Source organism: Buteo buteo, chromosome 12 (genome assembly GCF_964188355.1).
Source record: "Buteo buteo chromosome 12, bButBut1.hap1.1, whole genome shotgun sequence".
Lineage (NCBI taxonomy): Eukaryota > Metazoa > Chordata > Aves > Accipitriformes > Accipitridae > Buteo > Buteo buteo.
Window position 1 is genome coordinate 17,908,921 of NC_134182.1, and position 70,571 is coordinate 17,979,491.

At 41.1% G+C, this 70,571-nt stretch overlaps 1 protein-coding gene across 5 annotated transcripts; it reads left to right on the top strand.

Annotated features, from left to right (window-relative positions):
- The first annotated feature begins 5,314 nt into the window (after nucleotides 1–5,314).
- Nucleotides 5,315–39,109, top strand: SOCS5 (suppressor of cytokine signaling 5). 5 transcript variants are annotated; one of them, XM_075042867.1, is made up of 4 exons: nucleotides 5,490–5,636; nucleotides 19,763–19,834; nucleotides 32,188–32,279; nucleotides 34,733–39,109. In XM_075042867.1, the coding sequence occupies exon 4, from the start codon at nucleotides 34,745–34,747 to the stop codon at nucleotides 36,353–36,355; it is 1,611 nt and encodes a 536-aa protein (XP_074898968.1). In that variant the 5' UTR covers nucleotides 5,490–5,636; nucleotides 19,763–19,834; nucleotides 32,188–32,279; nucleotides 34,733–34,744; the 3' UTR covers nucleotides 36,356–39,109. The 5 variants fall into 5 exon arrangements, with proteins under 5 accessions (XP_074898969.1, XP_074898965.1, XP_074898968.1 ...); XM_075042868.1 differs by lacking the exons at nucleotides 5,490–5,636; nucleotides 19,763–19,834 and adding an exon at nucleotides 5,315–5,324; XM_075042864.1 differs by lacking the exon at nucleotides 19,763–19,834 and having other exon boundaries at nucleotides 5,488–5,636.
- The last annotated feature ends 31,462 nt before the right edge of the window (nucleotides 39,110–70,571 follow it).

Consider the following 70,571-nt stretch of genomic DNA (forward strand, 5'->3'; position numbering starts at 1 on the left):
TTTCTCTGCTGGGCAGCTTTCCAGCCACTCTTCCCCAAGCCTGTAGCGCTGCATGGGGTTACTGTGACCAAAGTGCAGGACCCAGCACTTGGCCTTGTTGAACTTCATACACTTGGCCTCGGCCCATCGATCCAGCCTGTCCAGATCTCTCTGTAGAGCCTTCCTACCCTCAAGCAGATCGACCCTGCCTCTCAACTTGGTGTCATCTGCAAACTTGCTGAGGGTGCACTCAATCCCCTCATCCAGATCATTGGTAAAGATATTAAACAGAACTGGCCCCAATCGTGAGCCCCGGGGAATACCACTTGTGACCCGCCACCAACTGGATTTCACCCCATTCACCACAACCTTCTGGGCTTGTCCATCCAGCCAGTTTTTTACCCAGTGAAGAATACACTTGTCTAAGCCATGAGCCACCAGCTTCTCAAGGAGTATGCCATGTGAGAACATGTACCTTGACTAATTTAATCAAACTTTATGAAGTTCTGTTTGGAATTAAAAAGTTTTATTTAAGGTCTATGCCTGCATTTGGTTTCTCAGAATTGCTCTAGGCTGCAGAGAGGATAAACCCTGGAGAAGGGAGTGGGAGAAGGTGCTCGGAGCCAGAGCTGCAGATTTTGCCAGGTCAGGCAATTTTTCATGCAGAACCAGGATCAGTCAGGGACACACTGAGAAGCAATGATCCAGCAGAGCTGCGCTAGGGAAACACAGTTCGTGTGGTAGCTCAGGACGGGTTAAGCAACCATGGCAATTGATAGCACAGAAAGTGAGCAGTGTTACCCAGGAGTGGCAAGACTGAGGGCACTGTGCATGGTATGCCCAGCAGTGCTGTGCTGCATTGTTGGCAGCACACACAGGAGCTGGCAGCACGCCCGGGAAATAAACATCGAAAGATGAAAGCAGGCCAACGTGGGAGGTAGCAGCCTGCTCAGTTTCCAGCCTCTGATCACCTTCTTCTATGGCCTGTTTCTTCACAGTATCCCCTTGTCCTCCCACAATGAATGGATCATTTTCCTCTGTCAGGAAAATGAATTGCCTTATGAAAAAAAAGGGATTGCCCAGATATTTCCCCAGAGAAGTGCTTTGCATTCAAGAGTGTGTGCACATCCTGAGAAAGGAGGTGGTCTGATTTCTTTTAATAGGCTTATTGCAGCCTCATAGTCTGGAGCATCCACAATTACTCATGGCTTTCTCGTATCCTTCTTGGAGTCTTACTGATACAGCTCTTTAAGATGTCCATACCAAACATTAGTACAGAAATACCATAGCAAGCAGCAGCATGTTTTGAGGTCTCAGTGTTGGTCCCTTGTCCTGATGCTTCCTCCCAAAATCTAAGTAGATCCCACAGCTGTGCGGGGCAGGCTGGTGAAGCCTGGGGATGATAACGACCAGCTGCACAGTCTCCATCCTGCTGGGTTCTGGCTACAGCCTAGCTCTTCTGGTATTAGGAAATCTTCTTCTTGTTTATTGCAAGTAGCAGCCTATTTTCTTTCTTTTCCTCCATCTTAACATCAGATCCCCAAGAGGAAACATATGACGGTGAGAAAAAAGCAGTTGATTATTTCCATCTATTCAGTTACTAGTTCTTTGCCTGAGTAGCACACCAGAATGGCAGGTGTTTTCATTAGATGAAGACTCTTGCTGAACCTTAATCCTGACAAAAATGGTAACATCAGGAGGATTTGTTCTATGAATAAGAAGAGATACAGCAAATCTGGGGATTTATGTTACTAAAACTTATACTTCTGAGAGGTTTCTAAGTATCTAGCATAAAAATATTTACTACATACTAGAAAAGAAAATGAATGCTAGTTTGCTACAGAAATAATTAAAAAGGGAAACAGCCTACAAGTTGAAGTTAAAACTGATTTACGGAACTTTTATACAAGTACTGGGTAACTGCAGAAAAGATTGTTGTGGTTTAACCCCAGCCAGAAACTAAGCACCACCCAGCTGCTCACTCACTCCCCTCTGGTGGGGTGGGGGAGAGAATCAGAGAGGTAGAAGTGAGAAAACTCATGGGTCGAAGTAAAGACAGTTTAAAAAGTAAAACAAAAGCTGTGCACACAGGCAAAGCAAAACAAGGAATTCATTCACTACCTCCCATCAGCAGGCAGGTGTTCAGCCATCTCCAGGAAAGCAGGGCTCCATCACGCCTAACAGTCACTTGGGAAGACAAATGCCATCACTCCAAACATCCCCCTCCTTCTCCTTCCTCCAGGTTTATATGCTGAGCATGACATCATATGGTGTGGAATATCCCTTTGGTCAGTTGGGGTTAGCTGTCCCAGCTGTGTCCCCTCCTAGCTCCTTGTGCAACCTCAGCCTACTTCCTGGTGGGGTGGTGAGAGAAGCAGAAAAGGCCTTGACTCTGTGTAACCACTGCTCAGCAGTAATGAAAACATCTCTGAAATATCAACACTGTTTCCAGCACAAATCCAAAACATAGCCCCATACTAGCTACTATGAAGAAAATTAACTCTATCCCAGCCAAAACCAGCACGAAGATAAGTGATGCTTTTGAAGCAAAAGCTCTCAGGTGATGTGGTGATATTAAATGTAACAGAATCGCAGAATGGTAGAGGTTGGAAGGGACCTCTGGGGGTCATCTCATCCAACCTGCCCTGATCATGCAGGATCAGCTAGAGCTGGCTGCCCAGGACCATATCCAGATGGCTTTTGAATATCTCCAGGGATGGAGACTCCACAATCTCCCTGGGCAACCTGTTCCAGGACTTGGTCACCCTCACTGTGAAAAAGTGCTTCCTGATGTTCAGGCAGAACATCCTGTGTTTCATTTTGTCCCCATCGCCTCTGGTCCTGTCACTGGGCACCACTGTAAAGATCCTGGCTCTGACCTCTTACATCCTCCAGATATTTATATACATTGATGAGATCCCCTGAGCCTTCTCTTCTCCAGACTAAACAGTCCCAGCTCTTCCAGCCTCTCTTCATAGGAGAGATGCTCCAATCCCTAATCATTTTAGTGGCCCTCTGTTGGACTCTCTCCAGTAGCTCCATGTCTCTCTTGTACTGGGGAGCCCAGAACTGGACACAGTACTCCAGGTGTGGCCTCACCAGTGCAGAGCAGAGGGGGAGGATCACCTCACTTGACCTGCTGGCAACATTCCTCCTAATGCAGCCCAGGATACTACCATACTTCTCTGCAGCAAGGGCACGCTGCTGGCTCACGTTCAACTTCATGTCCACCAGGACCCTCAGGTCCTTCTCTGCAAAACTGCTTTCTGACCAGTCAGCCCCCAGCATGTATGGACGCCTGGGGCTGTTGCTCCCCAGGTGCAGGACTTTGCATTTCCCCTTGTTGAACTGTTAGACTAACTAGATACTGGCTATGCTGGCTCTATTTATTTTGCCTGTTGTTACTACTTGTTAGCTCATTCTTTCTTGCACTGTTTATGTAGGACTGCCAAGTGGCAATTTAGCTGCATCTGTGCTGGGTGCACATGAATCCTTCACGAGTGCTACTCTGTTCTAGAAATGTAAATTCACACATTGGCCTCATCAGTATCATTTTGAATGCAACTAACATCAATTATGTATGTTTCGTTATATTTTTCATCCCCTTCCAAGGTGCAGAATTGCTTATACAGTGTATTATTTCATCTTTGGGGTTTTTGCTGGTAACGTATATGCTAGGCTGCGTTCCGTATGCAGAAGTATTCTGAAGCTGCCTCTTCTCCAAGCTTAATGAGGCCTGTTACCTCAGCCTATTCTCACAGGGCGAGTGCTGCAGCTTCCCCTGGACAACTTGGTGGCCTCTGCTGAACTTGCTAGTTTGCTGAGGTTTTCCTTACATTCAGGGACCCAAAACTGGACGCACTATTCTACACGTGGCTCAGCAGAAACAGATAATCACTATCCCTGGCTGTGCTCCTGGTGATACAACCCAGGATGCTCTTGGCCTCCTTTGCCACCAGGACACACAGCTGGTTTGTGGCCAACCTGCTGTCCACCAAGACCCCACAACCTTTCCTGCAAAGCTGCTCCCCAGCCCACCAGTCCCCAGCCTGTACTGTTGCAGAGGGCTCTTCCTTCCCAGGTGCTGGACTTGTTGAACCTCCTTGCATTTGTCCTTGTTGAATTTCATAGACTTCCTGTCAGGCCATTCCTCCAGCCAGTCCAGATCGCTTTAAATGGCAGCTCTGTCCTCCAGCATTTCCAGTGTCCCGCTTTGGCATCACCTGCATCCTCCTCAAAAGTCACTGAGAAAGATGTCAAACAGCGCGATACTCTGCTTGCTACTGGCTTCCAGTAGAGTACAACCCACTGACCCCTACCCTCTGAGCCTTATGATCTAACCATTTTTTCCTCATCTAACTGTCTACCCTCTGTACTGTAGTTTCCTGGTTTGCCTGGTAGATGCAGAAAGATGAGATGCGCTGTTACTTGGAATACCAAGTTGTCTTTTCGTGCTGGTGCAGCAATGAGTGATTCCTTTGTCTGATGTGATCAAACATACTACATCTGCACTTTAGCCAAGCAACGAGTTTGCTCTCCATTATACAGAGGAAGGGAAGGGAGAGGAAGCTGTTTTGAACACGGTTATTACTCCCTTCCAACAATACCCACGTGTTTTCAAGAGCCTCAATTTGTAAGCGTTTAGTAGTCCCTTCTGCTTAGAAGGAACCGTTTGACTTGTTCACATACAGTGCTAGGGCAGCGGGGGGCGTTCCTGAGCGAGCAGCTGCCTCAGGAGATATGTCAGCCATGCAGCCATCTCTTTAAAAGTATGCACTCAAACCGCGCTGCGGAGCTGCTCTGAACACTTCTTCAAAGGTTTTAAGGGCTAGCAGTGCGAAGCAGAGCCGGGGCCCGCACCAGCCCGCTCGCAGGGGACCGGCCGAACCCCGTCCCGGGCCTCGGCTCGGTGGGATTTCGGAGGCCGAGCAAGGCGGTGCCTCCCTGGGGCTGTCCCCGCCGGGGTGCGCATGGGCTGTCCCGCAACGCCAGGGCGGCCGGGCACGTCGTAACCGGCCCCCGCGGGGAGCCGCTCCGCCTCCGCTCCGGGGAGAAGCGCCGGGCGGCGGCCACCGCCGTTCCGATTCTGACGCCGAGGGTCGTGGGTGACTTTCGACCCGGCTTCAGCTTCTGCGTGCTGCGAGAGAACCGCGGCCGTTCCCACCCGCCACGGCGCAGCCCAACCCGCCGCTTCCTCCCGTCGGCCCCCACCACGTGAACACGGCCCTCCCGCGCCCCTCGCCCGAACCCAAAATGGCCGCTGGCGAGACCCTTCCCAGATTGGGCATCGTGCCCGACTCCAAGATGGTCGTCAATGAGGATAACTCCGGAGAAATCCTTAGCGGGTCAGTCCGAACGCTGCGGCCCGGTAGGCTGGGCGATACCCCGCCTCAGCCAGCCTGCCGCTCCCATTGGCGCCGCGGAGGGCCAGGCCTGCTCTCATTGGCTAGCAAGGTGTCGCTCCCGCTCTCTCCGCTCCAGGGCCCGGGGAACTATTTTCCATTCGGCGGAGGGGGGTGGGGGAGGGGGCTTCGCCGCCTCGCTTCGTGCGCGCCGAGTGGCAGGCGGCGGGCCCAGGCGGGGTGGCGGAGGATGCTGCGGCCGTTGGGGCCGCCGGGACGGCGCTGAGGCGTCGCTGTCCCCACCGCAGTGTAGCGGTAGGTGCTTCCCGGTCGGGGCTCGGGCTCGGCGGACGGGACCTGCGCCGCTTGCCCCCCCGGCGGCTAGAGGCGGCCGCTCCCCACCGCGGCCCCCCGCCCCGGCCCCGCTGCTGCCCGCCGAGGCCGCGGCTCCGTGAAGGAAGGCGGGGAGCTGCCACCGTCTCCAGGCCGCGGGCAGCCAGCGCCCGAGGGAGCCGGGGGAAGGGACGGGGCCGGGCGAGAGGTAGGGGGAGGGCTCGGCTGCGGACTGCCGCCGCGGGGCTCGGCCGGGCCGGGGCGCGGCGGGGTGCCCGCGGGGGAGAAGGCCGCCCCGGGCGGGGGGGACGGACGCGCAGCTCCGCTCTGTCCCGGCCACCCTCCCAAGAGAGGCGGGGCCGGGGTCTGCAGCGAAGCCCGGGGGGCAGGGGATTAAACCTGCCCCAGCCCGAATCCGGTACCAACACCCCGAGGCGGTCGGTCGGGGGTGCCCCGTGTCGGGCAGCTGGCGGGACGGCAGCGCCGGGCTGCTGCTCCTCTGGGGCTTGCAGGGTAATTTTGAAGCTGGTGCAGGAGTAGCGGGGTTTGGTCGGCGGTCTTCTGTAGTTGCGTTTGCGCGCACGTTTGTCCTTATGGAAATCACCCTTGCAAGATTGCCATTAAGGAGTCTTCAGGGCACACAACCTACTGTTAACCCCTCTGTGGAGGGTGGTACGTTAAACATCAGGCTGTTTCCCTCATGAACACTCATAAAAGTTTGGAACTCATCTTTATATGCATCTAACTCAAAGTTATGAATGGTTTCTTGGAATCGTAGAAGTAGTAAATCGTGTTATTTCTGCTGCTGTTAAATTTGTAATTCAATACTTGCACTGAATCACAATAGCTTAATCCCGTGGAATACATTTCTGTCTCCGATATGTTTGTTTCGTCGGGTTTGTGTGTCATCTGATCATTTATTCTTATGAACACAGCATGTACAATAGTTACGCTTCCATTCCCTGAATACTTACAGAATGCATTTTTTTTTCTCTCTCCTGTCTCCTCTAAAGCTTGTTGAAGTTTTCTGCAATGTTTCTATGATTGTAAGCTACAAATTTTACGCTAATCATCATATGGGGTACCATATCCCATCATTTGAAGTGTGATCCCTGACCATGCCACACAAACCCTCTTATGACAAATACAGCGCTTTTCCACTGAAGCTAATTACAGTATGGTTTGTGAGTTTGGTAGAGGTATGGCTTTTTCACATAAATTGCAAGAACTTCAAGAATGCTTTTGTTGGTGCAGTATATTCCTATAACAAGAAAATATTTTGGGGATAGATGTGGCCCAAGTGAACTATTTGCAGGGAGACGATATGAATGGAAAGTAATACTGAAGCTTGCATTTATATAACCTTACTTAAACATAAATATGTTCCATAAATTTGCATGGAAGTTGACTGCATATAATTTTAAATTGATCTGCCTCCTTCAGAATACAGGTGAACTAAGTATGTGCATTGGATATCAAGATGAGTGAAAATTTTGAGAGTTTTTTTCCTGGCTTTAAAACATTGTACAGAAAACTAAACTGCATTTTCATGACTAAATACTTCAAATACATTTGAGTGTTCTGTTTTCTTGAGTTTTTCTTTATCTTAGCATCTTTCGTGTAATTATTTTTTAAACTTAAAATTCCCTTAGAGATGAGCAATAACTTTTTTTTTTTTCCTTCTGGGTGAATGGAAGAAGGATCCTTCTGTGCTTGCAAGTACCACAGTAAATATTTTACTATGTTTTAAGTGTATTATCGTTTAAAATGTAGCTTTAGAGTAGTTTCACTTTAATAATTTTGTCAATTTCTGCAATGAGGGTGTAATTCCTAATTTCCTTTCATGTAAACCTGGTTAACTTCAGTTTATGGATGTTACTCCAAGATACGGTACTCTTACAAAAGAGACTTTTTAGTCCCGTTCCACCTCACAGAGTGTATTTGTGCAACATGGAGATTGTAATTTATGGGTGCCGGAAGTTTTGAGTCCAACAAATTATTGAGGAGGATGGAATGTCCTTTCATAAGTCCATTTCAGGAAGGGAAGTTGGGGTTGTGTCACTAGGTAATGACCATGGAGTACATCATAGCTGCCAAATGCCGTTTGCCTTACTCACTTAGATCTCATAACTTTTCTTCTGAGTTCAAATCTGTCATGTGCCACTGTGCACACAGATGACATTAGGGCAATTTTGTAGTTAAACTGTTACATCCATAGAAACCTTGAGGTGTGGTTCACACATCTCAAGATCTCGTGTTATGCAGGTTTCTGCCATTAAAAGCTTCCTGCTGAAGATGTCATGCAGCCTTCAGCCTCAACATAACCCCTGTTACCTTGAATATCCCCAGCTGATGAGGTTGCTATAGTGAGGTATTGAAAGAAGGCAAGTTTCCAAGTTAACAACCTCCTAATTCACTCAGTTGTCACTCTGTAAACCAAGATATTCAAGTGGACCTGGTATCAAAGCAATAGCCTTAGCAAGAGGGTCTCTGTCAGAACAGATTTAATTCTGTCTTTTTGTGGGTTTTGTACAATAATAACTATGGTAGAGTGAATTGGCTATACATTTATGGTGTATTCTTTGTCATTCCAAAGCAAACTACAAAAAAGAGAAAACAAAACAATTTTGAGACCTGATGGACTGAACTGCTGAAATCTGTTCTGATTTTCCAGTTGATCTAAATGTCTTGCAGCTACTCTGGTTTCAGAATTGCTTTAACAATATAACCAACTAGTGAATTCAGACAGCTGGGTAGCATGCAATAGCTTGACATGACTTCATATGTATGAGAGTGTTGAAAAAATGGCTGGCTTAGTTCTTGGAGGAGTATCTAGAATTTGTCTTCCTCTTTTAATGATGGCAGATACATCTAAGAAAGAGAGAGCAGATGGGAGGGATTAGAAATCAACAGTGTTCTATTAAGAAAGGGGTTTTTTTAATCTTCTTTGAAACATGTGAAACCTGTCATTCTGCAGCAAGGTTCTAGAGAGATGACTGTTCGTTGAATTTGATGTGGCAATTCATGTGTTTCCCTGATGGACTAATAACCCAAGATGGTATAACATGCATTTTCCTGGTCTCATTCATTATGCTTAAAGTTAAGAGATGTACTTTAGGCTAATCAAAGGATAGTGATGATTGCTGTTAATAGTTGTAAACCACGTTGTCCCATGATAGCCTGTTGGTAAATAGCTCAATTTTTTGGTAGGTACTTCATGGGATTCAGATAACTCCATGTAACTTTCATACAGTAGGTTTATCTATTCTTAGGATTTAAAGTGGTGATGTTTCATTACTGCTACAAATAGTGAAAACGAACATAAAATCTAAACAGGATAACTTTTTCTTCACTAAAATGTATATTCATGACTGTAGAATGAAAGAAAGAACTCTTGATGTAAAGGCTTCACCATAAACTCCTAAAATATTGTTTCCTATTCCAAGATATTGGAATAGGCTAGCTAGTTGAGTAGCTGTCTATTTTAGGCTGGTTTCCTTGCCTCTCGTTTCTCTAAGAGCTATGCTTGGTAGTTTCCTCAACCTTAAGGGGAAATTAGAACTTAGTATTACGTTGTGGTATGTATGCCCAGAAGTGTCATTAAGGCCACAAGGTTTGGTTGTGTTGAGCAATATGCAGTGCCTCCGCTCCATCTGATCATGGCCTGCACTGTATTGAGATGCCTGCTGTCTTCTAAAGATGTCTACTTAGTTTAAAAAGTGCATTTTGATTTATGGCGTTTGAGGTCAGAAGGATTATCAACTTTTCTGATGCTGTTAACCTATGCATTAGTTTGAAACAAACATTCAATTGCTCCATTAAATAAGAAGTGCCCTGAAATGATATGTATTTGTGTGGTTTGGTTGTTGGACCACTTATTTTAATCTTTGAGCTATATCTAGTTAAAATATTGTATTTAAAATGTAGTAAATGTATGCTATACCTTCTGGAGCCCTTATACTTTGTCAGCTCTATAAATTAACTCTGACACACTGAATATTTTTCACCAGCTAACGTAGCTGTTAGTTAAGTTAAATAAAGGAGAAAAGCCCACATGCTCTCTCCAAGCATACAGCTGGACATCTCTGTTAAATTTTTCAACAAAAATGAAATTTTGATTGCTTTTTAAAGCTTCATGAATACACTAATTGGTGAATCATCTAATGTGCAGTTTAGTTTCAGGAAATATGAAATGGCTTACAAACTTCATGGTTATAAGATTATGCAGACCTGAAAATCTCAGTAAGAAAATGTGTGCAGTGGTGGTGGTTGGTATTTTTGGTTGTGAGAGAGGCTGGCTAAAACTCAATGTAGCTATGCATAGTCTGCACTAGTTTATATGGTAGAAACTCCTTTGACAAATTATCTGTAAGGAAGGAAGAATAATTTTACAGGTTTATCTGCTCTTGGGACCTTATACAGATTTTGTTAAAGAAGTTTGCAGTCAGGAACCTATTCTGGATTTGTAACTGGTCGTGAATGCCTGGATAATGTGGTAGTTGATTTTCACCCTGTGCTTTTACATGGCCATGGTTGAATTCTTCAGCCTTAATGTTGGACAGCTGCAAAACATTTAAAGCCTGTCTTTGAAGGATTGGGATAAGAAGGAGGGGGAGATGGAGGCTGCCCAGATAAGTAATACTTCTTGAGGACTCTGAAGTATTTTCTTTATGTGGCCATATATGGTGTGTTCCTGGCTAGCTGGATACTACTTGATTATGTACTGTGTTGTCAGCTGAAGTATTTAAACCAGTAGTCCTTTCTTGTGAAAGTTTGGGTCTCTACAGTAGTTAAAGAATCAAAGAGGGCAGGAATTTGCTTTTCTTTTTGCTGCAACAGAATAAGAACAATTTCAGTGCAGTGCATAATGTCTCTTTGTAAACTCAGGGTTTTTATAATAAATATTCTCATTGTTGAAGATGCATGGAGCATTCTTAGAACATTGTTTTATTACAATACTTATGGTGAACACCAGTTTCTTACAGGCAGAAGCTTTTACAGTGTTTGGAAGTGCTTTCTGATTGGAGTATATTTACAGAGGTGAAATTTGAAAGATTGTTTAAAAATTTAAGTACAGTAGAAGCAATTGAAAATAGTTTTTTTGCAATGCTGAGTCTGATAACATTTTTGTTCCTTTTTAGCAGAATGAATTCTGATAGTAATTCAACAGTCAGCCTGGCTCCCAGATGAAATCATTTGGGCCTCATTGCTCAAGGCCCAAATGTCAATTGTATGGACTAAAAATTGTGGTTCTGGGATAAAAAGGTCTGGGATTTAGCACCTTTTACATATTTCTGTTAGGCTAGTAGAGACTCAAGGACTGCAGCTGAATGAATTAGGTTTGATCAAGACTGTGACAAAAACCCATCAAGATAATCTCTTAGAATGTTTGGCCTTTAATAATAAGAACTTAGGTTGTAGTAATTGCTTATGCCACTTTGACTTAATTTTGTTCATGGCACTTGGCTAGGTGAGGATGAACGTGTTTAATAGGGCAGACCTGCAAGTACCCGGTTTCTTGAAAAGAACTTGAACACCAGACTTCCATCTCCAAGATGTCTCTAACTTCTGATACCATGAATTCTGTCTGCTTAGGTACATCTGCTTTTATATCTAACTATATACTCTGCCTCTGTACCTTAGGTTTTGGTTTTGCAGTAAGGCCTGTGCAGCAGAATCTGATTTACTGACTGACTTGCATATGGAAAAAGTACCCATTACTAAACTTTGTTTTTAGAGAGCTTTTACATTTGGCCTCTGTGAAGAAAGAAGTATTTTAATCATTCCACTAGTGCAATAAGAGGTCTCTTATTCTTTTGAAGTAGCATATGGATAAAGTGAATTAATTCTAGGCTGCAAATTATCTTTAATTCTCAGTGGACTGGAATCTTTGTGTGATAGATTTGGTTAAACACTTATATTGCTTAGTTGATGCTTTGTTTCCTTAGATCTTTAATTTTCACGTTTCTGTTGGGGAATGGTGAATTACATACTTTTTTTTAAACATATGTTAAACCTCACTTGGATAGAAAGTGGAATTCAATTAAATATGCAAAGAGCATTTTAAAATTGGTTTGTAGTTTATTACTTCAAATGTGCTGGATGAATAGTTAAACCAGCAACTTTATAAAAAAATTTTTTATTTAAAATTTGCTCAATAAGTTAAAATTTCTATTCACTTGTGTCTTGCAGTATTTTAGATTTGGTAGGTCTCATTTCTCATTCATTGGTCTTACTCATGGCTTGGAAGAGAAAAATAACTGTGCATTTTTAAGCTGCCAAATGGTTGTGGTGGTAAAATTATTAATACTTAGATTGAGAGGTCTGGCTAAGAGGTTATCTTTACTAGAAGAACATTCCTTTCAACTAAAAGCTAGCAGTCTGTGATTGTTTCCAACTCCCCACTTCTGAGCTAGCATAATACCTAGTGGGTGTGCGACTCCTATTGCCACTCCAAGAACCATCTCTCCATATTGTCATGTTGTTTACTGCTTGAGCCCTCCTTAGGATTGTGGCTGTTTAGCAAGGGACTATAAGGAATCCATCCCTTCCAGGGATGGGTACCTGGCTTTGTTAATATTGAAAGGATTGTTTTTCCTCACCTTTTTCCTTTTTATGAAATAGTATATAGTTTGGGTCTCTGTGATCACTTGGCAGAGAACCAGGAGAGATACTGTCAATGTTCTTTCACTGTCACTGTAGTTAATAAAGCTTCTGTCTGACCTATCCTAAATTGTACCTACATTGTTATGCACTTGGGCGTCCCCAGATTCTCTGGCACAGTTTCTCAATTTTTTTAATTGAACCAGTTTGTTTAATCCATGATGTTTTCCTTTCTTTTCTCTTCTAGGTTAGTTGCTAATGGCTTGTTGAGGGAGACCAGCTTGCTAGGGAGACCAACTCTGAAAGTCGGCATTGGCCTAAGGGAGTGGGCTATGGAGTAGAGGGGTGATGGTGTTGTGTTGTCCCTACAGACTGCAGTGACTTGTTCTCTCTTAAGTCTCTCTCATCCAGCCACACTCTTAATGTAAGAAAAGCCTCTTGAGTCCAATGAGTAAAGTTTCTGCTGCCAAGATCTCACTGGGTATTTCTGGAAGTTCTAGCCAGTGGCTTAACTCATTTGGACCATTGACATTCTTTTAAAATTTGGCAACAAACATGATCTGCTTTTATTTTGCTCTGTTTTTATTTATTTGTTTATTTATTAATAGCAAGTCAAGGCCTTAATGCAAATTGTCACAATGCTGGGTAGATTTGGATATAAATTGGATTTAAAGTTTCAGTATCAGACCAGCTTTATCTTCAAAAACGTATGTGGTTTATCTACTGAAGAAGTTCCTAATAATTATTGTCCTTAAGATCTGGACACCTTATTTATGGAAGCAAGAAATTTGACAACAGGACCTCTGGTTCTTCCAGTTGTAAGACAAATCATATGTAATAATTGAGGTTAAAATTATGAGATTAAAATTTCTTTTAATATAATCTTAAAAGAATGCAAAGGTACTACCTCTGGGTTTAAGGCCCTGAACTGCGAAGCACTGACTCTAGGAGAGGATATCAGGGATGTGTTAATAAGTAGTTTGCCTGTTCTTGTATTCTTTGCTGAGCAGCATGTGTTGGCCAGACAGGTTTTTTACTAGGTCTACCTTTTGTTGGTCTGGGCTATTCTTATGTTACATCCCATTACTGTATTTCAGAAGTGCATTGTCTGTCTGTTAGTATTTGCTGACATTATTAGCTTATAGCCTGGTTTGGCAATTAACAAAATTCTGTCCCATCTTGGATTATGACATTGTGATTGTTGGTTTCTTTTGATGACTTAGTTATATTGAGAAGAGAATGTTTGAAATGGACTTTTGAAGGAAATCTGCTTAACGTATTGTGCGCTGGTAAAATTGTAGAATTACTGATTTTCTAATTCCTATTCACTTACTCACTTTGAGGATGAAAATTCTTTTTTGTTCTTGTAAAGATAACTTGGCAATTAGTCCTTCAGTACGACAATTCCAGAATAACTTCTCTTATGGTCTTCTATGGTGCTTTCATATCTTAATTAAAATGTTTGCAAGTTCAGTAAATCCACATGGTAGTCTATATTACAGAGGTATCTTTATTGCCCATTGAATTGTATCCTAGCAAAATTTAGTTGATTAAATATAAGGATTCTTTCAGATTGACCTGCTGATCTATTGTTTCCCTTTACTGGAACTAAAAAGAGAAAATCTAGAAATCTGGCAGAAGGTTTGATTTTTATATATATGCTGAAACAGTTGTGCTATAAGAAGTGAGAAAACTGCTTTGTCTCAAGAGCCTGGGTTGACCAGTGTCAATTCTCATGTGCAGATGATATGGTTTTGTTCTCAAATTCCTTGGGGTCTGAAGCATCTGTTAGAGGATTTAGCATTTTTGTTGGTAGAACTGTTAGTCCTTATATGCATAAGACATGGTTTTGTTCTCCTTTGGGAGCGAAGCATCTGTTAAAAGATTTTCAGTGTTTTTATCAGAAGGAATGTAACTAAAATTCAAAACTATCAAGTAATTACACTCATCTATAGCTTAGAGTTGCTTATGGGGATGAGTGGATGACTGATGACCACTGCATTGAACAAGTTTTCTATTTTGACATTTGTCTAACAGTTGTGAACAGAATAAATGAGGTTAGGGGCCTTAAGGTCCAGACCAGTAGAGTAATTTGTGTCTGAAAAAGTAGTAGTCATCTTGTATTTTAGATTAAGGTTTGGACTTAGATTCCGTATGGCGTGTGGCTTTGGAAAAAACATTTTATTCTACTGTAGACCATAGAAATGTATATAATTCAGGGAAAGCTGAGTTTTTGTTGATTAAACTTATACTTGTTTCCAGGACTAGGTCTGGAAGCCAGCTTCTAGGGGCTAACTCTTAAGTGGTCTGAAAATTTGAAATCTCCCTGCTTTTGTGTGTCGTTTGGTTCATCCCTTCCCCACATTTATTGATCAATTTTGTATTTTTTTGATGAGTGCTGTTTGGCTTTTTTTGCAACTAGTATTGATCAGAATTTTAAGAACGGAAAAAATTAGCATAGTAATGTATCACCAGTTGTTGTTTTGAGGCTATCTATATTTAAGTGATATTTGGAAATCCTTGTTGGTAGTGAGCTCCAGAGGAACTTTACAGCTGTTTTCAGCAATATAGTTGGTTTATTTGGGTAGAAAATACTCTTCCTGAGCATCAAAGATGACAAGAGATAAGGTGAAGATTTGCAGTTATACCTATTTTGTAAATGGTTCTTAAGATATAAATGACTTTGTTCTTAGTCTGTAAGTTCTTGCTTATAGGCTCAAAGTTATGTTATAAAATCATGTTTTGTTTCTGTCATGCAAATAATTCCCTTATTTTGACTGTGTAGCAGTAGAAAAAAAGACTGCAAAAGATCTACATAGCCCATGAATTCTATCATGTTTTTTTTAAACTCAGATACAAGAGATGAATCAATTCTGTGCTGTGATAAGCCAATCATCTCAATACTAGTAAAGTTAACATGTCATACTAATAGTATATCTATGCATAGTTGAGGAATATGTCATCCCTCTACTTGCTTTAAAGCCTGTAGTAACTGAAAAAAATCTTGATTTGCTAGTTTCATTGACAGAGGCATGGTATAATTTCACACAAGTTTTTTAATGGGACACTTGCAATGGTGTTTTCTGTTTTCCTGAGAAATATAGAGGCACTAAGATTTTTTTTTTCTTTTCTCATAATCCCGGAGAGCAGTGAGTAAAATAAACCTGCAAATTGTGGAGAAAAGAGAATATTGTTAAGTAAGGAGATAAAATGCCATACAGCTGTGGTTTACAATTTGTTCATTACTATTAAATTTGATATGATTATATTCCTCCTTTTTAATATTAATGCTTTATTTGACGAAAGTTTGATACAGCAAAGATGTGCAAAGAAATAGTTTTGCCCTTTTTGTTATGCAGTACAAATCTAGAAGGAGGCTAGTCTTATTCAGGGTCTGTTCTCAATTTTTTCCTGCAAACTCACTGCTTGTATATCATTTTCTGAGTTCTCACAAATGTTGGGCTTCGTTTCTTCTGTTACTCACAGACTTGCTTTTCTTTGTACCATTAAGTTATAGCTCTAATGCCAAAAAATCTACTTTGCAATTTAATTTTGGCTAACTTGAAGAGGGTCAGTAATTATAGTTACTGTTTCCAGCAAGTTGAGTTTTTCCAGCAGTCTTTCTATGAGGAATGTTACTGTGGATTAACTGAACACAAAAATGAGTCAAAAGCTTTTTTCTGCCAAAGGCAAACATAGGAGTAGGTGCTAGTAAGGTTTTCAAAACTCTGTTACCTAGGTAATTTGTAGATCTTCTGTAAGCTGTTGCTCAAGGAAGTAAAAAAACTGATTTAATTTAGTGAGAAAGTTATTGGAGTACAGCTTACTTGTAAAATAGATAGCAATTTTGTGGAAGTATTGTAGTTTTCACTCTTAGAAACAAGTTGATGTTGAAGTGTTTTTAAAGCCTACTACCTCCAAGCTTCCTGCCAACAGTGAGCTTGTCATCTCTAAAGCATGGTACCCTGTCTTTTTTCAAGTTATTCTGGGTTAGAGAGGACAGCAAGTTAACAGTTGTTGATTTATGAATATGCTGACATCACGGATGACATACCTAACAGAATTTCTTCTCTTCTGCCTTGCTAGTTTATGTACATTCCTTTAGTGTCCTGGAGGGGCTCAGGAGGCAACAGTGGCACTCTGTGGCAGCTGGATGACGTACTTTAGTCGTTCAATAGTGTGTGATAGTATCCAGCTGATGCTTCTCTTCTGAAGGACATTTTAGTTCTGTGGTTTCATTAATCACTGTATATTTTCCAAATGCTAAGTATGTGCTTTTCTTTTATAAAAACACCATAGTACCGCTATAAGGAATGCTTTAAAGGGAAACACTTTGCAAATGTAGCTGGGTTTGTAATTGGAATGGAAAAGTAGTCTTAATCTTAGCTGTCATTACTGTGCTGTCAGAAACCCTCATGGTTTGTGTATAGCAGGACTTATGGTGGTGTTACAGATACAGCTATGTTGGCAAAAATTCTGATCTTTGATTTGGGACAGTAATGGAAGCCAAATCAGGAAAAGAATGTCAATGTACAAAGCTACCTCTCTGTTACAAAATCTTACTAGGTAGGCCTACTGATACAGTACTATTTGCAAATCCCTTAAACGTAGATGAATCCAGTGCTTCCAATCCTTGTTTCCTACTCATTTAGCTTGGCATATGTATTTTATTTTATAATCTTTTTACTGGTTTTGGAGTTGAACCATGTATTTAGCTCTAATGGAAAGTGATTGTACTTCAACATTTGAGGCAGCATAGGTAGTTAAATGCCTCTATGCAGGAGCTGAGCCTGGGGCTCAAATAAATGCATGTAGAAAATTGCTACTCAAAAAGCTTTGCAAGCATACCTATCCTATATGTGCAGGAATTAAGTATATAGGAGTAAGATGTGTATTCATGTACTTTGGTTGTTGTATGGGAGTGCACAGAAAGAAGATAGACTTGAGCCTCCTTGGTGAGGAGCAGCAGCAAAGGAGTGTATCATGTAGTAAGGGAGGAGAAAGAGGTAAAATCAATCTCTGTGTGCGTGGAGCCTGCAGAGCTGAAGCTTGCAGCATGTCAGTAGTAGCACAACCACTGGTGGTGGTGATACCAAGCTTGTGTGTGATCCCTGGGCTGTAATGTAGTGCCAACAGGTAGCGCTGTTAAAAGAATTACTGCTGCTTTTGCATCTTTTTCCCCTCTCATCAGGTAGAAAGGACATGACCATAGAAATCTGTTGTGGGGGATGTCTGTTATAGGAACACGTTAAAGTCCTTGAATGCATCCAGAGTAGGGCAACAAAGCTGGTGAAAGCTTTGTCCTATGAGTAGCGGCTAAGGACTTTGGGCTTGTCTAGTTTGGAGAAAAGGAGGCTGAGGGGTGACCTCATTGCTCTCTACAGCTTCCCGAAGAGGGGAAGTGGAAAGGGAGGTGCTGAGCTCTTCTCCCTGGGATCCAGTGATAGGATGGGTGGGGATGGTTCAAAGGTGTGCCAGGGGAGGTTGAGACTGGACATTAGGAAGCATTTCTTTACTGAGAGGGTGGTCAAACACTGGAACAGGCTTCCTAGGGAGGTGGTTGATTCCCCAAGCTTGTCAGTATTTAAGAGGCATTTGGACAGTGCCCTTAATAACATGCTTTAACTTTTGGTCAGCCGTGAATTGGTCAGGCAGTTGGACTAGATTATCATTGTAGGTCCCTTCCAAAATTCTAGAAAACAAACAAACTAAAAAACCCACAACAACAACCAACCAGTATTTAGACAAAGGTATAACTTTGGACCAGGTGTAGCTATAGTCAGAGGTATTCCAATTTTAGGCTGGCTGTGTGTAGTGCTCTTCTTGTGATATCTTCAAATAGCTTTAAATTGCCCGTAGTGGAAGTTGAGCAACAGTAACAGGATGTAAAGAGTTAGTGGCCATGGCTGTTTCTGTTTTTATTTATATATGATTTGAGGTTATATAGAATGTCCAGGACTGCTTGGAAGAGAGAAGGGTGAAGAAAAACCTCTACTGGTCATTATGTTTCCTTACTGTTGAGTTGGGGTTTTTCCCCTCTTCAAACTCTTTGAGGGGTCTTATCTGGTCCTTGTGGACTTTAGCTCCTGCTTACTGTGAGACTTTTAAGCAGGAGCTTAGACCCTTCAGCTTTATCTAATGGTTTGGGGGGTGCTCAAGCTGTGGCTAATCATCATATCAAGAAAATGTCTTAGTTTTCATCTACAAATGAAAATTTGGAATTCTCATTCTTGTGATCACTGTGCATGTTTTCCATCAGGAGCTCCTGGCCACTATGTGACAGTAGCTAGATGTGGAAACTGCCACATGTCTCTCTGTTTTCTGTAATAACTTAAGAGAATATTGTGTTCTGTCTATGTCCATGTTACTTCACTTTCTTGTTCGCTGCCTTCACTTAGTACTCCTAGGATGGAGTATACCATTGTACAAGGTTAAGTCTGTGAAGTCTTCCAGTTAGGTGTAATATCTCTGAGGCTTGCAAAGGTCATTCTGATTTCCCTTTGGATAATGTTTCTGGAAAAAACAAGATGGCATAGAGTGTTAATGTTACCTGATTTCAACAAGTAAACAAATAGTTGGAATTTTTAGAGAGGAGGATAGTTTTATGTTTTATTTCTGTTTGCTGGATCATTCTGCCCTGTCATTTCACTGAACCTGACATTGTTCATTACACAAATAACTCCAAGAGCATCTAGCTGTTCACCCCTCATTTTGCAGACTCTTAATGGACAATTTGAATAGTTGTGGTTCTATGTCATTGACAAAGTGTCCTATTTTGTTGCGCAGCTGTAAACTTCTTAGCGAAGTGCACTGCTGAGTAAGCGAGAATGGGAGTTCACACGAGTCATTGTTCCCACTGGTGGTGTTTTTTCATCTCTTACTTCCATAGATAATAGAAGTGTTAGAAAATTTTTAAGAGATGCTGTATTCGGTTGTTTATAACTTTGCTGGACTCTGATCTTTTGGGCTGAAGTACTTTATGCTTTTTCTTTGCCTTGAGTTTAATTTTGTTTAAAGCTTTCAGCCAAAATTCTTCATCTGTTTGAGGGGAAAAAAACCAGAATAATTGTTTGTGACATTTTTTTATGGCAGTCTCTTCTTGGAGATATTGTAGTGCACCTCTGAACTGGAACATGTGCTTGAAATTTGTCAGTGGGTGACCTCTGGCTGAAATGTAACGTTTTAATTTTATATGAAAATCTAGCAAAATTGAGCCAATTCTCTTTCTGGAAATTTGTGATCTGAACATGGCCACATTTCCTTGTGGAATTGCCTGGAGACTGTCTGCACTCTGCGTGCTCAGCAGGATTTTTCTTTCAAGTACATCTTGGGACTGCAGTAAGCTGTGGAGAGCCTGGGAACCAGAATTGTCCGAAGTTAATTGTGGGGGGAGGTTGAGGGGGTCTTACAGCACAAAGCCAGGTGGGAAATCTCTGTGAGACAGCCCTGGCGCACATCAGCTCCAGAACCATGGACTCATTCCTCGTCCTTTCTTGTCCCATCAGCTCCCCAATACCTCTAGACTCCAATCAACACCTGTACTCTTTACAGAGATGGTTTCTCCTGTGTGCAAACAGGTATGTTACTGCCAAGCATAACAAGGATGCCACCCTTCATACTAGTATGTAACTGTGGGTTGTAGGGACCATACTTCATCACTTTGTATGAGTAGGGTGTACGCATTTGGTCAGTACTGATTGCTGTGACAGTCATCCAAAAAAGCTCAGTCTGATTCTTTAGAGACCTTAATAGATAAAATCTGGAAAGACTACTGAGACAATGAACCTAAAGAGTTTTTTTTCTTCAGGAGTTCCAAACTAGACCAAGTTTGGCTGTACTTCTATAAGGATAGCAGAAGATATTCCACACAAAGTCCACACTTCCTGAATTTATAAGATGAGGAAGTGGTGGTGGTATTTGCTTTTTTTAAAGACACCCAAAATGTAACTTCTTTGAGTGGTTTTCCTACAACTTCAACTTTGAAATTAGGTGGCTACTCAGGCTATAAAATTCAGACCAAATCAGTAAGCTGCAGAAAGCCACTGAATGTGGTCTGATAATGGGAAGCATTAGGTGATGTTAATCAATTGAAAAAAAAAAAAAAAGTTTTTTCAAAGGCACATTCACTCTTGTTGGGAAGAAGACTTTAAGCCCAACAAGTAGGCTGAATTTCTGTGCCACTTTTGAGGTGGCTAGTTCAAGCTTTAAGAAAGATGGCCTTGCCTGTTGGTACAGTACACCTTGAAGTACCCTTTTAAAATGCATTTCTGCTGTAACAAAATCCATGTCAATTATGTAAATAGTTGAAGTTGTGTGAGAACACCTTCACTGAGTTTTATTGCTGGCCTTCTGAACTAGCAGCAGAGCCTACTGCAGCAGTGTGAACTTCAGAGGAAGTTAGTACCCAATGGAGCAGGAGTTTCTTTTCCACACTTACTCAGTATGGGAGAGAACAGACAGATTTGCTGAAAGATGTTCTAGTCTGGCTGGTTATCAGAACTCTTATGAAGGTAAATCTTCATTTTTCTCCAAATCATGACAGATTTTAAATTACCTACTGGTTAGTCCTGTATGCCTGTGTGCCACTGATGTCAGTGCTATCAGAAATTTGTAGTCTCATGTGCAACTCAAACACTAGTTCTCTGGTTTTCCCCTCCTTCCCCCCACCTGACTGGTAGACTCCTGCCAATCTATAGCAGAAGAGTTTGAGATCTGTGTGAAGCTGCACAACTGGGTTTAGTTACTTAGACCCTTCAGCTTTATCTAATGGTTTGAGGGGTGCTCAAGCTGTGGCTAATCATCATATCAAGAAAATGTCTTAGTTTTCATCTACAAATGAAAGTTTGGAATTCTCATTCTTGTGATCACTGTGCATGTTTTCCATCAGGAACTCCTGGCCACTATGTGACAGTAGCTAGATGTGGAAACTGCCACATGTCTCCTAATGATAAACTGAGGGAATGTATATTTCTACATCAAGAATCAAATTCCTTTTCATCATGGAGGATACTTAAGGATCATAGCTTCCTGAAATCATTTATTAATCAGGTTGTCCCTGTCTCCTTCAAAGTGTTTATGTGGATTGTCTGGTATTTTAAGTAACAGTTGAACCATCTTTTTGAAAAAATCAAGAGGAATAATTCTTGTATTTTTATGTTAACAGCTTTTCCTGTTAACAGTGTTACAGCTCCTGGATCTTCTGAAACATATAGTATTTTTTTAGATGAGTCTTAGTCTCAAGGCTTCATGTTATCTTTTTGCTGCATGATTATGACTTTCATTTGATCTTTCATTTATTAAAACATGTTTCCTGGTATAAGGTGAATCTGGTTTAACATTAAGGAGTGAGGTTTCACAGAAACGGCTAAACCAGTGTTAACAGCTCACTTCTCCCTTTCTCTCTTTGCATAAGACCCCAGAGCTTCTCCTACCCTCACACTGTCATTTCTCTTCCAGCTTCTTTTTCCTAGCTGAAGTGCTGTTTGTATGTCTGGTGCTTCCATTAATTAGCTTATAGTGAAAACAGAGGTCAGATGAATGTTGGAACTGATGTAAAAGGATGGGAGGGAAGCAAGGATATCCCTTCTAATAATAGCAAAGCAATGGTAGGTTAGTTACCATGGACTATCACCCTCAGGGTGCCCTGGCTATGGCTAAATTCTGTTAATGAGAAACAACCTAGAAAGACCTGTACTCCTCTGTTCCTTTTGTGCAGGGGATGGTAAATTATCATCTCAGGCTGATATGGTGAAATAGCATCAATCATTCACTTTATCTCTGTTGTGTTTTGGGATTTGTTTGGGTGTGGGTGTGGGGAGCTGGGGGCTTTTGTTGTTGGTTGTTTTTGGTTGGGTTTGTTTTTTTTTTTTAAATACCTGCTCTCTGACAAGTTCATCATCTAGTAGTCAATGTCTGATTTAGGTTTGCTCAGTTTTATGTGGTGCTGCACACTCTTTCTGCATGAAGTGGTCTCTTAAACCATTCATACAACTGAATCTCTGCTTTCATAGATCTGATTAAGGGCAAAAGAGGATTATTAGTTTTATTAGTCTTGTGCAGCTGGTAGTGCTGTTGTAAAGATTCATTTTTCTAGTCCGTTCCTTTGCTGCATCTTCTTGGAGTTCCTGCAGCCTATAACTTAAACTTACCTGTATCAGCCAGGAGCCCGTAGATACTTAGTGACTTTCCAATACTGAATGAGCTGTTGTGTGTGTTGGGTATTAGAGTGGTATCACAGGTCAGCAAGTTGCCGTTTTTGGGTAAGACATTTTCCTATTGAATAATAGGAATGCATATTAGCTAATCAGTGGGTTATTGGTCTATGACTAGGTAGGTCTGGGTACAACAATCCTTGGTGAAAACTGGTGTCAGCTTTAGGATTAGATAGACAACATCAAAAGGCAAAGCATTTATATATTTTCTTTTCAGAAGAATTTAGGAGCTAACCAAATATGCACATTTTTCTTAGAAAATTCTCATCCTATGGGGGCTTGCTTACTTAATATACACAGGTGCTTCTTTGCTAAAATAAGCATTTCATTCAAATAGTTTTGATGTAACCAATTGCATTATTTCAGGCCAAGAAGAAAGATGTAGCCACATCTTGACAAAGTATCACTTCCTTTACATCTCTACTATGCAACAGAATCCAGCTCCCTAAAGATAAAATAGTAACATAATAATCTAGTTAACACTTCAGTTGTAACGGACTGAGGCAATAGGTGCTCTTAAGAGGAAAGACAGGCCCGATTTTCACATAAATGATCGTTCAGTCTCTCTAATGCATATACTGTGGATATAGTCAGTCTTACGTTTTTGACAATGTGAAGAGTTAACTTTTTTGCTTGAAGCTTTTATGGTACATCTTGATACTATGTTTTAAATCATGAGCATTCCTGTGTTGCATGGCAGGAGAAAAGTGTTACTTTTTTTTTTTAATTCAAAACCACAGAAGTCTCCTTGCTCATGACTAGAGACCAAGAGAGCCTCTACATTTACTCATTAGCCTTTTTTGTGTAAAGGTGCAGAACACAAAAGGAGACAAAGTATTGCAAAGAGCTGGATCCTTTACTGTGCCGTCACTCTAAGAAACGTATTTTGTTATTGTTAGAGCAGTAACTCTAAACTTGGTAAATTATAGTCTCCTTACCCTGAGCTTTTTCTTTTTAAAGATTGCTAATGGATCTTTGTGCGAGTACTGTTTAACATCACTATCAGTTAAAGGAATGGTGCAATTATTTATATAACATGTTCAGTTAAAAACAGAGTGGCATACTCCATGGCTGTTAGGGTGAGTTTGTTCTAGTGATACCAGTGGTATCAAGCAGTTCCATTACAGTCTCTTGTTTTCACAACCACCATAACTCTGCATTAACACTTATTGATTGGAATATTTTTCATGCAGAGACTATGTATGAGTACTGACTTTGCCTTTTAACACTTCTAAATCTCTGTTTATTTAAGTTCTGGAAATATCTGTGCTACTGTACATTGTTGGAATTCTTGACTAGCAAGCTAAAAGTAAAACACCTAAAATATGAAAATTGGCAGAGGCATAGATAAAGTTTCCGCTGAGCACTTTGCTTTAAAGAAATTTTGTTCTGACTTTTCAATATTTATACTTAAACTGTCTTGCACAAAAAAATTAAAATCTTAAATATATCAATGTATATATTTTATATATATAGACACATACAAACTATAAATATTTATTAATTAGACACTTGTTGGTTCAATATAAATATAAAATTTTGCTAAGCTAACAAACTGATATATTTTTTCCCTTACTCTTAAGAAAAACTTCCCTACGTCAGGGGCTGAACATGCAAGGCTAATGTTTAAGGTTTTTTTAACTTGAATTTTAATATTGCAAAAAACCAAAGGGCAGAATTTCAGAAAGCTTCAAATTCACTGAAATCATGATTCCTAGTAGAGGTCAAAATATATTCTAAGTGTTTCTTCATACTTTTGGAAGTCCTACTTGAAATAGTTCATGCAGTCTACTTTTAGCTAGTTTCCAGAATGCTGTGGGGGTTTTGTTTTGTTGTTTTTGTTTTACTTTTTGTTTTGTTGGGTTTTTTTTTTACTTTTTTCCTTTCCTTAAAGATGCACTGTAATTTGCTATGTATCATAAACTGTCATTGCACATGCTTTATGTATCGAATATACAGAATATCCAAGACAGTCTTAGTTTTGATTTTCTGGCATATTAGTCCATAATTTTAAAGTTATAAGAATGCCTTTAGTTAATTTTTGGTGGCATTTGAAAACCATCAGTTCAATTCCACTGCAATTTAGTAATAGCATTGATGTTGCAGTTGGCTGTGCCGCAGCATGACCCTGCACAGCAAGGCTTGGTGGGTGCTCAGTGGCAGAGCTTGCAGGTATAGAACCATAAAGCACGGGTTCCTTTCAGCTGGAAAACTGCAGAAAAATGTTTCTGATAGCTTTAACTGGATATAGTTGGGATAAAGTTGCCTGTGGATCAAAGTGAAAACATGAAACAGGCTAGACCTGCTGGCAGCTTTCCAGCTGCTTCTTTGCAGGGTTTATATTCTTTTACCTACCCCATCCCAGCCTAGGCAACCAGGTGCATGCTGCCAATTAGTCTTGTCAAGACAGCCCAGAGCTTCTCTTGACAAGCCTGACTGCTGACAGCAGCTGTGGGGTAGTTTTAGGCAGGATTTTAACTCCTTGCTTGCCAGGTACTTCGCAGGTTAAATCTCCTGGTCTCATTCTGCAGTTATTCCAGTATGCTTCTATTTTATGAAAACATGTTTTATACAGAAACTGAACTAAGATTGCCAGTGGTGCTATAGTGAGAGTTTACTTGGCAAAATTCTGGCATGAAAGAATGTAGCTTGGGACTTAAATCATAATGAAGGTCACTTTATAGATCTGTGGTTGCTATCAGAACTATCTATCCCAGGCCACCACCTTCTTCATGTAGAGTGTAGCTGTAGCTGGATAAGACACCAGGCTGGTCCAGCAATTTTCTCCCCAGCAGCTTGAAGTTTAATCTCTCTTCAGTATTGCAGTGGCATGAGGGAGTTTGACCAATTTACAGGTCATCCATTAATATAGTTATACTATAAATTATAACTAAATGTTTCATACTTTTAAACATTTCAAGTAATTCATGTTGCTGCAAAGAGAAGCTTGGTTTTAGTTGTGGAATTTTCCTGAGTTTTCTTGTCTTTTACATGTGTATGAGCTTACTACTATCAAGTGCTTTGCTCCAGTAATGTTAGCAGTGAACAAAAAATATAGATGCTATCCATAAACCTCAGTGGGTTTTTTATTTTCATCAGAAATGGCAAACTTGTGAACTGAGCAACTCATAGTGCAAGAGAATATTGGTTTTTTTAAGTGCAGGTAACAACATTTAGTTTTCAGGTTAACACTAACTTCATAATTGCAGTTCTTAAGAAATCACAGCTTAGGCTGTCATTCTTCTCAGTTGTTGGGGTTCTAGAAACTTTTGAACTTCTGGGTTTATTTCACTCAAATTTGAAAGAAAGGCAGCTTTTTTTAGTATGTCTTGCAAACTGCATGAATAGCAATACTGCTTTTTTCTATGTAGTCACCACTGTTGATACATCACTAGAGAAAGACAAGTAGAACTTTGTTTTCATCAATTTTAAGAGGTGGCAGCTAGCTAGTTTGTATTTGAGCGTATGATGTTTTGCTTGGTCAGATAGAAGGGAAATATGGGAAGTAGCTGGATGCATGAGAAGAGCTCTGTATGTAAAGGAGATGCTTGTAAGCTGGTGGGGGGCAAGGGTACTGTGGTCAGGGAGAGGCATTAAGCAGGCTGTTGAGGTTTTGAAAAATGTAGTGAGAAGAAATAAGACTGTTAAAACAGTATAATTTGATCCCAGAACACAGGAGCTATCTGTTTGCAAAATAGCCAATTTGCAATTGAATGAAATGCTCTGTTTTCAAAATATCTTAAATTGGATGTTTCTACTGAGCTACTTAAGGATGTGGGATATGATTGACCCATCTTTTCAACTTTGCTTCAAATTTCCTTTGCTTTCAGTGAGGCATAGCTATTAAGGTATGTTTTTCTTTAACTCAGAACTCCCAAGAATTACATATGAATAACCATTAGATCACTCATTATATCAATTTGAGACCTCTTTATATTTTTGTCGTGGTTTAACCCCAGCCAGCAACTAAGCACCACGCAGCTTCTCACTCACTCCCCCCCCATCCAGTGGGATGGGGGGAGAAAATCGGGAAAAAAAGTAAAACTTGCGGGTTGAGATAAGAACGGTTTAATAGAACAGAGAAGAAGAAACTAATAATGATAACACTAATAAAATGACAACAGCAATAATAAAAGGATTGGAATGTACAAACGGTGCACAGGGCAATTGCTCACCACCCGCTGACCAACACCCAGCCAGTCCCCGAGCGGCGAATCCCCGCCCCCCCTTCCCTGTTCCTAAACTAGACAGGACGTCACATGGTATGGAATACACCTTGGCCAGTTTGGGTCAGGTGCCCTGGCTGGGCATGAGAAGCTGAAAAAATCCTTGACTATAGTCTAAACACTACTGAGCAACAACTGAAAACATCAGTGTTATCAACATTCTTGGAATACTGAAATCAAAACATAGCACTGTACCAACTACTAGGAAGACAGTTAACTCTATCCCAGCTGAAACCAGGACAATTTTAGAACTTGACAGAGAAGGATATGCTTCATTAGTGTCCTTAAAAGTAGAAACAAATTCTGCCCAACTAGGGGAGAGCTCCATAACTTTTTCTCAGAGTACTTACGGCTTTTGCAGAGGTCATCAAGAGGGCTGCCGTACTGAATGTGAACACTGACTGGAACCATTTATTCTGCCCACATGAATTTAAAAAAAGTATATTGGCAGCTTCTTTTTGAGGAGAGTTAAACATAGTAGTACAGAAAACATTATTTCAGCGAGTCACCTAGAGTTCTCTTCCGTAGTGGGTATCTTTGCTAACTTAATGCTTTTTCTTGTAACTTCACCTAATCATTTGAAAAAGTAAAAATTGCCTATTTAGGGTGTGTGGAGGTAATTTAAAGGGAACGGCTTCTGTTTAATGTTACTTGTGTGGATTTACATGTTAGTATGAGTGGCCATCAGGATACTGCCTAAATGATTTGAGGGTGTCTTTACTTAGAATTAATATGTATCATTGTCTTGAACTGGCAGAGCTTCTATCATAGATATCTATCAGTATGTGGAGTTCCCAGTAGATCTATATAGCATTATTTCTGTATTAGTATCTGAAACTTATGTTTGCTATGTGTATTTCTGTGATCCTTATATAATTAGAAATGCTAGCTTTGTTCATGATGGTTGCATTATTATCCACTAGACTTGTGTAAGTACACGGAAAAGAGTACTCCAGAAACAACTGTCTCTCTGTCTTTAGTTCAGTGTTGTTCATGTTCTCCTCTTCCACTGATGTTTTTCTGTTTAAGTGATTTTAGATTTTTCTGAACAGAAATGGATGGCAACTCTACAGTATTTTCTAATCTAACATGTGAACACATGTAGTCTTGACATTGTTCTTTTTGAAACCCCAAAGCCTAGTAAGGGGCTACAAGGATGTATCCCACTGTTCAAAATATCTTGGAATGATATTTTTTAACTGAAGTCACCAGTGTGTAGCTGCTTGGAAAGAAACTGGCAGATCATCAGCTATCCAAGCTAACACTGCTTTTTGCTCATTGTGAATCTGCACCAAGGAGAGGAGGAGATTACTTCTTATTTTCAGGTTGGAATAATGGCAAAATATTGTTATTTTTCTTTGACTTGACAGTCTGCCAGCTTAAGCCCTTGAAACTTGTAGCTTTCCCTGTATTTTAGAAGGACACATCAAGCCAACTCAACATTTTATTTTTGAAGTAAAGTTTTCGGTGGCTGAACTTTCAACATGAATGTTCAAAGCAGCAGCTTAAATAGAGTCCTACTATCTCACTTTGCAGCCAGAGCCCCGCAGCTGATTAGTATATAGGCCTCAGATTGAGATTTCTCTTCAAAGTAGCCATCTTAATATCATGAGTAGAACTAACCAGTGGTACTGTGGAAGGAAGCAGTCTTGCCCTGGCTGCTGCTTCCTCCCTCCTCATCTGCTCCTCCCTTGTGTTAACATGAGCTTTTATGCAGAAGTCATAAACCAGATAGAGTAAATGATTGAGACTTTTTCTGAGAATTCATTTTAGTCTGGATCAGTTCCTTGAGCTGGTTGACTGGGCAGCCATACGGTGTACAGACCACCTCCTGCACCAGCACAGGTGGCCAGGAAGAGGCTAACGCCATTTCTTTTGGTTGCAGTGCTGACTTACACCAATTTTGTGTGTTGTTGGAATTACAGCTTGGTATTCTTTACCTCTTCTTGGCAGGTTTGAGTTTTGATTTGGGTATTCAGACATTCAGATTCTTCTTTCTCCCTATGCAACTGCACTTCCAAATTATCAGAGCCTGCTAGGAAAAAAACAGTAGCACTTTGCCCTAATAAGGCTTTCATGAACATTTGAGACACTTGGCCCCTTTACCTTGTCTAGTTAAAAAAAAATAACAGCCACCTCTTCCAGCCCTCCAAATCAGTTCTTCAAGCTGTCTGCAGTGAGCACATTTGTGTGTATGTGTAGAAAAATGCATGGTTCTGCTTAAGCCAACATATTCCTTGTTTTTTAAGAAATGTTGTCTCTAGTATAACATTAGTAATTCATTATTTCTGGCATGTGTGTTGGAAGGGAGGAGAATGCTTTGTAATCCTTAGTATTGCCCTTTCTTCCTTCCTCAAGTGGATTACTTTAAATGGTAGGTGTTTGCCACCCTTATTCATTTTGACTAAATAAGGTTGAGGAGTGCTTATGTGAGCAGCTTTCCCTAGGAGCAGTAACCTATAGCAGGCATTTGGCAATGTGCAAATGGGACATTAACCTCTTCAGCAAGCATACCTTAATGGAAGCAGATGTCTTTAATAATAGAGTGTCTCATCACTGCTGAGTGAATAATATAAAAGTAAGGAACAATCCAAGTAGAAGCGTAGTCTCCCTCCGTTCCTTTTACTTCTACCTCCATGGTCCAAGGTGATATGCACCAGCATCACTGAATGTGTTAGCCTGCTTGCCTTTGTAGGCTTGTGCTAACATTGAACTAAACAGTGTGCAAGGAGCAGAGAGACTGTGATTTCTCTCCCTTCCCTCTTTTCCCTCCCCTTTCAGGTTATTGGTTTTGTTGACTTGCCTGGTTTTGTTTTCCTTCGATGTTTTGTCCTTGTTATCTTTCAATGTTTTGAAGTTGCTATCATATGAAAGTGCCAAAACAAGGAATTTTGTAGATTCTTGGTTTTGAAATAAGCATACTATACCTGTTTTGTAAGGTGTCATACCTTATGCAGTATATCAGCTTTTGTGAAGATGGTACATTTTTAGGAGTTAATATTTTGAATGTAATTTACCATATCAACTAATTTTTAAATTGGGTAACACTGTGAGAGTGAAACAAGTGTATCATCTTTAGGACAGAGCATGACCTTGGCTTTGAATGTTCATCCGAGGAAGTCACAGGCAGAAAGCTCCAGCTAGATCTTGTGACACTTCTGGAAAGAGTAGTCTGAGTTTTCAGAGTAATCTATTAATATGTGGTATTTCAGGATTACAAACTGGTTGTAGCTGTTGTCTTTATTTAAATCATATTACACAAATGGTATTCCTAGCTCTCTTTGTAGTTTCATCATTTGTACACTCAGAATACTTGAAGACTACACTCATGCAAACTTCATGGCTTTGAATGTCTCTAAATTTACTGCAAATGGGAATATAGTGTTAAGATACTACTGTTCATTGCTTCTGTAATCCCTGAAGAGTGCTTACTACCTGTTGTTTCTTTAAGGTAACTTGTGGCAGTTTAAAGCAGATAGAAATACTTTTTAGTTGAAAAGAGATTGCTTTAGGAACATTAGTATAACTTCTCTTTTTCTTAGAAAATCTACAAACTGATGAATTCACTTTGCAGATTTTTTTGGAATTAAATTTATTTTCTGTTTAGGCTAAAATAACCACTGGCAGTGCTCCTTTGTAAAACCGGGATGGCTTTAGGGCCAGTTCAGAAGTAATTTGTATTTTGCCAACCTTAGCGCTGCTACAAGAAAACTGTGAAACCACACATCTGTTGCACATTGATTTAAACTAATTTAAAATTACTAGATTGAATATTAAATACTTTACCAATGACTCAAGTTTTATTCTAATACAAGGTTGAGAGGTTTAACTGAGACAGTCACCCAAATTCAAGAAAGTGTTCTCCATTAGCAAAGGATGGTTCCCAAAGCAACCACTCCCTCCTGGAGCCACTGGGCAGCTTGTCCAACAGGCTGTCAGCTGGCTAGCAATGGTGATGTGATAGGAGGTACATTGACTTTTCATGTTTCTGAGCAGAACTGAGGAATAATAATGATGTATAAAGTTAAGATAAGTACCATTAAGCATGAAAATTCAAGATAAGCTTCCATATCCTTTTTAGATATTTAATGAGTCAAAATGGTTAGTATGCAGCCCTTTTGCCACCTGTCCCCAGTAAAACAGCATCACTGCTTTTATTTGGAATGCAGGTATGTCTTCAGAGGCCTGCATGACCTACTGTTTTAAGTAAGGCTTTATTGAAAATTGTATAACCCTTATTCTAGCAACTTAACCTTTTGTTTGCTCTATTAAGGACTTGCTCTGAACCAGTTATAGTAGGTGTTACTGTCTTGTGTTTGTAGACTCACTAGGAACATAATAGGGAAAAAGAAATGAGTGTAAATGTTGAAGTTGCAAAAGAACTTTACTTTTGCTTTAATCTTGTTGTACTACAATTTTGTACTTGTAATTCTATTACTCTCTAGAAAGATTACTTCCATGGAATCCTTCCATAGTAGTAGTATGGCCTAACTTTAAAAACATTTCAGCAATTTTAGTGCTTCCAGAGGTGAATGGAAACTAATAATGTTTAGTGCTTTCCTGACATTACTCTGGAGTTTCTGCCTAGGAATATTAACTTTTAATATTCACCTAGTGGTTGTTCAAACCCATAGTTTTTTTATTCCAGTAAATATGCATCATATTTGAATACTTTTCTTCCTGTTCTGCATGTAAAGCTTTAACATAAGTTCCCAATGTTTTCTCTTAACTCTTACTCCTGTCCTGGGCTTGGTTCTAGTGTGGAGAAGCAAATTATTCTCTTCTGTCCTGTTACTGTTAGATTTCTGACAGTAGTGTGAGCATACTAAATCCCTCAACTCCTCTTGGATTTCTGAAAAACGATGATTATTTTAGGGAAGTGCTGACCTACTCTTTTATTAAAAAACTTGTCTTGTGTTCCACTTTCCCATTTTTAGAATCATGGTTCATATTCTTCTTGCTTCACAATCGTGTAACATCCTTGTGTCAACTACAGCAGTTGCTTACCTGGAAAAGTAATATTAGAAAAGTGTGTATTTTTAGCTGCCTTTTGATGTGATGTAGCAGCTGGAAACAAGGAGGAGAGGCGGTATGAGGTGATCTGACAGCACTGCTAGCCACAACTTGGGAACCACTGCTTTGGACTTGAGACCAAAATGTGGGGAAATGATTTTTACAGGCCTGAGTATGCCCCTTGTGCCTGGCACTTCAATAATCCAGATGCTGTGGCTTTGCTCTTGGTTCTCAAAAGCTTCATTTGAGGGTCCTCCCCTGAACTCTATTTGACAAACGTTAATAGATGAAAAAGAAAGTTCTGTGAAGCTTTTTGTTTATGTTAATATTCATTAAAAATATATAATGAGCAGGCAGTTCCAAGCACACATTTAAGATATAATTAGTAAAATCTCCCTTTGATACCAGTGACTACTTGTAAATATCTAAGTTAAAAAGATATTCTAACAACTAACAAAAATACTGGTTTTCTCTTTGTAGTAATCATGTCCACAACTTGGAGAAGGAATCTAGCAAGTTTGTGTTGAGGTTTATTCTCAAGACAAGATACAGTGACTCGTATGCTTTTCTGGGTAAGAAGGGTATCTATATTCTCTTGAGTATGACAAAAAGTAGTTAACCTTTTAAATTTAACTTTTGAAAAGTACAGTCTGTCAAGCCAGTATGGTGGGGGTTTTGTGGGTGGGTGGGGGTGGTTGTTTTTTCTTTGTTCTTGAAGCTTTCTGAGCAAGTGTAGAGAACTTTTTCCACCCATCTAACAGTCTAAAGATGTTCTAGACTAACAGTGCAACGGAAGAGCAATAATGAGCAATTTTAGAATAAAAGACACCACTGAATAGTGTATGACTGTTTGGTTAGAAAAGTAATTCCAGTTCATTGTCACAAAGACACGTACTGTTTCTAGCCTGATTTCCCAAGGGAATGGAGGTTCCATACTCTCTCTTCCTTTTCCTTTCCCCCAAATTTTGAACATCCCTGTGACTAGGAAGAGAAAGAAATGTACAACTTGAGAGAAAAGTGGGTAGAAGTCAACTTTATGTATACTGTGTTGACAGGCTGGCAGCCAGCAAACATATGCTGCCTCCTGGTCAGTGTGGGTATTCTGAGACACCACAAACAGCTGTGTTATTGCAGTGGTACGATACATGGTTATATGGTTCCTACAAATCTGTACATGATCTGACTTTATTAGTTCTGCTGCTCTTAGAACTCCCCCAGTTCCCCAGCTTGGTCCAGACAATTCCAGAAAAAACAAATCTAGGAATTTTTTTTTAATCAGGAAGATGTTCCTTGCTCCTTGCTTACTCGCTTTTATGTATGCATACTCTGTAGCATCTTCTATGTATAACATTTCTCTGCAAGAGTGTCCCTCTTTAATAACTACTTGGATGGTGTTCAGATTGGCATTAGCACCGTGTTCTAGTTAACTTGTGCCAGTCATCTCCAGAGACTGTTAAGGCCTGACTTCTCTGATCCCCCCACCCCTGCCCCCCCTGCCCTGCCCCCTGCTGCATCCACACTAAATTCTTAACGTTTTAGTTTATGCAATTGGATGTAGATACCTAGCTTGCTGGGTTTGCTGAAGTATCTCAGGAGGGGATGAGGAAGAAAGGTTTTGCTCCTTTTGCTGTCCCTATAACAGTTAGGTGTTTCATGTTCATTATCCTTTCATGATTCTCATAAAATGAGAATGATTCTCTGACTCTTCAAGTCTCAGTGGATTCTGCTATAAAATTATGGGCTTACAGCTGTGCTTTTATCTTAAGGGACTTCTAGACTGGATCACTAGAGTATTGCTTACTTGTTTATCATCCACATTATTCATGAGACTCAGTGCATTCAATCACTGCTTCAGATTCCATTCTAGCTGTGAACAGAAAACATGCAGCAACAGAGGAATGCTGCTTCAAAATAATATGTTTCCAAAGAACAGAGGAGTTTTAATTAAGAGTTAAATTGATAAGATGACATCTTTTAGTCCTTTAAGTTTAGCACTTCTCTCAGAACTTAATTAGATCTAATTTAGCTTGGCATTGCCTGGCTTTAAGTACAGAATTAGCCTGTTTCTCTGTCCTAGGGCAGTCCTGTGTTTTTGGCAGTCTTGGTCCAATTATCAAACTCAGTTTCTAAAGAAGTAGTTGTACACTACACACTGCTAATGTTTTTATATTTTTACTGTATCTTCATGATTCACTGTCATTGTGTTTCTGCTGCATATCTGCTTTCTTTTTAAGTGCTCTTACTAAAAACAGAAAAGCTCCTTGGGCTCTTTCATTCTTTTATATCTTAAGTAATAAAGCCAGACTTTTTTTTTGATGTTTCATATGTATGGCTTTTATTAATATATTGGAGACTTTGTAATTCTAAAATTCTGCTGATACCTTGCTGTCTTTCCTTGTCTTTTGGTGATTGCCTCATCTAAGACTGCTGAATAATTACCCACCCCCCCCCCCGCCATTTCTATTTTTTTGCTAATTTTTTTAATCTTGTCAGTTATAGTGGGGAATTTATCTGACCTGCGGCTGGAGCTTTTGCTTTTAGATGGTGTATCTGGACATTTGCAGTGCACTTGTTGGATTTCACTAACTGCTCTCATCGTTTGGAGTGACTCGAATAGTTCTTTTTCAGGATTTGTTTTACTGCTGCTTATTGGAAGCTTATCAGGGCGTCATACCTTACATACGACTTAAAGGTTCTTACTAAAATGAAGAATTTTAGACTGCATATTTCCTGTGCATCAAATACAACTATGCAGACCTACCTACATGCCTACAGAAAAATGGAAGGACCTGCTTGTAAATAAAATGTTCATAATTTCCCAAACATTTTCTTCATGGTGATTTTTCTAAGTATGAAAATGGTGTGATGCATGTCACTTCCACATAACCGTACAAACACTAGGGCACTTTTTCAAATGTAGTGTGTTCAATTAACAGTAATCTTGAATCTAACTTGGTTGATAACTGAATGTATATCCTCATTTTCTTAAACTATATTTTAATATTTCTTCTCCTCTTGAATTTAGATAACATAATCCATGGATAAAGTAGGAAAGATGTGGAACAGTTTCAAATACAGGTGCCAGAATCTCTTCGGTCATGAGGGTGGAAGCCAAAATGAAAATGTGGTTGTAAACTCCAGTAGTTGCTCATCTGCTAAAGAGAAAGCTATCCAGATAACTGATCTGGCTCAACAAGAAGCCAGCAGCCCTTTGACAGAAAACGTTGCTTTGCAATTAGGTTTAAGTCCTTCAAAGAATTCGGCAAGGCGGAACCAAAACTGTGTCACAGAAATTCCTCAGATTGTTGAAATAAGCATTGAGAAAGAGAATGACTCGTGTGTCACCACGGGAGCTAGACTTGCTCGAAGGGACTCTTATTCTCGGCATGCTCCTTGGGGTGGGAAGAAGAAGCATTCCTGCTCTACCAAAACTCAGAGCTCCTTGGATACTGAAAAAAGATTTGGTAGAACACGAAGTGGTTTGCAGAGGAGGGAGAGAAGGTATGGGGTGAGTTCTGTCCATGATATGGATGCAGTATCAAACAGGACGGTAGGTAGCCGTTCTCTGCGACAGCGTCTACAAGATACTGTTGGGCTGTGTTTTCCCATGAGAACTTACAACAAACAGTCCAAACCTCTGTTTTCTAACAAAAGAAAGATCCATCTCTCTGAACTAATGCTTGAGAAATGCCCTTTTCCTGCAGGATCAGATCTGGCTCAGAAGTGGCATCTGATTAAACAACACACAGCGCCTGTGAGTCCTCATTCAACTTTTTTTGACACATTTGATCCTTCTGTGGTTTCCACAGAAGATGAAGAAGACAGGCTCAGAGAGAGACGTAGACTTAGTATTGAAGAAGGGGTTGATCCCCCTCCCAATGCCCAAATACATACTTTTGAAGCTACAGCACAGGTTAATCCATTATATAAATTGGGACCAAAGTTAGCCCCTGGTATGACTGAGCTGACTGGGGACAAAAACATAACATCTCCAGGGAACTGTGACTCTGAAGAGGACACAACAACGCTTTGTCTGCAGTCACGCAGGCAGAAGCAGCGTCAGATGTCTGGAGAGAGCCATGGCCATATCAGCAGGCAGGGGGCTTGGAAAGTGCATACTCAGATTGATTACATCCATTGCCTTGTGCCAGACTTACTTCAGATCACAGGTAACCCATGTTACTGGGGTGTGATGGACCGCTATGAAGCAGAAGCACTTCTGGAGGGTAAACCTGAAGGCACTTTTTTGCTCAGGGATTCTGCGCAAGAGGACTACCTCTTCTCTGTGAGCTTCCGTCGTTATAACAGATCGCTACATGCACGCATTGAACAGTGGAATCACAACTTTAGTTTTGATGCCCATGATCCCTGTGTGTTTCACTCCTCCACTGTTACAGGGCTTCTGGAACACTACAAAGATCCTAGCTCTTGCATGTTCTTTGAACCATTACTTACTGTATCTCTGAACAGGACTTTCCCCTTTAGTCTGCAGTATATCTGCCGGGCAGTAATCTGCAGGTGCACTACGTATGACGGAATTGATGACCTTCCTCTACCCTCAATGTTGCAAGACTTTCTGAAGGAGTATCACTATAAACAAAAAGTCAGGGTGCGATGGCTGGAGCGGGAACCTATAAAAACAAAGTAAATGGAAATCAGAATAAGCTTCTAGAATACGTGTGTTACAGTTTAACTGCAGCGAGCGCACCAACAATGGCTAGCTTTTCTGCAATATCCTATTTAAGCTGAGTGTTAGTATCCTGTCAGATGCTGCCTGCTGTTAATCGAACTAAGTTGTGATGCCTCTTGGAAACAATAAGCAGACACAATTCTGCACGTTTTTCATTAAGGCCTAATGAAAATATTTTTGCTAATTTCTATATATTTCGTTTCCTTTTTATAGCTGTAGTAATTGGATGAAGAAACTACGAGGCATTTTCCATGGGGCATTCATGTAATGCTAATAAAGAAAGGCATTATTAGAGAGGTGGTTTTGCTAATATTTGAAGTATTTTTTTAAAATGATCTTCTTGAAAACTTTCCAGTACTCAAAGTACTAATTGAGTTCACAAACAAGTTTCCAAATACTAGTGAATGAGAGTATTTTCTTTTAATGAAGAGCAGTTCATTAGAAGCAGTCCATTAAGAGTTAATGGTGTTTTGATGTTAATAGATGAATCATGCTTTTCTCAGTGTATAAGGTTTCCTAATTGTTAAGACTTGAATATGCCTGCTTGGTACTGTAATTCTATTTTAAAACACTTGGAGATTTAAGTGGCATTGTTAGCAAAAGTAATACTGTCTTGGACAGTTAAATACCTTCCAGTGTGAATTACTGATTCAGTGGCAGGACACAGACTTAGATTATTGCCATAAAACAAAAGGTTGCCTTTTTTGCCTGAACAGAATTTGGTGTCCTGACTGCTAGTAACTTACAATGGAAGGTAATAGTGAAGAGAAAAAATGTTTAATTATTTAAAGTTGTCTGATATTTTTATGGAGAAAATTACAAGTGGTTGAATTATTATAATCAGAATACAAAATCTGACATATCTGAAATAAATGTCAGGTTTCAAAGGTACTGTTACACTTTATTTGTAAATAACTTTCCATTTGCGCTTTTAAAAATGTTTTAATATGCACTGATTATAGTTTCAACAGATTACTTTCAACAAGTTTCTAAGTTCTGTTTGCTTATTTAATTGGAGATGGAACTTAAAATAGTTCTGTCTTGGACATTTTTGCACTAAAATTTTCTTGGAATGCCCTGACCCCTGTTTAATGTTTTATACCAATTATGAGTGCTCCCTAGTTTCTTTACCAGCTGCTACAGTATGTTATTACTTACTTCTCTATGGCAGTGACCTGTGCGAGGTAGGGAACATTTTGGCTGCAAGTACTATAAACATTATTCTTGTATGCTATGCTAACCCTTCTATTGATGTATTTTTCTGCTTGCTGTGCCTTGTTCTGGCTTTTTGTGCTAATAAAGTACAGTATGTTCAGTGTTATACTTGTATATCTGCTCTGTTTTTATATATTCACGTAACTTGTAGCAGTTAGCTGAATTTTTAATAGGCTTTTCTTAGTACTTAGTATAGGTAATGCACAAATAGTGTGCAGTTGAATATTGGTTGGTCAGTACACCATATTCCTGGTTTTTGTTACATGCTTATCATAAACCTGACAGTGTACACCATTGAATAATGTTTCTGTAGTCACTGCAAAGTAATGGACTTGTCTGCAGACATAGATCACTTTACAGTTTTTGTAATGTAAAGGATAAATGTTAAGCAAAAACTATTTGAAAACATTATCGATCCCCTGAAATGGTTGCTGAAGGTGTTTCAGCGCGTTATATAGCTAACTGCTATGCCTAATGTTTTGATACTCCCCACTGAGTAAGGAATGGTTATTCCTGTAAATTGACAGTACAGCAGTGGCATTTGTTCACTTTTGGACTATTTTAATAGATGTATATGCAAACTGGCCAAATGTCCTGTTTTTACCAAAGAATACTGTCAATTTATGTTGGGGTATTTTTTTAGTAAAAAACTTTAGAGTGGAGAGGTGCAATTTCTGTTCTATCAAATATTTATCCCAAGCTATGATAAACCAAAGTATTTGACAGCTTCATCTGAACTTAACTAATGTATATGTTTATGTTGGTAGAGCTTAAAACTTTTACATCGATGGTGGTGTAATTTTGCTTGAACTCACGATGCACCTGAAGGGGAATGGTTTAAATACTTTTGTAATGACTGGAACGGCACTACATAGAAGCTCATACTGCAAGGGGTTAATCTGAAGCACCCAGAAAGCACTTTAAAACGTGTGTTTATATGCTTGTGGTAAATCTGTGATCCTGTTATGCATTCTTTGTAGTAGCTTATCTTTTTTCATGTGTTAAAAGACTTCAACTGTTAAAATAGAGCTTTGTTTAGAATATGTAAATAATAAGTTTGTGTAAGTATGTGTACAAATGTGCTAATTGTCACTTAAGATTTGTGTATGTGTCATTGGATATGCAACTCCTGGTTTAAAATCTGCTCTAAGCATAGAAAGAGGAAGAAAGTCACCAGCATGAAATTGCACCTAAGTGTACCTTCGCTGTGCCATTCTCACTGTTCCCTCAGTTGGATTTGAATTCCAGATGAGTTTACTTTAAATCATGCTTTCAGTATTAGTATTATACAGTAAATCTGCAACCAAGCTTTGTCCCAATGTGGGGACCTGTTTTTTGTTTACACCCATTGCAGTTGCTTGTCATAAACTAGCTGATGAGATTCTAGCTGTGACATTATCAATGTGATCAGGAAAACACATTCATTTAATTTTTTTTTATCATGTGGTGGAATCTTTGGAAAAAAAAAATAAAAGCCCCAAACCCTTATCTCAGAAAGTTTGCTCTTGCCTTTGTGTAAATAATCTTTATGGAGAGGATTTATTGCTCCCTTAAAACACACAAAAAAGGAATGAGCTATTTCTCTACAACTTTTTTAAAGCTTTGCTTCACTTGAAAGCTTCACTGAAATATACAGAATAACTTGCTAGTGTGGTTATACTAAAAATACTCACTTTTTGAATTGTAGTAGACTTGAGCATTGACTACTCAAGTTGCAGTGTATTTCCTAATACATTTTCAGTTCTAAAGGCACTAAAATGTTAGTATGTTGAGAATGCAAGTAGTTGATTCCTCACTTCCGTTTGAGGACTATGCTTTAACCTTCTGATTTTGTGTAGAAAATCTTACACGTCTTCTTCAAAAGATGTGCACAAACCACTGATGTATCTTTCATTTTTTTAACAATAGGATTCAATGTAATAAGGTATGCTAGCATGATTCCAATCTAATTTGGTTACATGCCAGATAAGTATTTGAGCCTCAATCTTGTAAAGCGTTCTTTTGAGGTTATTCTAATTTCTGCAGAAAGGGCTATAGAAAGGGCTCACTTGGTAGGATTATTTTGCAAAAAATCTTAAAAAGATCCTTGACCATATTTTAAAATAACAGGGTGGTGGTGCTGTGTGGGAATTAAGATCTTCAAATACTTAGCACAACTTGGTGGTTTTATTGTGTATAAATACACACATCATTATATTTTAGAAATCAGCAACAGCTCCAGTTTACCAAAATACGGAAATTAAAATAATTGTAATGTACATGTTATCTAACATTGGAAAATTATTGTGTAAATAAAACAATGTCATTAATGCATTGACATGTAGCACATGGAGGGTTTTTACTTTAGTTAGATCATTGTTTGTAGAACAGAATTACAATTTAAAAAATCAGGGCTGTAAATCCAAATTTTTTAGACCTTTATGTCCCCATGGAATTGGAGAAAAGTAACTATACTACATTGTGACTATGTATGATGGTCTACAGGTTGGGGCTTTTTATCAGTTTTAAAGGCATAACTCTTCTGAAAATACTCTTAAGGACTTGTAGACACTTGTCCAGATAATTTACTTGTCAGAATGAAACTTCTCTTAAAGTAAGTTACAAAGCCATGTTTTGCATTTATGTACTTTAAATTTTGTGTGTATTTGAAGACTTGTTGCTTACAAAATGAGTCTTTAAATCAGAAGCAGACAGTCTTTGAAAGACCTGTCTGTGTATCAATAGTGTTTGGTAAGATGAATTCAAGCCTTTGCTAGGTGTCATCGTGACAGTTACTCAGGTCCTTAAGTCCATATTTAACTTTAGGGTTCTGCACTACTTGGAAACAAACAAAGATTCTGAATTTCTGTGATACAAAACTGATTTGCTTTAGTTTCTGTGTGCAAGCCAAAATATTTGCAGAATGCTTTAAAGCTTGTTTCTGCTGCAAAGTTGCATGTCAGACTGAAGCTGTCAAGTCAGAAGTTGCTGAGTACCAGAGAGATGAATCTGCAGGGAGCATGGTTAGTTTGGTGGGATTTTTCTCCCAAGGTTACCTTGAAATACAGTATTTAATGGAAAAATATGAACTGAATCTTCTGTGATTTTTTTTCTAAACATTATTTGTCTCCTTTTAAAACTATTCACATTTTAAATTATGAAAGTGCTTTTTGAGTCTCATTTTCCTAGTGTTGTGAAATGATCATGTATGTGCCAAACCTTAGCCTGCAAGAGTCTACATAGCCCATGTATATACATTAATAAGATGCCTCTAAGCATATGTGCATTCATGGTCTTTTTTGAAGCTACCTGAAGTACCCTAATATTGGTGAGCATTAATATATTGGAATTCTAAAAATTCTCTCTTAACTTTCTGTCTGTGCATGGCATGCATTGCAAATAAAAGGACTATTTTATCTGTATCTTCAGCTGTATGTATATATTATAGCCAGTTGACTGGTGTGTGTTTTCCTGCTATTGCCACACTTGCCTAAACAGTTGTCTCCTGACTGTGACTAAAGGAGATCTTATATTTTTTTTGTTCATAATTGCTTTTTTAAAAAGTCTTAGAATAGGCAGAAATCAGGTCAGTTGGCTTTTGAAGTGTTAACTCTTACAAAGCATGGTATAACACTGCTAATTGCTCTCCTTTTTTGCAATAGTGCTGTACAAAGAATCATTTAGCTTGACCATGGGTTGTGTCTACTAAATGCAGATGACTTAAAATGTCTGAACTTTAAGGTTTGGTTTCAATTTTTAATTGAAAATGCTACCAGTGAGGCCTTTGAAAAGAAAAAGAATGTTTTCCCAGCAAGATACATAAAGTAAATGTTTTGTGATGAGGTAAGGATCTCTTGAAGATGCTTTTGAAGACGTTTCCCACACACACACTATGTCTTAAATCAAGACTCTTTAAAAGAAAAAACCCACCTCTTGATGCCTTTAACCTTACAATCATTTAAAGACTGAAAAGAAAGCTGGTGTGTTTCCTTAATTTGCTTGCATATTGTCATATTGATTTAAGAGTAGTTGTTTCAGGAAGCAAATATTAAATCTGTTATTTCAATGAAGCATTGCCATTTATTTTTATAAAATATTCCGTTTACAAAAATTGTTTGTCAATAGGATGTTAGCCTGATACTGTCTTTAAATCTATTGTTATTAAGGTAACTATTGTGTATATGCTTTTCAAGCTGAATAAATGTTCACTTTGTAAATTTGCGTTAAAGCTACAGCTGCTATCAGCCAGGTTTCTTAGGGCCAACACAATATATTTATAAGCTGAAGCTCCTGGTGCTTGACACTTTTTTTCTGTCTTCAGTAGAAAAAAACCCAAACATAATTGTGTATGTGTGATATAGCTAACATTGCAAATTTCCTTCTTAAGCACACAGCTACACTGACAAGCAGAAGCATATCTGAACTTGCTTGTCTGGAGTAAAGCAACCTCCCTGATTTCTCAGCAGGAGTTGTAACTTGGTGGCATGTTGGCAAAGAGGAAGCAGTATTAGGTTTTGTTCTTCTCTGAGCAGCTGTTAAATCGAACGTGGTGTGTGCTTCCTGTGCGTAAAGGTATATTAACTTTTTTGTAGCCCTGAGAATTTTAATAGCTTTTGAAAGATACAGAAGTACTTGGCTGCTTTATCACTTCTTGCTTTCATACATGTAGTTCTGCAAAAGCATGAAGAGATATATTTATTAAAATTAAATCTATGTAGCCACTAGCTGTATAAGCACTACTTTGTAATATCTTTATGGAGATAGCGAATTCCTACACAATTATATCTAACCTGTTTTGGGAGAATGAATAATGACATTGTGGGCACAAACTTATTCAGATTGCACTATAAACTTTCTTACCAGAAGCCTTCATTCTTACAAAAACCTATGCGATCCCTGCACAGAAAAACTGTAGCTTTGGTGATGCGCTCTTTGGTAGGTGTCCAAAAAAGCAGCACCCAGATGGTCCCTGGACCTTTTCCTGACATTCCAGCTGAAGGGGCCCAGGCATGCCCATTGGGCACTCGAGGAGTTGTCTGGCAAGTGTGCCATGCTGAGCGTCGCCCAATGCCAGGACCTTGTATAACTGTGCTGGTTTAAGTCTCCCTAGCTTAGATGGTTTTTAACCTGCTGCAGCTTAAATGTTTCTCCAGCCTGCTTAATTTGTCTTTGTTATCTGGTTGCCAAACTGTCTTGCGTCTTAATACAGTAAGAAAATGTGATTTATGGCTACCCAACCAGTGTATTAAGTAATAGATGGCTCTATCTTAATAAATGGGGTATAAACTACCATATTGTTTTCTTTTTATATTTGGGAGCAAAAAGTTGCAGTTCTAATGAGTTTATTTTGTCTGTACTGTAAATACATATTTTTACAAGTACTTAGTTGTCATACATGTCAAAGGGATAAGTAGTTAGATCAAAATAATCAGTAGCTCATGTTTATTCCAGTCCATTTCTGTTGCATCTAAAATACTTCAGTGAAGAGATCCAGACACTGATAATTATCATCTTTAGAAGTTTTATCACACTCTGAAATTCCAGCAAGCTCTTAATTTAGCGAGTTTTCACTTAAATCTCAAGGGTTTTTTCTTCCCAGTTGTGGGCTGAGTACATGTTTTTGTGACATAAATTTGTGTATTCTAGAGCACAGCCCCCAAGAGCACAAACTAAGGAACAGATGTAGCTGTCATCCTGTAAACTGAGAGAGTTTCTCCTTTGTGCCTGATGGGAGCTAGTCCTAAAGCAAATTAGTGCAAACTCTATAGATTATGAAAACTGGACAAAATGGTGCTGGTGAGGAGTTATAGCTGGGCACAGCAACAGTCATGCGACAAGCTGAAAAAGTATTGTGGGCTGCTCTGTGGAACTATTTCAGGCTTCTTAACTTGTTAATTATATATTTTCTAGAGCATTGCTCCTAAAAATATGTATAGTCTAGGCTCCTTTGGAGTCTATCTCTCATCACTAGTGAACTAACAGAAAACCAAAACCCTGAAAACAAAACTGTGGGGTTTTGGCTGTTTTATGTAGAGATTGCCTTTGTAGTTTTGGCTTCTTTGAAACATGCAGAAGGTTAATCGTCTTAAACTTGGCTAAAGTAAAGCCATAATGGATTAATAAATGAAAGTTATGGGAATTAACTTACCTATTATAGTGATGTGTTTGAAATATGAAGCTCTAATTCTGTTAAACTTGCAGCAGAGATCATAGTTCATAATATTACATGATTAAGTGTTTTGAGTGTTTAGGTAGGAAAGATGACAGGCACAATAATATTACAAAAGGGTTTCAAAACACCAGGTGATCTGAAGCTAAGACTTCTAGAATCAGTCTCTTCTGTGTCACTTCATCTAGAGAAGGGAATTTTAGGACTCTGTCTCAGAAAAACTGTGTTGTGATTTTGCTGGATGTCAAAAGTACATGGGTATCTAGAATAAAGTACATGGGTATCTAGAATAAAGTACATGGGTATCTAGAATAAAGTACATGGGTATCTAGAATAAAGTACATGGGTATCTAGAATAAAGTACATGGGTATCTAGAATAAAGTACATGGGTATCTAGAATACATCTAGGAGAGGCCCTAGAATGAACATGGCTGGCTACACTAGTGCAAGTTGTGCAGAAGAGAATATGTACCTGTAGTGCTGTTTCTTGGGTTTCTAATTGTCCATATGAGCATTTATTTGGTTACCCAGATCAAATGCTGAGAAGCAACACGGGAACTTTCTGCACAGTAGAGATTCCTGAAGCAACGTTACTGCTGCCAGTACCCAGAGGACCTGGACAAACGAATCCGTAAGAAGGGTTCGTGGTGTCACTTCACCTCTGAAGCAGCTGGTGGTGTGAGGAGCATTAGTATGGTTTCACATCAGAGTTTCCTAACAGCTCACTGGGACAGCTCAGGTGTGGGTGAAATAGCACTGGCACAACCTGCTTGCGAGACTGTTCTCACTTTGCCCTCCTGTCAGGTGTCCTGTGGCATCTGGGCAGTCAAGGTTGTAAACCTTCAGTAGGGTTTTCATAGTTTTTTCTTAAAACTTGCCAAAATGAATCAAAATTGCTACTTATAAGGTCTCTAATCTTCAGAATAGTGTTAGTTGTAGCTCTCATGTTATGCTAGGAGGAATATGTAAATTTGTCTCAGTTTTAAGAGTGGGACACAGACTTTGTAAGAAGGTCACCAAGAGCTGCTTGGAATTGGACTTGCTAGATGTGGGATAAGTTGGACACATTGCTGCTTGCTAGCTCGAGTTTCCCTTTAGTGAAAGAAGAATGATGATACTCGATCCGTTTGTGAAATTCTTTGTGCTCTAGTGATGAGCAGCGTAATAGAAGAACTAGTCTCTGTTATTTGGGAATGTCTGACACCATTCCTTCACTGAGCGGTAGACCTGAGGTAGGTATGTGTCTACTCTCAGTATTTGTAATTCAGTGTTTTTGCTCAAGTGATAACTGACTGCTGTGGATACGATATATATGATACACAGGTATGTAGGATACTGAGTGCTATATGCCCTTTATTTCTCAACCCAGCTCTTTGCCAAGCCATAGTTTGGATTTTCCCCATGTAAAACATTGTTGTCTCCTTGGAAGCTCTGTTGTGGAGACACTGTTTTTGCCTCCTTGCTTCTGTCACTTTATTTTTTGTATCCAATCTGATAAGGCTGATAACCTGTAAGGAGTGTGCGAGAAATTCCTGGCATGAGCCAATGAATTGCTGAGATAGTTATCATTCTGTACTACAGAAGCACCTCGTTTTATTTATACGCTGTTTGTCTTCAGTTTCATTATGTGCCAAGAAGAAAAAAGCCAGACTTTTTCTTCAAGCAATTGCTTGCACAACCATTCATACTGTGAGTGTGCAGATGCCTGATACTTAAGCCAAATCCTTTTCTGCCCTAGCAGTGTTCTTAAGGGTACTCCCCAGTCTGGTGCACGTGTTGTGTACTCTTGGTTGGAGGACACTTTCATCCTTGTTCTTCTAGCTGTCCACTTGAGCCAGAGCTACCAAACTTTTCATTCTAACTGAAAATTTGCTTTCTTGTCTTTGTGGGCATGTCTTTGCATAAAGGCTGTAGCTTTAAGCTGTTCCAGATGTGTCAGAGCCACTGCTGACCATCAGATGAGTACTGCCAGTGTTTATGCTATTCAGGAAAAAGCCAGTGGGAAGCATTCTGTGAGCAGGGGTTTTAAGCCAAGAGTTTGTAAGAAGCATCAACAGCTTCAGATGTTTTTTCTGGAAGATTTTAGCTTCATCTTGACTCCATGTTTCAAGGAGTCTTAATCCTTATGCCAGCTCACCTCGACTAGATTTTTTTAGATTGGAGGGGAAGGGAAGAGAAAAGAAAATGTACTTGGAAATAGTTCCAGCACAAACTTCAAAAGAACCATTTCCAAGACTGGTATCTGTATTGCTTTAAGACCTCCCGAATTTTTTAGGTGTCTGGTATCTCACAGGAATTTAAGACTGGCACCAGCTCCAGAGATCCAGTTGCACAGAGAAGTTGAGTAGTGCACTGAAACACTACTTTACTGCAGCTCTTGGTAGATGCCTTGGAAGTCACTTTCCAACAGGCCATCTCTTACTGCACTATGTACTATAGTGCACCAGACATTGGTGCCCTCCAGAGCTTGCCCTAGGTTCTGGTTTCTGGCAGTTTAGACATTTTAACAAAGGTTCTATTTCTAATCCTTGCGCTCCTCTCGGGACCAATGCCACCAAATGAAACAGCCTGAGATGATCTGAGGCTCTGAATGTAGCTCAACCTTCCTTTGCTTCTTGGGGAGGCCTATTGTAGGTGGAAAGAGAGGGCCAGGCACAAGAGTTGATCCCCCTTTCAGACAGGACAGCGAATGGATCTAGTGGCCAACCCTGTTTTCCATCCCCTGTAGTTAGAGAGCTTTTACTACCCTCCTGTAGCCAGATGTCTCAGGTTCACAGGAGAAAATCTGGCTTGGCTCCTGCCTGAGTGAGCCAGTGGACCACATTTCTCTGTCCTAACAGGGCCAGTTCTGGCATCCCCCTTGTCATGTGCAAGATAAGAGATTCTGCCGAACTGCCTTGGTAAAGGGTAACTGAACAGGACCTTCCACAGGCTGCCTTTTCTAGAGTACAGAGATAATGTCTCTGCACCCGTATCATGAGCAATTTGCATTCTGAGCAGTGCCTTCATTTTTGCATAAGGAGAATTTCTGCCGTCCCCTTCAGGTCATTTCAAAAGGTTCCTCTTGTTTCTCTCAAGACATTGTCTAGTCTCATCGTGTCCATTGTAACTGAAGTCAGTAACAGCTTATAATTTCTCTGTTTTGCTACAGTAATTTTTGTCAAAAATAACTGAGCCATTTACTAATCAGTAACATTGATCAAGCAGGCACTGATCAACATTATATTTCGGACCTGCTCACAGATTTTTAAATCTGCATCTCCACTCAAAGCTCCATTTATTTCCCTCAGTCCGTGAGTCATATGGTCCTCTGTGTTAAATCATGGCTTTGCTTTTCTGTTGGGAGATACCCTAATTAACAGTAGAATGAATGCCAAAGCCAAGTAATTAGATTCTCTGCTTGAAGTTTAGTCATCTCTCTTCCCCAGGGATGTGTTCTTCCCCTTTCATTCTGGCATGCTGTTTGGTGTCTGAGCTTCTTGGTTAAAAGTTTGTCTACAGCCATCTTTACTGTTCAAATGCTTTTTTTCTCCTTCATCCTGCAATGATTAGGAAGCTTAAGAATTTAGAAACACTTCCTTTCATTCTCCTTGAATTTTTCTCTCCCTATGTTATTTTAAAATCTCTTTCCTTGAGGGATATTTAAACTAGTTCAGACATCTATGAAGATCAGATCACTGAGCCCATGGCAACCATTCTGATGGCTGTCAAATTGATGAAAAGGGTGAGCAATACATGCCCTTACAGCTGGCCGTCCCTGTACTGTCTCTATCTTGACAAAATTACCTTTTGCACTTGCTTTACTTTTCTATCTGAGGCGAGTTTAATTTGTGCTGATTACACTGTGTTTTTCAAAACTGCAGATGTTCATATCCGATTAATCCCATTTTATCTTGGATATGGAGGAACCTTTTGGTTTTCTGTTTGAACACCATGAAACTGGTTGGGAGGAACTTCCAAAACACAAGTTCAGGGCTCAACTATATTATCTAAAGGTTGTGGTACCAGAGAGCTGATTGTGACACCACCTATAATGAAAGTGAGAGGATGGAAATATTAAATGTGGTTAAAATACCACCCACCAAATCTTGGACAACTTGTATGGACTCGGAGGAAAGCAGCTACCTGGAACTGTGGTTGCATCTTTACTGAGGAGCGTGCTGATGTGGGGGCTTCCAGGTATGGTGTGGTTTCAGCAGAATGGTACCCTGCTCGCCACTCTCCTACGGACTGCAAAATACCACTTTGTTTGCTTAGGGTCAGGGGGTAGCGGGGTTGTCTACCAAGTGAATAGTCTGTGGAAATGGACATTGCTCCTGGAAGAATGACAGTTCTGTGACCTGTTCTGAAAATACGTTTAATCAGAGTGACTTTAATGAGGATGGAAATATATAAACTGCCTCTGCTCCAGACACAAGGTAAGCAAAGCACATGCCTCTGAGCATTGTGTAAATGGTTGCAGGAGTACTCCAATACGTTTCAACTGGGATATACAAATATGTCCCTTAACAGACTTTTTTTTTTAATTAATTTTCTGAAAAATTTCAAGCTTACTGAAGTCATACTTCAGAGAATGCTTTTCTGTGCCAAACCAATCACTTTGCGTGGATGAGGAAAAGGCTGGAAAACTTCAAGCAAATGCCTTCACTTAAAGCTTTTTGAACTGATCAGTAAATATATAAAAGGAGTTTAAAACTTTCTTACAATGTTTTCATGTACAGATCAACCTTCTAAAGCTGCATCTTCATTCTACAGCTTACTTAATCTAATGTACTTTTGCATATATATTTCTCTCTCTCAAGCTTCCCCCCTCCCAGAACTTACTGTGCAGTTGTTGTCAGTCAGCATACATGTTAAGCGAAAGTTAAACGATGTGCTCGGCATGTGCATGATGGGTCAGCAGGAATTGGAACCTGGGGGAAAAATGACAGGACTGGGATTCTTTCTGAGTTTTATAAGATTCTGGAAGTGCTAACCAGACCTGGATCGACATGTCACCTGCAATTTTCTATAGGGTAGCTTTTAGATCTAGAAATAGGGAATTTGAAGCTGCAGGGTTTAATTATTTATGTGTATTGTCTTGAATTAACTGGTTTATTCTACGGTGATTAAATGCTGCTGTTTGAGATGAGATATTAGTATGAATTTACAATAGGGACTTAAGGGAAAACTTTGAGGGGGTGTTTTGATTTATTTTGGGAACCTGAGTAACTAGACTCAGAAATGGTGGACTGGGTTACACAGCACTGCCTGTCTGTGTGGGGTTGTGAAGTGTTTATGGGTTACCTTCTGGGGTGCACCCCGCAGCCCTAGCTCCCCAGTCAGCCAGCCTGTCAAATTATTGTAGCTTTTGAGCTGTGTGTTTGTATGTTGTTTGCGTGGAAGCTGTGACGTGGGGAAGGTGGCCACAGATGATGCATGCTCACCTCTTTCATCAATGTCCCACAGCATGGACATGCTGTCCCAGACCGTCTCTGTGAGGCCACAGTACTCCAGGGACACAGCTGTGCTTTGTTCCGTGTTAGCATTAGGTCACTCGTCCAAATAAGAGATTTATTGTTGTGCATTTGCTGGAGGAAAGCTTGAGCCTCCATTCTTCTATGCTTACCACATCTGGCTTGGGACCCAGTGCTATTTGGTGGCCTGTTACACTGCCGGTGTACTCATCCTCTGTCATATTATCGTGTTATGGGCTGACTCAGCTCACTCTTTGGCCTCAGCAAATTGGCTGGGATTGTGTGCTGGCGTTCCCTGTTTCTCCCACATCTCCCATGGGTATTTATAGTCAAACAAACTTTTTTAGGATGACACACACGGCCATCCTGGCTTGTCAAAAGCAGTCATATGTGGCCACAGCAAAGACCTCACGTTCAACTCATACTGTTACAGTATTGAGATGGCCAAAGTTTCAGCCTGCTCTCTTCCAACAAGTGAAACCAGCTGTGGGGGATGTTGTAGGTAATTGTTCATTGTATAAATTTCTCCCTGAGGACACACCCCAAAGAGTTTTCTGATCATGATCCCAGCAATCACTTGTGCAACAGAAAGGCTCTTCAACCTTACAAAGATGATTAAAACTGGTCACGCAAACATGAAGCATGGTAATTCACCTACACGTGTTATCACTTGAATGAGGTCTTATGTGTCTCTGTGCTTCATGTGCATAATTATGAATAAAATGTAGACATATTTAAAAACTAAGTTGGAGGTTTTTTTGAAGCTGACGTGGAGACAAACAGTGTAAGTAATTCACTGCCTTTTCTTTCATATCATGATTGTTGAAATTTAAACAGACTAGACATGCTGTTCTGGTGATGATGCTTGCTGATTGGGTTTTTTCTTTTTTTTTGGTGGTTTTTTTTTTAATATCTAGTTAAGTTTTATGTGGAATTTACTTTGCCTAGAAACATTAAATGGATACATAGGAGAGAACCTTCAGAAACTGTTTTTAAAATTATAAATTAGTAGCTGTGACAGAGTTTTAGACTGCAAACTGGGACATACCCATGTTCCCATTCATAATGGGACTAGTCATTTTGGGATGTAATCTCCTATTCCTAAATCCCATTTATTATGTGAAACAGTAATATCCCTTAATGGCAACACCTGAAAAGTTTATTCTGTGAAGAGACACATTAAAGCTAGTGAGAGTACTGTAGTGTCTTGTCTTGTAAAAAGTAAAGAAAAAATCAATTAACCAAACAATCTTTCTGTTATCAGAGCTAGAGATAATAGTCCAAATGTGTCATTTTTACATTAAATTTTGTTTGTGATAATGAAGGAAAGCAGACTGATCTAACCTTGATTACTTCTGAGTATGCAAAGCCCTGCTAGTGTGTTTTTCAGGTTTGAGGGTTTAAAAAAAATAATTTAAAGCAATTTTCATTATTTGCAGATTTTTTAAATCTCTCCTGAAGCCAGGGAGGCCTGAAAATACTGAACTCATCACACAAAAATTATATTTGTCTCCAGGTTTGATACGTTAACCATCCAGATTCTACTCTTTAAACTAAAGATGTGCTGAATGATTTGAGGTAGAGGAGAAAATACTCTGCTAAGTGTGGAGATAAGCAGAGATGTAGTGCTATTGTAGGATTGCTGTTGTCCTTGTTATAGTGGCTACATGAGCCAAATGCTGATAACAGCTTTTTTTTTTTTCTAAATTCAGATATAATTCAAATCTCCATGCACCTGAGCTTCTTTGAGAAACCTTAGCAGAAGCTGGGGACTGCCAAATGGGTGCAGAGTGTATTGCTCCAGCAAAGTCAGTCTGTTACCATGTTGTTTGTTAGAGTCTGGGGAAACCCCTGCTGTGGGCTCCTTGGATCAGCCTTTCTCGAAGCTTCAAGTTTTCTTTGCCTGTCAGGTATGTTATTCCAGCAAGGCAGAAATCACATTCTGGACAAATTTGATGGGAGGAAAAAGACCCAGCTCAGTAGCTGTTATACCTAGCCAGGTTTTTAAGTTAGTAGAAGCAGTAATAAGCCCTCCAAAAGAGATCATTTTGTAATCTAAACAAGCTGGAGAGCATAACACATGCACAACTGTTATTTCAGACTACTCCTCCATGCCCCACCTCAGTCTGACTATTTAAAACTGCTAAACCCCAAAGTGTTGGAGCAGTTACCAACTGGACAAGGAGCACCGCAACTTAGCTGGCCCAAGGACGTTGGATGCGATTGCTTCTCACTCTTAACCCTCTCCCTTGACATGTCCTCTGGAGTGATGATTCCATCGAATCCCTGTGGTAGGTACAGGAGGGCTTTCTTCTCTGGGATGTGCTTGCTGGAAAGCCTCTGAGTGGTCATCTTGCCATGAAGATTTCATGCCAGCCCCATCCAAGGAGTTCCTCAGATGCGTGTCTGGAAATGAGCCAAGCACAAGAGTGTTTGCTTCACTTTGCTTGTCTTTATGTCTTGGGATCCTAAAGCCACAGTTGCTCTCAAAGGGTCTCAGGTTCATTTGAGAGTTTACTTCAACAATTATTTTCCTTAAGTTCTTTGCTGTCCCCAACTTTTATGAATTTATTTTGTTCTTTAGAAAGTTATAACTCTATCGGTGAGTTTTGTTCTCTCCGTAAGTTAGAAAGGACAGGGTTTGCTAAATGATACTTCATGTGGCTACATCAGCTGGTCCAAAGCCTGCCCTGAGAGCAAGGGACGGAAAGTTGCATCTGTAATGCATATGTTTCATGGCTGATGGATCTTCTTGTACTGACCAGACTTTTAATATCAGAAACTAAATTTGTCAGAAAGCATCATTTCCCTTTCAGTTGAATATGTACAGCTGTTGCAAACACTGCTGCGTGCTGTGGTACCAAAAAATACCATGTTTTTCTTCTACAGTTTGAAGGCAAAATAATTGTGGTTTCTCAGATCCCACTTTGAAGCAGTGGTTTATAGTTGGCTGACTTTAATAACTGTAATTGTATGTGCAGTCCTGCTCCAGCTGTGCACCGGGCACCATGAGTCACTGTCCAAAAAAATCCCTTAGGTTCAAACCCCTCTTAAAAGAAACAGTTCTAAAGTTCTCCTGAATATCCTCTGCTCTGTTATCAGGAAGTTCTCTTCTGGTCAGGTAGCTATGTTGTGGCCATTTTAGATGGATCTCTTGGAGTATGCATAGGCATATCCTATGTTGCATGCTCCCAAGCCGGAGCTGGGGACAGAGGAGCGGGCTGTCCCTGAGGAGCCATGGCTTGGCCAGCGATGGGTACGTGCAGTGATCTCACCCCACAGCACAGAGGACAAATACACGTGGGCCGTTGCATGAGTCACTAGCATCACCCTGGACCCACTCCTGAGGGCACCTGCAGGCCTGGGGACCATTCCCACCTCTGCTGCTCACCCTGTTTGTGCAGATCTATGAGCTGCTTCTGCCTCTTTGTTCTGCTCCTTGCTGCTGTCACTCCAGCATTTTTCATAGTAGGTTAATTTGCTATAAACACCAACCAAGAAATCCAGGAATTTTGCCCACTTTGTCAGAAGAAGCCACAGTTTAAATACCCTTGTATTATACTGCTATACATCTCACCAGGCTTTATAAATTCCTTTTCATCAGCAGAACTCAAATCAGTTTATTAAACAGCTAAGTATTGCCTGATGTGGCTGTAAAAGTAAAGAAACTGAGGCAGAAAAGTGAAGTTCACCTCATGTTGCCAAGTAGCCAGCAAGAAAGCTGGGGAAAAGGAGGCTATCTACTTCCAGCTCTCTTCCCAGTAGCAATTGCCATGCTGTAAATAAAGTTTAAACACTTAAATATTTTTTAAGTTCCTTTAAAATAATTCTAATAAATGCCTTCTTATTTCATACATTTCCTGCCCACATTCTGTATTTACATATTGCATGTAGCTGGAAGGTATTATTAGAGATCCCTCTTCAGGTACCTGAGTCATAGCACCTTTAACTTGCCACCATAAATAGGCATGTTTGACTGAGACTGCTTGTGATGTGATGCCTCAGCCTGTGCATTGAAGGCTCGCTCTCCTACTGATAGCTAAGGAAGACTTCAAAATCAGAATTCTTCTCTACAGCAAAATCCCATTTGCCTGATGCCCAGCAAATGTTTGCACAGGCTTGGGGCTAAACCTGACCCTCAATCTGTTGCTGGCCTCATCAGGTCAGATGAAGATCACCGTCAAGTCAAAATATCCATGAGACTTCCTCTAAGTGAAGCGTGGTGGGACACAGGGGATCAGTCACTGTGGTGCCAACATGATTGTTCACCCTGCCGCCCATCCATGTCAGCAATGCTGAGGGCCAGCTGCTAGTGCTCTGGGAGATGCTCGATCGCAAAGCGCTAGTTCTGTGCAGACTAGCTGGCCAAAGGCAGAAGTCAGGCACTTCAGTCCGATTTTCTTATGTGCTGAGGCATGTAGGAGATGGGGAAAGAACTGTTTGAAAGTATCTTAAGCAGTCAGGTCTGAAAATGGACTCTGTAGTACTACTACTGTCTGTACTAATATCTATTTGAATTTGCAAATACAGGACTTTATCCAAGAAATGTCAAATCTGCCTTGCCTAAGCTGGGAATGTGGCCCAGGTACTATGTGGGTTATCTGATGCCTTGGGAGGTCCTTGACTATATGTGTGTGAATTGTACCTACTCAGTAGGACCTGTTTTCCAGCAGGATTGGACTTACATAAATCCATTGTGCAGCCCTGAACAATATGTGGAGTAAGACTTTCCAAAAGTGGAGGCAGGGTATGTGCACTACAGTGTACATGTGCCTTGGATTCCTAGTTTTCTGGCAAGCCTGAATGGATTTACTGCATGGTAGTTCCAATCACTGCTGGACACACAGAAGTCCTGGGAAAACATGGATAATAGTTGTCCGCCTGGACAGAAGCTCTGAGTGGGAAAAAGATATATTTTTTTCCTAGGGGATGCTGAGTATATTTGGCCCATGAGTGCACCCCTGCATCTGCTTTGGTTAAAAAGTCAGTCCCATACATTTTCCTGGGTGACGTGAAATTTTATAGGTCATCAGATCTGACCCAGTTGTTGGGACTGCAAAGAAATGTTTGCTGTGGACTCTCGAGGTCAGCAGCACTCCTGGAAGATTGCTGAACTTGGGCTTTCTTTTGACAGAGTGCCATCCACATACGATGCAGAGCAGGATGTGGTTTCTCAAGCAGAATAGCCATGTTCTTGCAGGAAGTGTGGCAGAGGGAATCTTGATTTTAGTTACTGAACATGGAATCACTTTATCTGCTTATGCAGCTCTTGAAAGGGAAGGGGAGCATGCTCATTCTGTGCAGTCCTTTATGGAAGCATCATAATAGCTCAAGCTGTTCTTCAAACAGCCAAGTGGCACGGTGTGTGTCACCTGGAAGAATTAAGCGCTGGGGAGACCTTACACTCAAAAGTGGCCTGACCTCGTGCCACTGTCTCCCAAACTGCATATGGAAATCATAGGACTTCTGTAGCGTTAGTATGGTCTTTGCTAGGTCTGAAATGATGGGGTTTTGCAGATTACCAATCTATATGATGAATGATATAAGAAAATTCTATCTAGCAAAAACTGCTGCCAACATTTTAAAACATCTACCAAATCCTCTTTCCATTAAAACAGTCTTGCTAAAGTTGTCTGCTCTAAACAGAAAGATATTTTACTGTTCTTTGTTATGTGGTTTTCCTTCTCGGATTTCTGTGAAAGCATGTGTTTCACAAGGCATATTGAAGTTGTCTCATGGGCAAGAACATGTAAATGACAAGCATGTCATTTTCTTGAAATGCCCTGTAAAATGGCTAGCCACGTTGCCTTAACCATGCAGACAGTTTTCAGAGGCATAAGAGGAAAGAAGGATTTTGCATATACTCTGAGCCTGGGGCTGGGGGGCATCTGAACTGTGCCTGTGGCTCTTCAGTTGCCCATCAGGAAGTCATCCCAATGTGCTCTCTATGCCTCAGTTTCCCCATTTGGGAGGCAATGACTGTGTAAGGGATCTGGATTCTCCTAATGAAAAATATAATACAAGCTTTGTGTGTTGCTGGGTTGACTCCTTGGATCCACCCATACCTACTGTTGTGATATGCAAACCCAGTTCATGCTCCCGGGAACAGTTTACTGCAGCACTTTCAGGTGTGAAGTTTCTCTCTTGCACTGGCTCCACATCGAGCTCTTTCTCCTTAATGCAGCCAATACATGGAGGGGAGAGCAAGCCCTATTATTCCTTGCCTTAGTTCCCTGCTGGGTTGTTTAGGGTGAATCATTAACCAAGCACTTGAATCTGGCAAAGAAAAAATGTTTGTCGAGTGCCTTTTGCAGACTGTATGGAGCCTTGGCCTTCTGTAGGAGGAACGGCTCCCCTCTCCCGCAGGAACGAGAGCACTGCCGAGTTCCTCTGCTCACTACCGTGCTTTAACCAGACATTGCGCTTCCAGTACATTTATATGCTGAAGTATATATATATTGCAGTTCTGGTGTTGCTCCTGCTTTGTGTGTAAGGAAAGGGAATGGTGGACACATCCTGAAGAAAGGAATTAAGAGGTATGTTAACTTTTCCTTCAATTCCTCCTTTGTAGCCGCTGGAGGTTTTTTTGTAAAAGGAATGATGATCCTTTTCCTAGCAGCAGTTAATGAATTGAAACTGTTCTTTAGGGTGATGCTGACATGCCAGCTCTCTGTACATGGAAAATGACTTCTGAGGTCCCACAGGAAAGGACCGCATAGTCTGCTGAAGATCACAGAAAAGTACCCTTCTGTGAAAGGTGGGGTTGTTTTGTCTGATGGCTGCTTTGTGTGTTTCCTCCATGGAACTTTCTGCTTGTCTTGAAACCATTGCCTTGGTGTGTGGGGCTGTAAATCCCTGGGGGCGGTGGTGAAGGAACAGCTTGGTCTAGATAAACTCTACTTGACATGCTTATTCAGATGGTGGTGGATTGGCTTTGTCCTTTCTCCATGAGCCAAGACTGAAGAATTACTGAAATACTGCAACATTATCAAGTGGGTGAGTGCTTTCATTGTAAACCTGTAAATCCTCTTAACCCCTATTTGTAAGGGATGAATGGGAGCCCTGAGAGCCCACCTTCTCAAAGACCATCAGTCCCACTTATGCCACAGATACAATGCAAATACTGATTTCTCCCTTTTAAATGTAAGAGCATTTATCTGCTAGTCCTCAAATTGTATTTCCATGATATAGGAAGAGTTGTCTGGATAATTAACAAATACAGTTACAAAACATCAGTTTGAACAGATGTTCTTGTCTGTGCTTTCAAAGCAAATGGCCTTGATTTTGCAGCGAAGTCAGTGAGATGGCACCTCAATGCAAGGGTTTGGGTTTGTGAAACTGTTTGCAGAATGAAGGCCTGTATTTATATTTCTTCCAGAAACTCTCACTATACTGCACACAAACCTCATTTAGAGAGTTTTACTGAGATGGCACATTCAAGCCTTCATTATTAGGAGACGTCAGCAATGAGATTGTCAGTTCGACATTAATTCTTCCAGCTGTGCCTCTGTGTATTGTAATTGCCCTGATTTATTTGGTTGCAGTTTGTTTTCTGCAGGGTCTCCTTGCCTGCTCAGTGCTCGTGGCACTGAGGTTGAACCAGGGCTGTGTGGCAGATGGGGCTGTGGTGTATCAGACTCATGCTCAAGCTGTCACAAGGACCAGCTGGCCAAGGAGCTGCAGTGCCTGGCCGGTGGGGCAGAGGTGCTGGGTGTCCTCCAGCTGCCAGTGGAAACTGCTGCTCTTGTTGGCCCTCTGAGGGTGGGTTTCACGAGGAGCAAGAGTCAGTATTTCCTCAACTCTTATCAGCTAAAAAAATCATCACGGAAGTTCGGGCTTGTTTCACATTGAAATTCAATCAAACATGGAAAAATATGGATATGTCAGATGGAAATGCTGATCTCTCCAGCCCACCCTTGGCTCCTTCATCATCCAGCCGTGGAGGGGCTGTGCAGGCATAACCAGCCAAGGTTATGGGTGAGCACATGCTGCTGCTGGCTGGCAGAAAGTAAACCCCTTTCTCACCTGCCCCGCCTCCTCTTCCACCTCTGCGAGGGTGGGTCTCCATCCCTAGCCAGTCCTATTCCCCATCCCTTTTCATCTTCCCTCCCCTTTCCTCTGCCCCTGCTAGCTCCCAAATGCAGGGCCATTTTGAAAGAAATCTCTGTCTCTTTTGGTCTTTTCTCTGCCAGTCAGTCCTTCTTCTTGCCAGGGCTCCAGGCCATGTCTCTTCGTTGCTCCCAAGCTCAGTGGTTTTTAGTTGTGCCTCTTGCTGCAATAGGTCTGTGTTGTCCTCCTCCTTCACAGCTCAAAGTGCACTGTGCTCCTGCGGCTCTGCAGGAGATAAAAGACCTCTTGCCCACAGCAGAAATTGCAGGTAACTGCCATTCTCAGAAGCCTTTACTGAGACCTTAACTTCAGTTTTTCTTTGTTATGTAATCTGGCCAAAGTTGGATAGATTTTAATAGGGATAGTCACATTTCTACCACAAAGGCCACCTCTCTGCCAAATTTCAAGATTTCCCTTCTGAAGATAGAGATCCTGATACAAAAGGTTGTCTGGATTTATTTAACGTGTGCCAAGCAGTATATTTTCCCTTAATATTCCTGGAAATGGCTGAACTGTTTTGGCTAAAGCAGATGTTGAACTGTTTGGAATCAAATTCTCAGTGCTAAAATTTGGCCAAGTTAAGTAACATGCCATTTTCTGTCATTGACACTGGGGAAGGCTGAGCACCATGGTAGTAGGGAGGGGAGGTGGCACTGCCAGTTGGCAAACCAACTCCAACCAACAAGTGCTGATTTTAAGAAGCTGTCAGCTTGAAGCTGGTGAGGAACATCCCTGTGGCCATGCGCCCAATGTGCCATGTGGTTTGTACCTTCGTCTTAAAATAGTGGACATGGCAACCCAGAAGCATCAGTGCTGCTTCCAGCTACCTTGAACTGCTTAAATCTGACCTTTAAACCACCCAGGCTTACTCCTCCCCACCTTTATCGTTCCTGGGCTTAAGGCTGGATCTATGTGTGGAATCTATAGGTATGTATTGGAGTTCGGCCTGAAGTCTTTTGTATTGCCACACTGGTGCTCAGTTACCATCTTGGAAGTCCATCTGCAGAATCCCTTGTGCCAAACAAGAGTGTCCCCCATGGATGTTTCACCATATAGTTATATCTTTTGGGTTAAAGCCTTACAGGGGTGAAATGTGAATGAGGACAAGGCTCCTTCCCTCTCCTCTGCTCTATGCCCTGGCTCCTTTCTCTGTTTTTTAGTACCTGAGGCACAGTGACATAAAGCTCCTGTTCTCCTTCCTGGGTATATATAATGCTTTAGTACATAAATGGACTGTGAAATGCTCTGGCACCCCTTACCAAGTTGGCTTTGTGAGAGACAATAGTATTATTTTTGGGGGTAGAGATGAAGTTCCCATCTCTAGTATTTCTTGGTATTTTAAAATTAAAATGAATAAATGAATGACTGAACAAACAAAACCTGTTACATTCTTAAAAAATTATGTGCCTACTGACCTCAGCACCCCAAGCTGGTTTATCGTCCCCCTTCCAAGTTTGTGCTGTGCAAGTCCTTTCCATAACTTCACTTGCTACACAGCAGTTTTCTCAAATGATACTGGTACCAGAGCATGGGCCCAGCACTTTTATTATCTGCAGAGCTGTGAATATCTCTTTTCATGGATACAAAGATCACATGCTGTGACTTTGGCCACAGGGTATGTCAGTGTTAGTGCGGGACTAATAATAGCTTCTAAAGACAATTTCAGAAGTTGCTTACCTTCCCCCAGGGAACAGGACATGTCTTTGTATTTCCTACCTTTAGATACATAACCTGCTCGTGGGCTTGACTTCATAGCAAGTGCAGTGTGAGAGTTGTCCTTGCTTATATATCTTCTTTTTTTTTTCTTTTTTTTTTTCTCCTTTATGTTCTGCTTTGCCTGCTCAGCTGTTTTCTGCCTGTTTTCTCTAAGGCTATTGGTTTCATGGTTATTGCTCATAACCAAAGTAAGGTAATGGGCAAGCAGCGAGTGCTGTGCTAGGTAGCCCAGACTGACCCTTCCATTGCTTTGGTAGGAGAAAGGAGCTGTTTCAGAAGAGCACAGCCATCCTGAGCATGCCTCTGGGCTTCATGCACACAAGGGCTGCTCAGAGGAGCCCCTTGACCCTGTGCCGTCTCTGTGACCTCTGCCACTCTGACTGATAACAGTGAGTGCAGTTTGTGTTGGGGCTTTGTTCTCCACTCTACAGAGAGAAACATTAAACTGCAGAATGACTAAGTGCCTTTTCAAAGGCCACATAATGAATCAGTGAATGAACAACCCCCAGCAGCTCCAGACCCTCTTCTCTCTGCAGAACAATGTCTCTTTCCCTGTATCAAGATATGCACGTAGTATACGTTGCATACAGAATTATGTATTTCAGAAGAAATTTGGGTATTAATATTTATATTGTAGTGATGCCACTGTCCTCCAGGCTCTGTAAATAGCAGCACCACAACAATGTGAATTATTCCTTATGCAAAACCCTGGCCAGTGAAATAGCTTGTCAGTGTAAAATAAAATTGTTGCACAAAAGTTTGACAGCTACATTCATTATATATGTCAATCAAAGGATCCTAAAGGCTTTATTGTCACTGTTCAATGTCTGAACAATCTGCTAGCCCAATATGCCATGAAGTTATTTTCTCACTACTCCTTTGATTTAAAAACCAGCCACCAATAACTTTTTTCAAACAGTCTGAGAAAACAGCACGAACAACAAAGAAATCTTAGATTTTCTTGAGTGTCTGTGGGCTGGAGGCATTCCGGGCTTAACTTGCTGTGCTATGCTACCATATCACTGCGCTTACAGTAGATGAGATCTGATCAGAAACACAGGACACACAAATTAAATTACTGCACATACTGCAGAGCAGGCTGAGGCTGTGAAGATGGCGTGGTGAGTTAAAGGAAAAGTTATGCTAAAGAGAAGTGAATTCAACCACTTAACCTGCTTTTTGTCTGCTTTTGCCAGGTATCAGCTATTCAGGCTCCTCTGTCCCAAGTCTTGCCCCAGGTTAGGATCGGCCTTTTAAATTGCCCAGAGTTATTTCCTGAAACATGGGGTTTGATAAGGTCTTGCTCTCCATAAACTAGCCTACAACTTGGGGCAGAGTTTTCTGTTTGATTTTCTCTTTCCAGCACGGTCTCCCCACTGAATGTGTCAAAACCCAGCCATCGGTTATTACTTAATTTGTTGCAATTGGGGGCAGGGGGACGGATGAGAGCGGGGCTGTTTCCCCAGGAGGCAAAACCGGCCGCGGCTGCTTCCGCAGCGGCAATGCTGCACCCCAGGCTGCCCCGCTGCCCTGCGAGAGGGGAGCCCCAGGGCCAGGCATCTTGGGTTTGCCCAGTTTTGAAGGCACAAGGTGCCAGCTCCGTGAGTCCTCCGCGCCTTCCCAGCAAAATGCCGAACAGCCGCGAGAGGGAGCTTACACAGCTCCGAGAGCGGCAGCGCATCCCCCGCTCCCCCCCGGCCGGGAATGGCTCGGCGTCGCCAGCGCAGGGGCTTCGCCTGACAGTGCTGCTGCAGCAGGCGGCAGGAAAGTTATCGTGGGAGTTCACCTCCTGTGTCCTCCCTGGAGATGAAATGCAGCGTCGTGGTCTTGTGCCACGACAGCCCGCATCGAATCTGTTTTATGAGGATGTCGTAACTTGACCAACTTTAATTTGCTCTGGGCTGGAGCCTAAATTAAGTCTCCTGATTCAAAATATTTTGGAGGTTGGCTGTTTCCTCTAAGTGGTCAGCTTGGTTCTTAGGTGTGCTGATGCGTGGCTTTGCTGTCAGACCCTGGTCATGGGTACCGCAGCAGCAGCAAAACCTCAGGAGGGTGCCTCCTGCATGCGCCTCTGGCTGCACCTTTCTGGTGGCTGCTTTTGGGATGAGATGCTGCTTTTGGCCTGAGCTAAAGGGCACTTTTCAGCTGCTGACCTTAAAAGTGTTAAGAATAGTCCTGCTTTTATATTTGGGAGTGAACCATGGCGATGCTCTGTGGGGATGCACGTAGAAAGATGTTGCAACAGGAATGCTGATCGTGACAGCTAACGTTTCTACTGAAAAAGCATGGCAAAGAAATGGAAAAATGGAAACTTTTAAAGAATTGTGGTGTTAATTCATGTGCTGAAGAGCTGTGCTGCCCACTTACCATCCCCCAAACTGTATGACATTTCCCTGAGGTGCGCTGCTTGCTGCTGCATCATGGGCATGTGTTTGATCACAGGCAAAATTAAACATGTTTTTGTAATCAACAGAGTCCACAAGTAACTTCAAGGTACATGGGAGTGAAATACACAGACCAATGCTTTCCACAGTGTTGAAGTTTGTAGCTTTTAGTGTGTTCTCTCCCCATACAGCGTTGCCCTCATTTTGAAGTCTTGCCCAGAGCCCTTTTATTAACGTTTTAAATAATTGCTACCAGCATGGCAATGGCCTAGAAGTCTTTCAGCACAATTACTTTGTGATGAACACCAAATATCGTGCAACAGAATGCCTGTTACCTGTGACAGAGCTGATAGCCAAAACAACTATCTTTCATTTCAGGTTTGCAAGACTGAAATCAACTGAGCGTAATTAGGTGATGCTGACAGGATGCAAAAGGCTTTCTGTAGGAAGTCTGGGCTATGCTTTTCTTGCTAGTACACCTCCGGCCAAGGACAGGCTTTGTAGTGTGTGGGTGCAATGATAAAGACATTGCAAATGCTTTTCTTACTGTGGTAGGGCTAGGACCTGTAGTTGCTACGATTGGTGCTTTACACAGGAAAAAATCCTACCCAAGTCTGAAGCCTCAGCTGTGAGCATCACTGCTTCAGTTTGTTCATTCTGACCCTAAAAAAAAGCTTTCTGAAGGAGCTGGGGATGCATCAAAACGAGTAGTGAAGGAGAGGGGTACCCAGCCTCTGCTTCTGTGGATGCAGAGGTAGCAGCAACTTCCCAGGGGGGATAAACCCGCCTGCACATGGTGCTTGGCTGTCTTGCTTTACCACCTCATGGGAAAACATTATGACTCCCTCTGCTTGGGTGATTGTTCATACTTCTGCACCCACGGACTTTGTCCGTAAACTCTTAGCAGAAAATACGTACTGATGCTGGGGTGGCTTTTGTCAGCTAGGAGCTGTTTTCCAGTGTCACTCACTTTTAGTTGGCATGTGGAACTGCTGTGGTATTTTCTAAATGTTTAATGTGACCTAATTGTGCACTTCCACTGTCTGGGAGGATCAGCTCTTCTGGTGTGACAGTTGCTGTCAAACTGGTGGCATTCAGGAGCCTCTCTGGCATTTGCAGCTGGGTGCAAGGCACAAATTCCTTGATTTTGCTGTATCAGCCCAGCAAAACATTTTATGCCTGGTAATGGTTTAACAGTGTAACCTCCAGCTGTCTAATCTGCTCTAGGGCAAAAAAAAAATTTCTAATAATCTTCATATTTACTTGGCATGTTTGGTTTGAAGCAGATAGAGGTGACAGATTGATCTACAGGACAAATGCAAAGCAAGAGGAGAAAAAGTGTGTGACTGGCTACACCATTCGAGGGGAAGCAGGCGTTTTTGACACTGGGGTCTCACTACTGGCCCTTTCTAGGCTTTATTTGGTAAGTCAGCTTATTGAAACTGCTGCCCACCAGCTTGCTCCTTTGAGCATGGCCAACTGTTTCCCTCAGGTGCCCATTGTTACCTCTCACTATCACCTACAGGGGAGGGGAAGGTGTAGAATCCTACCTAAGGAGAGGGGCAGAGGTGGCTGAGGTGATCAGCACTTCCAGCTCAGCTATGCTGTGCCTTCCTTCCTTGTCCACCCCAAACTTGGGGTGCAGGAGCCTCCCTGTTGCACCACCCATCTCTTCCCAGTGGCCAGACTGGTGAGTCCCTGCATCCTTTTGGCTGAGCTGGGAGATGGTCCTTCCTGAGGCACTGGCACCCAGCAGACCTGGGTCTTCCAGGCAGGCTGAGTCTCTGCCCTCCCTGCTGGGACCACGCACGCCACTGCCCTGGCAGGCAGCTGGCAAGTTACAAGATATAAATCAACATATTTTATTTGTTTTTAATATTAATTTTTGCTGCTGTCCTGGGAAGTGTTAGAAATCAGTTCTGGAAAAGGCTGCAGTAGTTTTTAGTGAAGAGTTCTGCTGTGTCCTTAATTATTTATAAGCATCAGGATACAACGACATTGAGTTCACCCTCCATCAGCGAGAAAGACTGCAAATAATCTAATAAATTACGCATGCAAATTTACCCTTTTCGTAGGTTCAGTTGCAGGTTCTGAGGCTTAAAAGTGAGGAAATGTCAGAAATATGGCTGCTGCTTAGTATTTCATATGTTAGGCAGTTTGGTCAGGCGGTTGGGCTAGATGATTCTTGTAAGTCCCTTCCAACTGAAATTACTCTATTCTCCTGATGGCACAGCCTTCTCCTACAGGGTCACAGATTTGCTTCCCATCCCTGCCCCAGTTGTTCCCACCCGCTGCAGCGGGTGATGCTCAGGGGATGAATGAGAGGCAAGCTGCTGCGTGTGGGGGCCCTGCCCAATGGCTTTGGGGCCAGGCAGGGCTGTAGGAGCACTGCAGAGGGGATACTGGTTTTGGCAGCTGGATGGTGTCAGGAAAAGAAGGCTTCTTTCCCTGCTGCAGGTTTCTAGGGGGCTGCCGGGTAAGTCTGGGAAGCCAAACTAGGGCTGCTTCTTGGGCTCAGAAAACTCTGTCATATGAAACGTGCTAGAAGAAGCAGTCCCTGCCCAGAGGGGAATCTGAAGAGACTTGCAGGAAATGTCATTTGCCATGTCCTCAGGCAGCATGCTGCATGGATTGGGGCTATTGTCAGAGCACTGGTATGCATCATCCCCCGGGGAAAATTTGCTCAGACCAGGGTGCACTGAATCACTGACACATCCTTGGAACTGTTATGCTCCTCCACAACTTAATCTACTGCGTTGCAGAAGAAAAGCTTAAAGGTTTCAACAGATTTTTGAAGTCCCATTGTGTCCTGCATTGTATAAAAAAGATCTAATCCCCATCACAAACTAACTCAATCTAAACAAGCTGCTATTATACTGTATCAAAGGATGCTTAAAGATGTTCTATTAGTCTTCAGCTAGAATATGGAATGCCAGCATACGGAACGCAGTATTGTTCATTTTAAAAAGTGTCTGAGTGTTGACAATGTCAATAGTTTGACCTGGTGGTCTTGCAGTGCTCAGACCACTTCTACCTTAGCAAACACACATTTAGAGCATTTCTGAGATGTTCCAGTGCAGTGAGAAGAGGACTCTGGAGAGAGGGAGATTCCAGAGGGACATCGCCCCTAAGGGACAATGATCTCTGCTCTCCACCAGCTGCCAAGCCCTGCTGATCCACATGGGCTTGGCAGGGCAATGCCTTGTTCTTCACGCAAGTCAGAAGAGTGGGGAAAGCTAATTGCCAGGTAAGGTCGTTAAGTGTTTCATTCTCAACTGAACCAAGAGGTATCGGCTCCAAACTTAGAGTGATAAAGTCAGAAGCTTCAAAGCCAAAAACGTGTTTTGTAATACCCAGCAGAAGAGAAAGGGAGATTAAAATAGAGATTAATCCATGTCATATCTTTGAAGCTGGATGCATGCCTGTAGGTGTGGTTCTGAATTACTTCTTAAGCTGGAAGGCATGTGGATGGGAAATCTTGCAAAATATCAGATCTCATAGGGTTTCTGCTGCTTGAAATTGGTCACATGGCAAGATCTGGGCACTGTCAAGACTTAGTCCTGTTTTAAAGTGAAGACTTACTTTTAAAGTGAGCCTAACCATTAATTTGAATTGGGTCTTTACATAACACCTCTTCCAGCTGCTGCAATAACATCTGTTAGTACAGCTATAAATAAATAGTACCGAGTATGATTGTACAAATATACAAAAGCAATGTGTATCCCCAGTACTGAGCCACAGCATAGTCCCTCCTGGCACTGTTTGTGCTTATGGGACCTGGCAGCATCTCTAATGCAGAGCAAGTGCCTGTTATACAAGTGTGAGCTGCGGTCAATATGGGCTGTCCTGATGTGTAGCTGCTTCGGCTGTTAAGGGAAAAGGAAATTCAGTTTTCTCTTTGCGGACTATTTCTTACACTTATTTTGTATTGCTTTTAGTTTAAATGCAAATATTTAGAGGAATGTTTTGGTGGCATGGTGGTTTTTGGTTTTGTGGGTTTTTGGTTTTTGTTTTTTAAATACTTTTGTGTGAAGGCCTTGTGGGTGGCTTGATGTCCTTCATACGATGTCCTAATATAATTTACAGAACTTGAAGATTGTGAAGTTAAGCACCCAAGCACTAGGGAATATCAGAGTGAAAAGAATCAGATTAAATTATGACCTGTGTAAATTCAATCCCTTGTACTGTGCATTACAACAAAGCCTGTGGCTACGCTGTACGCAGAGAAGAGCTGTGCAATGTGCCAGTGCAGCTGGATGTCAGAAGATGTAGCCCTGCCTCTTGGACCTGTATGAACTGTCATTGCTTTTCACCAGGCTCATGGCCTGATCAGGTTTGGGATAATGTTTGTGGAGGTGCCAAAAAGGGCATTCCTCACTGTGGTAGTCTGTGCCAAATCCCAGTCCCAGGCTTTAATGTTTTGGAAGCAATAGGACTTTTCAACAAAACGGGTAAAATTGTGGACAACTTCAACCTGGGCAAAACAGTACATTTCAGAATCTTGTCTTGGTAATGACTGAGAGGTCTTCACTGATTGCAAAGAAATATCTAATTGCATCAGACATGGTCTCAAAAAATTTGGCTATATCTTGACAAAGTTATAAACAGCTGAAAATAGGAGGATGTGGTGGGACATACTAGGCAGCTTGTGATAACAGGTGGCTTTACCACCATCTGCAATAATTCTTTGATACAATCAACTGGTTGAATGCTTAGCATATCATCTCTCAAACTCTATTAATATTTCAGTTGTTCAGTGCTCAGAGGGACAAATACTAAGTGTGTTTAGAAGGGCAGATGTGTAGATTTGGTGACTACAAGTTGCTCCCATCAGTATTATAAGTTTTGCTGAGCTTCAGCTTTGCATGCCTTCAACTAAAATTAGTTGACCCTGTTCAAGAAATCTCTTAAACACAGACTTAAGCTCTCCTGGATGTGTTTGGGACTTAGCCAGTTAAGCCTTTAAGTTAAACCTGTGTTTCCTTGCATTCTTCAATAAATTTTAGCATGTACTTACTAACTGTTCATATGCTATAATATTAGAATGAAATTTGCTGAACATGGACACAAGTTTGTTTGTTTTCTTATTTTAGGTATTACAGCTTCCTGGGCCATTTTGAAGTAGGTGTTGTACACAAAATGATGGTGTTCCGTATAATCTATTTCTGTAGGAAAAAGAACATATTTTCCTACCTATTATGGAGTGTTCTGATGCAGGGGACAGTTTATTTCTAGCTGTATTTTTTTTCTAATCCTTTTTTTAGTGCTGTCAGTCTTGTCCTGTGTTATTAGGACAGTTTTCAACACCGCCCACTTAGTTATAGAGCAATGAGATCATTTAATTTTTCATTTTGTGGAGAGGTTTCAATTTCATATTTTTTTCTTCATATAGGATGGAAAAAACCCCAGAAAACTTCATAAATCTTGCTAATCAAATGATGCATTGTGGATTTTACTGTATTTCATAGAATTTAAAAAATGTTTTCAAAATAGAGAATGGATCATTCCATTGCAGAAAGGTTGAAATAGTGCATTTAAATCTTACTAAAGCTCTCTGTTATCAACTTAAACTGAGTTTTTTCCCCTGAAGCTGCCACATTTCACGTTCAGCTGTCAGGATTTTCCAGCAACTTGCAACAATCCTAGTTGAGTGCCATACAAAGTTTCCTTGCAAATAAGAAAACCTGCAGGACTTCACAGACAACAAACTGCAACTATTCTGTCTTCATCAGTCATTTTCATCTCGGTATGAGTGTTTTAGCTGATCTGTGTCCAAAACATGCTTTCTCAACATGTCCTGGAGCAGGTGATCTCTTTCTCTCCTTCTTTCCACTTAACGGGCCTTGCATGAAATCTTGCTCATGCACATGTTGTGCCAGATATGTAGAACACATCTGCCTTTCAACAAGCAGTTATGTTTATGGAAAGAATGCCTTCTGGAACTAGAAATTCAGGATAACAGATTCAGGAGCCTTCCTTAGGTAATTCATAGTATGACAGAGGACAGCTTTTGTAAGCACAGCACCCAAACAGATGCAACTTTGAAGCTGCTCAGGAATAATTTAGAGCATGCTCTCAAAGTTTGGGTAATATAACTACTGATTCCCAGAAGGGATAAAATTGTATTTCTTTTGTGCTCTAACCTAATCTTTGAACCATTTTATATAAATTCTTTACCTTACCCTGATATCTGTGCACATATTTTAAGAGTGAGAGAGAAAGCCAAGAAATTAGCTGACTAAAGAAGTGCAATTAAAACCAGTCAAGACTGAGCATGTTCCTAGTGGCAGAGCTTTAGTTTTTCCCCACTCCTCTTTCTCAAGAACTTCTATCTTTTCCAGCCTTTGCACACTGAAGTCAAAGAGGACTTGGCATCATCAGAAGTATGTTTGCATCTAGTCCAAGGATCTTCCTGTAAAATTGGAGATCTAGGTCTTCTAGGAATGTCTAGAATTTCTAGGGTCTTGCTGCAACACCCCAACAAAATGTTCTCACTACAGAGCAAACCAAAAATTGTACCATGGATGCACACTCAATATTTCAGCTTTATAAAGTGTAAGCATGTTTTTCAGAGACCTTGGGTCTAACTCTTACCTGCAGTTGTAGGATCACATGGGACATGTAGTGTTCCCAAGTCCTCTCAAGGGAGCCACTCAGGGGCAAACAGTCTTTCTAGCTCTGTAACCTTAACAAAGATTGCAGTATTCCTCAGAGCAAAATATGCATGACATCTGGAAGCAATTATTCCTTTAAAAATCACTCTGTGAGTCAACATTGAAAATACACTCAGCACTGAAAATGAAAACTAATAAACACTGAAGTTTCTAGTTATCTCATAGTCTGAGTGACATGCACTGGAACAAAGTCATTTCTAGAAAGCCTGAGCAGGGTGGGCACAAAGCTGGTCTTGGATCCCAAAGCCAGCCAATCTGTGCTGAGACAAAGAAGTAATGTTTGTATGAAATCAGATGGCCAAGGAGGTTTTATTTCTGTTATATTACAGGAATAGGGGGGAGTACAAGGAACTGGGTCACACTAACAGACCTTGTGCATCAAGGAACTGAACATAGATTTTATGGATTTAGAGCCAAATCGTAGTTTTTGGTGTTATGACTCATAGTTATCTGGCCCTTTTAAAACAGTCTAATGTAGGATTGTCACAGGGCTGGAAAACCTATAGTGAAAAACTAGTGTGACTGGGGTCTACTGGGCTAGTCAGGGAGCACGGATGCTCTGCTGGGCTTTGGTGGCAGAGTGGGTCTCAGGACATTTCTGGAAAGGGCAGATGCTGAAGCAGATCCTGATTGTTTTAGATCTCACCAGATGTTGCCTTCAACCTTTCCACGGTAATGTGGAAGATGGCTGGGAGCTGGTTTCTCCTCTCTCAGCAATAGTAAGTTGTGCTTTAATATACCAATTCCTAGATTAATTATTTTATTCAAAAGCCAGGGAAGACTATGGGTCTGTACCAGGCTTTTACTAGCCTGGCTTCCCGAGGAGACATAAGTTTCTCTAGTTATGCTGTGTCAGTCTGTCTTTTGGCCGTTCTTAAGACAAGAGAAAAATACTCAGTTTCTTGAGTTTTGTGAAAATGAGAGGCTGTGTAGAGGGGGAGACCCACGAGCAGTGGGAGCTCAGCAGTGCTTGTGGGCAGCAGAGCACTCACCCCAGAAAGGGGGCTCTGGGGAACCCCAGGAACAGGCAGACCCACAGGACATGGGGACCCAGCAGCTCCCGATAGCACTGCCTTGTTTTTAACCCAGCATTGTCTTCTGAACACCTCTCAGAGGTGGGCCTCCCTCCTCTTCCTCCTCCTCCTCCCATGCACAGAAGAGCAGTTTCAGTAGGGCACACAGGCTGCCATGTCCACATGAACCCTGTCCCAGGGTTTTTCTGTCCACTCCAATTCTATTCAGCCTTCTGCACCTGCATAGTGTACTGGTCTGGGGAGGTCCCCTTTGCAACTCAACTTGCTGCTGCAGCATGTCTCCAGTAGCCTGCAGAGCTTGCTTAGGCAGAGGAGGGATGTCAGAGAGTGTGCACCGTACCTCTATAATGATGCCCAGTTGCTCTCTTTTCTAATAGTGTTGATTTTGCTGTGCATTCTTCTACACAGTGCCAGGGGCTCGACGAAGTCCCAAGGTGTTGCACTGTTTGATGAAATACCAGTTGAAGTCAAAGGCTGTAAGTGCCTCACTTCCTATCTCAGAGTGCATCAGGGCACAAGCCCTGATGTTGCTGTGTGAAACGGTATGACAGATGGTTAAACACCCTCTCCTGTTTTACTTAAGACAGGAATAATATTTATTATTGGGGCTGCAGGAAACTCAACCACTTAATGGTCATGAAGATCCCTGAGTACCTACTATTCTCCAGAAGGACTAGGTGGTAGTGCTGATGAACATATTTGTGCTGATAAATATTATGCCCAATTTGCATGCCAGCTGGATCAGCTACTTACTATTCTTTTTGCAACCATAATTTTTATCATAAATATTTTCCAGACATACATCACTAGATCATATCGCTTGGCTGGCAAGTCTAAGACAAGTCTGTCTTAGTAAGCCAGACAGTTTGTACAAAACAAGCTGACTCTGTACCCCAGAAAGTGGTCATTTCCTGATTCTTTTGAGTCTCTGAGCTCTTTCTCAATACCTACAGTACATCTGCAGGCAGATTATGGCAAGAATGTTATAACTCCACAGGCACTAATGGAGGAAATGGTATTTTGCTAGCTTGCATTATACCTCTTTCCAGTGAAATACTATTTTTAAAATAACTTCAGGTTTGATAGGTGTTGGAGGAAGCAGTTAGAACCCCAGTTCTTAATCTTGAAACTGCAGTTTGCAGCTGCAGTAAAACATGTCGCTGAAATGTAGGCATCACTCCGTGTTGCACTTCATATGGAGAGGATCCGGCAGTGAAGGGTGACTCCTGCGACTACAGAACTGTGACCCATGTAGGCAAAGAGGGCAAAAAGCAAGATGGGGTATGGGAAAGGAGTTAAAGGAAAGACAGAGCTGCAAAGTGAGAAATGGGAGGAATAGAAATGATGTGCAGGAAAAGGCAAGGGAGCAAAGTATTGGAAGGATGTTAAACCAGCAGAAGTAGTACAGGTTTGCATTGCAGTCTTCCAAGAGGCCAG

Bases quoted from the DNA above. Each gene is read 5' to 3' on its own strand.
- SOCS5 (XM_075042868.1), top strand. From the start codon at position 34,745: ATGGATAAAGTAGGAAAGATGTGGAACAGTTTCAAATACAGGTGCCAG.